Source organism: Poromitra crassiceps (genome assembly GCF_964638095.1).
Source record: "Poromitra crassiceps genome assembly, chromosome: 3".
In the NCBI taxonomy this organism is placed as follows: domain Eukaryota; kingdom Metazoa; phylum Chordata; class Actinopteri; order Beryciformes; family Melamphaidae; genus Poromitra; species Poromitra crassiceps.
Window position 1 is genome coordinate 88,689,084 of NC_139625.1, and position 64,267 is coordinate 88,753,350.

Sequence of the window (64,267 nt, forward strand, 5' to 3'; positions counted from 1 at the left end):
CTATCTTACAAGAGCTTTCACTCGGCTCTGGGCATTCCCCTTGAGCATGTGAAAACAAATGCATGTGTTTAACAGTGCTTAGGCACACCCACCTAGCCAGTAGCCAGTAACATCTACCTACATTCACACACATGACTGGATGGACAGCTGAACTAACCAAGAACACATACATGATGATCTTACCTTAGTTAAACATATTTTTGTAGGCTATTTTCAATCAAATGAATGGGAAGTAAAAACGAATGAATGAATGAATGCTACAAGCTCGTCCAGCTGCATGTGATGGTGGTGATTAGTTTATCTTCTGGTTTTCAAGAGCCAAATAACCCCCATGTTCAATTTTTTATGATCTTTTATTTTTTAGATTTTCCCTCAAATTTTCTCCCCAATTGTACTTGGCCAATTTCCCTCTGCTGTCCCGGTCGTTGCTCCACCCTCTGCCGATCTTGGGAGAGCCATAGACTAGCACCATATTCCTCCGACATATGCGCAGTTGCCAGACGCTTCTTTTCACCCAACAGCGGGGAGCTTTACCGGCAGGACGTACTGTAGCACATGGGAGGATCACGCTATTCCCACCACTACCCTTCCACCCCGACCAGGTGCCCCGACCGACCAGAGGAGGCGCTAGTGCAGTGACCAGGACACATACCCTCAATCCGTCTTCCCACCCGCAGACACAGCCAATCGTGCCTGTATGGACACCCGACCGAGGTAACACGGGGGCACGAACCTGCGTCCCTCATGTTGGTAGGCAGGGAAACTACCGCTACACTACCCGGAGGCCCGTGGAATATTTAAAGTTTAAGGCGATTGTCACTAATAAATCGCAATTTTTTTGACTCTGTATTGGACGGTCTGGTCTGTTGGATTATATCCTGTAGTAGTGAGAATGTTTTCAAGACTCCTGCTGACTCCAGACCAGTTGGACCAGACCAGTTGGGGCTCAGTGGTGGCTCAGTGGTAGAGCTGTCGCCTCGCAGGCAGAAGGTCCTGAGTTCGATTCTCGCCTGGGACACTGCGGGAGCTGTGGTTGTGTTCCCCCCATATCTTCAGTGCCTACTGCTCAGGTGGGGTATCTCGTCGTAAGGGCCTTTCTGTCTGTGTGGAGTTTGCATGTTCTCCCCGTGCTCCCCCAGGGGGGCTCCTCCATATATAACCCCCCCCACTAAAAACATGCAGAAGATCAGATCGTCATCGTCATCCGACCAGTGACGACAACATCCGAAGTCGGTCCCCGGGCGCTGTACGAGAAAGCGACCACTGCTCCTGGCCTGCCCCCCGGAGGAAAGGACAAAGCCAGGATGGGTTAAATGCAGAGGACAAATTTCACCGGCCACCGTCAGCATGTGTGTGTTTGTGGCCCTCCGTGCATGTGTTGATGTGTGATCGTGTGACAATAAAGACGGGCTTGTCCGTCTGAAATCGTGTTTTTTTTTTTTTTTTTTTTACCCAACAAACATCTCCTGATAGGTCTCCTGATCAATATATGGACTCTGTAGTATAGATTCAGTTAAATAATCATCCCTGTCATCACACATTTCCACCGTTTAAAGTACAGGGGACTATATGAGATGGGCCATCAGATTCCCCTCCACCATAACCATTTGCATTTCAGAAGGAAACTTGTCCTCCCTTGAAACACTCTTAATCCAGTGATAACATCTCAGTTGTTTTTCCTTTGCTCATACCACCAAACATATATATAGGCCTATATATATACATATATATAATGTATATATTTATATATATATAAGTCCCCGGGCCATATAAGTCCACTGCGCATGCGCGTTCGTACCGCATCCGGTCTGTCCACGGAGTTACTGTACGTGCTAAATACCTCACTGCGCTTGAGCGCATGAGGCTCGTTTGAGATGAGCAAATTCTGCGCAGATTCGACCAGCGCCTTGCTTGCCCCGTTGCATGATGGTTAGAAAGTTGTCCGACTTGCTCCGTCCTGCCCGACTGCGTGAGTCACGTGACTCTCGCGAGAGCGAGGCGGGCGCAGATTTGGAGCGAGGCGCCGCAGTTGCTCCCCACCAACTGCGCCCGACTGTGGATGACAGAGGATGACGAGAAACGCATCAAGCTGAGCGCCCATTGGTTCAACACAGGTGCATCACAAACCCACAGTGAAGTGTAGAAACTTCAATTTTATATCTATTCCAAGCTGTCACTCCATATTTTACATAAATACCACCTGGAATGCCTACATTAAAATTAAAATAAGGAATCTGAAGATCTGTGTTATTTGAGCAGTGAGTGTGGGTGGCGCTAATGCATGTTTTAATTTGTTTACAAACCGCTGTTAAACAAAACGGTAGAAGAAGAAAAGCAGCAGGAAGTGTGCCGTCGGGGGTGTTCGACTTGTTGACGCCTCGCCTGACTGTGCTCGCCTGCTCTCGTCTGCTTTCCAGGCGAGGCGGCAGTCATCTCAAACGAGCCCTAATCTCCGTGCTGCGCAGTGCAGCGCAGAGTAAAATTCCTTTTGGATATGTCATTACACATCACATTGCCACGCCAGGACATCAAACTCTGCTGCTAAAATTGGGTATTAGCAGATAATTCAGTGAGAAAGTTTTATCACATCGCAAAGCGGGAAATTAATTTAGAAAACTTGTTGGACAATGGACATAGGCTATTTACCTTCACCTATCCCATAACCCGGAGGGTCGTTGGCACGACAGATGATCTGTCAATAAGCTCTCTCCACCCCGTTACGCATGGAGAGAATTACAGCATATTGCATGCCTCGCGCAACAGCGAATGCGAGATGGGAATCTGATTGGTTTTGATTGATGTAACGCCCAGGCATTGCCTGGCCACACCTGTGAATAATTCTAGTGCTTAAGACCGCCCAAATCCCGTTTGCGCTGGCATTTTGGGGGCGCAGATGATTTGGCACAGCTCTAATTTGCGCCTGCGGCAGGTGAAGTGACCGTTTCCGCATCCCCGCCGAGAATTGCATCCCCACCCTATTTCAGGGCTGTTTTAACTTAGAAAATCAGGGGGTCACGTCTACCCAGACAATTATATCACTTTTAAACAGTTACATTTCTATATAAATCATTACAATATGCTCCCGTGAGGTGGGGATGCGTTTAGCTGCTGCCGGGCGGGGGTGCAAAACTCGGCATAACACCTGGACACTGGTGCAAGGCGGACTGCTATCTTCCCTGCCTTAAGGCAAACAGGTGCACAAGCGCAAATAGGGGATATCGCCTGTACCAAGATAGGGCCCCTAGTCTTTATTTGAGGTCAAGTCACATTGTGTGTGTGGAAGAGCAGCACTGAGGCAAGGCGAGGGGAGAGCTCAGGATGGAAGAGCAGCACTGAGGCAAGGCGAGGGGAGAGCTCAGGATGGGGCAAAGCTGGAAATCCCAGATGGAGAGTGTTCAGGCAGAGCGCCGGGCGGAGGCCAGATTACAACTCCAAACATCAAATTGTCTTATGTAACACATGTAACACACAGGCCAGCCGCCAGCAGCTGTTACACAATCCACATTTGACCTGGCAAGGAAGCATGCGCGCACGCACGCACGCATGCACGCACGCACACACACACACACACACACACACACACACACACACACACACACACACACACACACACACACACACACACACACACACACACACACACACACACACACACACACACACACCAATTGGACATCATTGTCTTTTGCATGTTAATCCAGTGCATGGTGTTGTAATAATGATGACACAATCCAGAGCAGCCACAGGTGCATTTGTCAGCAGCGTGGATGTTAAGTGCTTTGGGCAGAAGCACAACTGTTTGGGCTTTGGATCTACCCGCATTTCAAATGTAAATGACGCCACATCTCTCCTAACCCTTTTAATCCAATAGAAGAGCACATCGCGGTCGAATCTGTCAAATATGGCTTAAAGGTTCAAGCCAAGCTTGCGACGCAGCTGTTCAGATCACGATCACATGACAAATCCATTCTTGCCACGCTTCAATCTATTGGTTTGAATCCCAAACACCAGTCGGTTTAGATCAATTAAGCGCCGAAGAAAATTTTACGTTTTTTTGGACTTTTAGCCATATTTAGAGGAATATTTAATTTTAAATTAACATTCAAAGCCATGTGTACGATGTCACAATAAGCACTTTTATTAAAACAAAATAAAGTGCAAAGACTGGGTAAAACAGGCAGCTGCATAATGCATGTAAATTAAAACTTAAATAGCCCATATTAGTGATGTCATTATTCAGTCTTAACCACCAATATTTGATCATTTTCTCACTGGGTGGGTTAATTTAAGCATAAGTATTTAAGCTTATATCAGTAAGTGGCCCGGGATTCTGAAAGCCTGTTTTAAGGGTCACACAAGAACAAAAATGCACTCTTGAAGCTAAATCAATCCAAAACCAAATTAGTTAATTACCGGTTTTTACATTTTTACTTCAAACTTCCTCAATGAAGAACAGTAATTTCTTACACATGAGATTACTTTAGCCTTTTAGTCATAAAGATTATATCTTCCAGACTGAAATGTTATAACAGAAGTGGAGTATTGGCCAGAATGACATCAACATTTGGACACTTATTCAGCGGGTATTTTGCATGTTGCGTTCAGGTGCACTGTAAAAAAAAAAACGAAAATTCCATCTCTTGCCACCAGGGGGTGCTGCAGCACCCACCGAACCCAGCTTCCCGCGCCCTTGGTCCTATGCGTCCAGTCTTTGGAGTGTCTCCAGCGAGTGCGAGCCCATGATAGACGTGATAATTTGGGCTACCGGTACCATCTGGGGGATTAATTCTCATAGTGATTTTTGGCAAGGTATACGTAGGTATACGCAAGGTATAGGTAGAGTTAGAAAATATGTGATAGCATTCATGATAGCATGGACTTCCTAAGTGTGAAGAGGAGGCAACTTTAGAATAGGGAACCTCTATTGGTTAATAAGTGTCAAACTACTAGTGAATTAGTTATAAGCAAGACCACATATTCTGAGTTCGTTTGGAGTTAATTGCACACTAGTAACACTTGTAGTGTTGTGTTTTGTTAGATAAGAATAGACCATATTTATTAAGAGTTATTAACAGAGAATAACTATTATTGTGGTATTACCACCTTATAAGGCCCATACTGAGCAAAGCATATTCAGATAATAATTCATGCACACAACTTGCTTACTTACTATCAATAAGCAGTAATTAGGAGGTTATTGAGGGAAAACTCTGTGATCATGCAGAATAAGGCATTAATAAGTGCTTTATAATTAAGCAATATATCACGAGAGCAAGTGTGTTGTGGTGAATATATCCCGCTGATAAGCTGTTATCCCACTCGGCCTGCGGCCTCGTGGGATAACAGCTTATCAGCGGGATATATTCCACAACACCACGCAGCTCGAGTGCTATATTGCTTTTATAAAACGGTTTCCAAGTATAATAATATAATAATAATAATACTATAAGTCCGACTGGCATTTTATTCTGATAGAGTCAGTTGAAACACTACTGTAAGGCGGGACCTCTAGCAAGAAGATAGACGTGCGGGTGATTTGATTGGATCGTTCTGGAGACTGAAGTCGACATTGGCCAATCCTGGCGCTTGCTGAGAGGTTTTGCATAGCCCGACACCAGAGCCATATGCCGACACCAAGTAACGTTACGTCTTATTTAGAAATGCGGGGTTAAGAGTGAGGGCGCGCGAGAGAGGGGTTAAGACATTAGCCCGCGTCTATTCTTGTACAAAACATCATTTTCTGCAAAGTATTAGTAAAGTTATAAGCGAAGATCGATTCACAAGGATCTGAAAGTTGTCCCCGCCATTTTGTTTTTGAGGTAACCAAAGCCTAGAGAGTTGCGCCATCATGCGTCTGGCTGCAAGCGAGTAGCTTTTTGTTTTGACACTACTGTAAGGCGGGACCTCTAGCAAGAAGATAGACGTGCGGGTGATTTGATTGGATCGTTCTGGAGACTGAAGTTGACATTGGCCAATCCTGGCGCTTGCTGAGAAGCTGAGAGCTTTCTGGAAAGCCCAACACGGAGCTCGAGCCTTTTAGTAAGAGAGTTGCCATGGCAACCAATAACCCATGGCCATGGGTTATTGAACTCGGTTACTGGAATTATACAATGGCTGTGAACCAATCAGATTGCTTGATTTGAGAGAGCCGTTTTATAATGGCTAATAAACCAATAATATGCCACTAATATACACCTTAATATAAAGTGTTACCGTTGCTTGTTTTGATCCCGTTTGAATTGTGTCACGTTTTGTTTTCTAGTGAGGCAGGGGAGGAGCCACCTCCCTTATTTTTTTAGAAGGGGAGAGTTTATATATTTTTAATAAATAAACCAAAATATGTTTTCTCTCCTCTTTGAACAAATTCCATTATTGAAAATGCGTTAATAGTGACTGTTACGGCCTTGGTCAGAGCCTGGCCTTGGTTTAGTCTGTTTTGCATCCTCTCACCTCTGTCTCTATTCCAGACACGCCCCCCTCTGATTGACTGATTACTTTGAGGAGCCCTCACCTGGAGCTGGTTCCAATCAAGCCAGCATAAGAAGCCAGGGAGACTCCTGTGCTGGGCCTCCTGCCACTTCGACAGCCAGCACTTGCTCCGTGTGCACACCTTGAGACTGCAGCTCTTTGTTATTAGCTGTTAGCTCATCTGCTGTCTCTCTTCTTTTTGCTCTCTCTACTTGATGCTTATCATTACCTTCATTGGCCTTTCTTGTTGATGCCTGTGTTCTTAGTGGCCTGTTGATAGATCTGGTATTGACACTAGGGGTGTCACGATATTTCGTCGCACGATATATCGCGATATCGAAACGTCACGATATGCGTATCGTCAGAAAAAAATTATATTGTGTGTAAAAAAAAAAAAAAATTGCTCCTGAATAATAATAGAACAAATTTAGCAGAATCAACACGCATGAGTGAGGGGGTAGACTACTACTGGCATGGCAAAACAGCTCAAGGGGTACATAAGATTACATAAGTTTAGGGACCATTGAGCATGAGTTATTTAAAAAATAGATTGTATACTTTATTTTTCTTTCACCATGCAACAAACATTTAGTTTGTGACAGTGTGACACATTCTATTGCAAGAGAAGCATTATCTTCCATGTTGTTTTCTAGTTATTATAATAACAATTTCCAAAAACAGCATTTGTTTTGTATTTTGTGTATTTCAAATGAAAGACTATTTTTCCAGTATTTTCCCAGGGATCCCTTGAAAAGAGGTTTCGATTTCAACGGGACTCGCATGGTTAAATAAATGATAAATAAATACATAAAAATTATTTACTTTTGTTAAAAAAAATATTGTTAAAATATCGTATCGTTATCGTGAACCCAATATCGTGTATCGTATCGTATCGTGAAATTAGTGTATCGTGACACCCCAATCTATTTTTTTTTATATGTGCATTGCTTTGCTGCTTGTTTTTTCGATTTTTTTTTTGTAAAGCACCTTGAATTGCCTTTGTGTATGAAAGGTGCTATATAAATAAAATTTGACTTGACTTGACTTGACTTGACCCCTAATTGACACTGTAGCTGGTTTTCTGGCCTATTCACACTAGCTACTTTTTCTGTATTTCTTGACCCTGGGTTCGATTCCAGTTTTGTTTTCTTTTTGTTTTGTTAAATGCTAACTCAGGAAGCCCTGTAGGGGTGTGCTGCCCTTTATTTTCATCGCCCCTTTTCTCCTGTTTTTTGTAGGCTAAGGAGGATAGAATTGTGTTTTGTTTCAGTGTAGTTTGCTTTATTTTCTATGTAAATTTGTTGGGCTTTTGGCCACCCTGAAGCTACTGGCTTCCTGTGATTCAAATCTCTTGTTTAAAATAAATCCTTGTTTGATCATTTTCAACTCAGTTCATCTCTTTTTGTTCCTAGACCTTTTTATGTTACACCTGTTGCCCTAGACTTTTTCATGGTCGTAACAGTGACACTTGCAGGCCAGGGAGGGAAAGGGCAGTCTCTCTAAAGTGGTGGAGGAGCACAGAGCAGTCTTGCACCCCAGAGGCAGGAGGGTCTTACCTTGGTACACATGGTGTGGCAGGAAGTGATGTCCCCAATTTCCAGTCACTTCCTGTATCTGTGCCACCTAGGTTTACACCCACTGCCACGCCCACTTAGGAGACTGGTCAGCCAATGAAGTTTCATACCATTGGCAGACAGCCAATCACAAGCTGATAACCACGCCCATTTAGGAGACCAGAGAGTACCATTTCCTATTATTGGCAGTGGTGTAGTGGAGGGTAGATGCAGGTAGATGGTGTCTACTTACTTATTTTTCAGACTGATTTGCGTCTACTCAGTTCTAAATCTCCTTTGATGCGCATCCATTCATGTTTTTTTCTCTTTTCTGCCTAAAGTCTCTGCCGGGCAGATTGAGATTCCAGCAGGAAACGTTGCATTACGACCGCAAGGCGAGGCGGACGCAGCCTGTCTAGTGAACGCCTGTGTCCACCAGAGGCGTCCCCGAAGCGGCTCTCCGCTCTGCTCCACTAAACAAATCAGCCTGTGTATTTTCACTCCTCTCAAGAGTTGCGTCAAGCTTCACAGAGCAGATCGAGCTGGGCAGGATTTCACGAGAATAATAAAACATCCTGTTGATTTTGGAAATAAAACCTGTTACTGTTTCTCTCTTGTACTGTCAAGAGCGAAACAGTCACACATTGGGGGGGATTTAGCCTGCTTTCTATAATAATGCATCCCTCAATTACTTGAATGCTTCCATTATTTTGGCAGCTACTTGGGTTCAAATTAACTTAGTGAGTTGATTTGAAATTTGTATCAATGAACTAAATTCAGAAATGTTCAGGTTATGGTAGCCTAATTGTTCTCATTGTTACATTGTAGCCTATAATTCAATCAAAATGTTGTTTTTGTAGACACCAACAATGACTGGCCAGCAAATGTAGTTTAAACTAAGTATAGTTAAGTATATATATATAGCCAAAATGTTTTTCTTGAAATAAACGAGAATATGAGTGGGTTAATTTAAGCATAAGTATCAGTAAGTGGCCCGGGATTCTCAAAGCCTGTTGAGGGTCACACAAGAACAAAAAGGCACTCTTGAAGCTAAATAAAACAAAACCAACCAAAACTAACGAGTTAATTATTAAAATGTTTACTTCAATGTAGAACAGTAATTTCTTACACATGAGATTACTTTTAGCCTTTTAGTCGTAAAGATATTCCATATTCCAGACTGAAAAGTTATAACAGAAGTGGAGTATTGGCCAGGATGAGATGAACATTTGACACTTATTCAGTGGGTATCTTGCATGTTGCGTTCAGGTGCACTGTAAAAAAAAATTAAAAAATAAAAGAAATTGAAGAGCCCTGGCTTATACTGATCAAAAAGCTTGGTCATTCCTATACACATGCAGTGTTGGGGGTAACTCATTACAAAAGTAACATATTACATGTAATATATTACTTTTAGCAGTAACTCAGTAATATAACTTATTACTTATAGGATTTGAGTAATATTATACCAGTTACTTTGTCAAGTAACTCAAGTTACAAATTGAGTTACATGTTTTTTTAATCAAAGCACATACTGTATTTAAATAAAGATATTTCCTAATCAAACTGTCAGTTTTTTATGCAAATAACCACTACAGATGACAATAACAAAGGAAAAGAATAACATTTAGAATTTTGGATTGTTTACACTGACTTCAAGGCGGTTGACATTATTTTTCGGGATGGTTCCGGGGCGATGTCATTCTGCTGCTGCTGTTGTTTTGGTGAAAGTAATGCAAAAGTAGTGTAATAAGTAACAAGTTACTCTACACAGACAGTAATATTGTAAAGTAACTTATTACTTTCAAATGAAAGTAACTAGTAATATGTAGGATATTACATTTTGAAAGTAACTTGCCCAACACTGTAGCCTACACATGGCATGCTGTTTAAATCATTCGCTTATATTGATCAATACTCTTACAGTGATCATTTTGGGCCTTGTACCACCTGAGAACAATGGAAAAAATGTTTAAAACTACAGTCATTTTATTATTTATTTACTTACAAACTGCCAAAAATGAGCCAACGAGATACAGCAGCGACACTCGGTGCATGTCTGCCTGTATATATGGAGAGATCGCAGCATCTGTCTGTGGAGAGATGGTGGTGTCTCTGTCTATGTGAGACCGCTGCGTTTGAAACAGCTGGAGGCCTAAGTTACTGTATGGATTTATAAAGTCACTAACATTCCTTTACTTTATATGTACTGTATTCATGTAATACAGATACAAATGTCAATTAGATGGTAATCTGCATGAGAAATAAGGAAGAAAAAAATCAGTTATAATGATCATCCACTTATAGTGATCAATTTGATCACTATAAGTAATAAGTAATCTGTTTACAAACATAAATGAGGTCTATAGCCTAATGCAGCACTATCATCTTCTTCTTGCATTTTCACAATTCAAACAAGCAGACCGAGGAAAAGAAACCATTCAACTTTTATTTGTTTACTCACCAATTTGGCTCTCTTCCAAATAATCCAGCCACGTAGTGAAATTAAATAGCACGGGAGAATGACTGGTTTGTAAAAGTGCCATTTAACAACATACCAGATGTAATCCCAATGTCATCAACCCGCCCACTCGCTCGCTCTGGACATTATGCTGTATGTAGTATTCAAACATGCGCTGCTCTGCGAGCCACACAGACATAGTAGTACTATGGGGCTTGGGTGGTTAAGATCAGTACTATGTTGGGTGGTTAAGATCAGTACTATGTTGGGTGGTTAAGATCAGTACTATGTTGGGTGGTTCAGATCAGTACTATGTTGGGTGGTTAAGATCAATACTATGTTGGGTGGTTAAGATCAATACTATGTTGGGTAGTTCAGATCAGTACTATGGGGCTTGGGTGGTTAAGATTAGTAGTATGTTGGGTGGTTAAGATCAGTACTATGTTGGGTGGTTAAGATCAGTACTATGTTGGGTGGTTCAGATCAGTACTATGTTGGGTGGTTCAGATCAGTACTATGTTGGGTGGTTAAGATCAGTACTATGTTGGGTGGTTAAGATCAATACTATGTTGGGTGGTTCAGATCAGTACTATGTTGGGTAGTTCAGATCAGTACTATGGGGCTTGGGTGGTTAAGATTAGTACTATGTTGGGTGGTTAAGATCAGTACTATGTTGGGTGGTTAAGATCAGTACTATGTTGGGTGGTTCAGATCAGTACTATGTTGGGTGGTTAAGATCAATACTATGTTGGGTGGTTAAGATCAATACTATGTTGGGTGGTTAAGATCAGTACTATGTTGGGTGGTTAAGATCAGTACTATGTTGGGTGGTTAAGATCAATACTATGTTGGGTGGTTAAGATCAGTACTATGTTGGGTGTTTAAGATCAATACTATGTTGGGTGGTTCAGAGCAGTACTATGTTGGGTGGTTCAGATCAATACTATGGGGCTTGGGTGGTTAAGATCAGTACTATGTTGGGTGGTTAAGATCAGTACTATATTGGGTGGTTAAGATCAATACTATGTTGGGTGGTTCAGATCAGTACTATGTTGGGTAGTTCAGATCAGTACTATGGGGCTTGGGTGGTTAAGATTAGTACTATGTTGGGTGGTTAAGATCAGTACTATGTTGGGTGGTTAAGATCAATACTATGTTGGGTGGTTAAGATCAGTACTATGTTGGGTGGTTAAGATCAATACTATGTTGGGTGGTTAAGATCAATACTATGTTGGGTGGTTAAGATCAGTACTATGTTGGGTGGTTCAGAGCAGTACTATGTTGGGTGGTTCAGATCAGTACTATGTTGGGTGGTTAAGATCAGTACTATGTTGGGTGGTTAAGATCAATACTATGTTGGGTGGTTCAGATCAGTACTATGTTGGGTGGTTAAGATCAGTACTATGTTGGGTGGTTAAGATCAATACTATGTTGGGTGGTTCAGATCAGTACTATGTTGGGTGGTTCAGATCAATACTATGTTGGGTGGTTCAGATCAGTACTATGTTGGGTGGTTCAGATCAGTACTATGTTGGGTGGTTCAGATCAATACTATGTTGGGTGGTTCAGATCAGTACTATGTTGGGTGGTTCAGATCAATACTATGTTGGGTGGTTCAGATCAATACTATGTTGGGTGGTTCAGATCAGTACTATGTTGGGTGGTTCAGATCAATACTATGTTGGGTGGTTCAGATCAGTACTATGTTGGGTGCTTCAGATCAATACTATGTTGGGTGGTTCAGATCAGTACTATGTTGGGTGGTTCAGATCAATACTATGTTGGGTGGTTCAGATCAGTACTATGTTGGGTGGTTCAGATCAGTACTATGTTGGGTGGTTAAGATCAATACTATGTTGGGTGGTTAAGATCAATACTATGTTGGGTGGTTAAGATCAGTACTATGTTGGGTGGTTCAGATCAGTACTATGTTGGGTGGTTAAGATCAGTACTATGTTGGGTGGTTCAGATCAGTACTATGTTGGGTGGTTCAGATCAGTACTATATTGGGTGGTTAAGATCTGTTTGTGCGGCCGCCCGCTCACTACGGACAGCTGTGTTCATACGTAAAGCAACATAAATCTTCAGGAGTTCACTGCATGTCTAAAAAGGGCTAATGATGTGTACATGGATGATTGAGGTGTTAACAGCTAAGTTGAATGGGACAATCTCTCACAAGTTTGATGTCTTTCTTTGAATTTGGACGGTATCTCTTTGACTTGTCAGGGTAAAGTTCAGTTACAGTTGGGTGACTGACATGTGATGACATGTCACCAGCTCTCAGTGTGGGTTGTTGAGGACTCCGTTAGTCATAGTCTGTTTGCTCCACCTCCTCTGACTGAGGAGTTTGCGATTCTGTTGCACCTTCACTCGAACATCGAAGACTTCCTGGATGGCTTTCTTCAAACAGTGGAAGTTGTAGTCGATGAGACCTGTAAGGCACAGAGACAAGGCAGAGTTAAGGTATTTCTATGAGTATACAGTCAGTCAGTCAGTCAGTCAGTCAGGTAATGCTTAATGAGATGATGCGCTTCATCAGATTACCTCTAGAGCTCATTTCTGTTTCATAATCTAATGCTCACTGTCTCTAATTATTGCGTATTTTATTGTATTATATTGTATTGTATTGTATTGTATTATATTATATTATATTATATTATATTGTATTGTATTGTATTGTATTGTATTATATTATATTGTATTGTATTATATTGTATTATATTATATTACGAATGTACTGTACCAAATGTGTGCACTGTTCCCATGATATGTTTTTCAATGAAATGGGAAGTTACAAAATACACAAATTCTTTGTTAATTTTCTAGAGAATTCAAATATTGTAATAAGAAATCAGGAAATGAAAATTTCAGGGAATTAATGTTGCGTAGGCTCACTAATAATTTGAAACTATAATATGGTGAATTAAAATGCCATATGTTACCTAGAAAGGCAGATATCACTTTATGAAGGTGCCTGATTAAGAGATGCTAATTATCTCAATTTTCAAGCTCAATTTTAATGCTCATGACAGTCAAAACACAATTTACAGCAATACAACAACAGATCCAACTCCACAATTGGAGTTGCTGGCAGCTGCCAGCGCCATCTTTTCTCCTCTCCTGGCCAGCAAACACTGAGGCAACAATGAAGGCTGTGGCACTGGGTAGAGCGGAATGTTTCAAGGTCAAGGTCACGAGCACTCAGAGCTACTGCTTAGCCCACCCCCCAAAATAAATAAAAATAAAATAATAAAAAAAGAGGGGCAAAATAGATGCTGTGACTCTGCACTCACAAGCCAGGATGTGAAACACACAGACACACACTGTTAATTACCACACACATGTAAACACAATGGGCAATTATCGAGGTGAGAGCGAGAACGATAAGAGCGGCGTTCACTCCCACAGGTGTTAACGATGCTCACATTCATGTACCGTAAATTCCGGACTATAAGCCGCACCTTTTTTCCCGTTTTTTGGCCTTTTTTGGCCCCTGCGGCTTATATAACGGTGCGGCTTATCTATGGATTTTTTCAAAAAAAAAAAAAAAAAATCTCTCTTTTTTAGCACTCTTTCTAACTATAAATCCACTTCTGTTTTAATTTCCTCTCTTGCCCTCTTTTCACCACACTGTATGACACTGTATGACACTGTGTGCACTGTAAATAACAACACAGGTGGTGTTGTGTTATGTTGTTTTGTTGAAATGTTAATAAATGGGAGCATTACATATGGTAATTAAACATTAAAACACAAAAAAAAAAAAAAAAAAAAAACATTAAAACACCCGCGGCTTATAGTCCGGTGCGGCTTATATAAGAAAAAAATAGTCAACTTTGCAGGTGCGGCTTATACACCGGTGCGCCTTATAGTCCGGAATTTACGGTAATCTGGAGCACACGGTCAAAGTTTAGGCAATTTAATATGTACAAGTGCAACAAGCAGACTACGTTTCGACACGCAAAGTGTCCTCAGTAAAAAAAGAAAAGGAGAAAAAGCGAGTGTTTGTCATCTGTCAGTTTTGGCAGGCTGTGAAGTGACAGGACTTAAAGTAACCATGAATTTGCGCAATGAAGGCATTGCTCGTCTTTTAAATTAAATTCCTGTTAGAGGTGCAACCAGACAGCAATTTGAGACGGGGCCGATTCTAGCTATGGGCAGGGGTGGGCAATGCCCACCCAGACATGAGTCTTGCCCACCCAATCAAAAGTTGGGAAAATATGTTTATTTTCACCTCCAGCCAATGGAAAAATTGCACAGAAAATACCAGTAGCGATTCTAGCTTCTGATTGGGTGGGCACTGAGCTTCAGCCCGCCCCCAAAGTCCTCTCGACTCATGTACTGTATTGAGAAACACAGAGCAGACAGACTCGTCTGTCGGTCTCCGCTGCCCAGACTCAACTGTGGAGAAATGATGTGTCTGTCAGCAAACCCCTACCCAAAGACACGCCCTCAGCAGTAGAGAACCAATCGGCGATTAGTATTCTTCCACACACACCATGGTGACTTTTCTAGGAAGAATAATCTTTCTCTCAGTTCGTGAACGCTGTGCTGCTAGCGAAAGCTCATAGCTTGATGTACATTGCATGACATTCACTTACTTCATCCAAAGCGATTTACAACACTGCGTTGAATGATGTATCGCTTTCTCATACCAAAACCCCGTGCTGCTGCTTCTCCTGTCTCTAGCGATGCTGCCGCCAGCACATCAGCAGAGACTCTGGAGAACGTTATTAGACCTGTACCGTCCAGAAGCACTGCTGCTGCTCCGACTCTTGTACCAAGCCCTGCCCCAAATATAATAGTTAAGTTGAATTCTGAATATATTGTAGGCTTGATTAGTTGATTTAATTGTTTTCTTTGTCACTTTCCAGGTTGAGTTTGAATAAGACTTCTAGTTTTGTAAATATTGGCTATGGTGAGAAATCTCACTGTATTAGGGTTTAATCTTATTTGAGAACTAAGCTCATCCAATGGAAAATAAAATGTTATGGAATTTATTATTTTAAACTAAGGATGAAGGCTTTTTATTTACCGTAAATTCCGGACTATAAGCCGCGGCTTTTTTCCCGTTTTTTGGCCCCTGCGGCTTATATAACGGTGCGTCTTATCTATGGATTTTTTCAGAAAAAAAAAAAAAAAAAAAAAAAATCTCTCTTTTTTAGCACTCTTTCTAACTATAAATCCACTTCTGTTTTAATTTCCTCTCTTGCCCTCTTTTCACCACACCGCGGACACTGTGTGCACTGTAAAAATAAACAACGGTGGTGTTGTGTTATGTTGTTTTGTTGAAATGTTACGGTAATACGGTAAATGGGAGCTTCCTCAAACAGCCATCTCTTTCCCGACAATGCCCTCTGTGCGTGACCACTTACATATGGTAATTACGGTAAGCAAACGGCCACAAGCCCATCAACTCCCTCCCCCGACTACCAGGAGAAAATCACAAACTTCGGCGAATTCACACAAAGGAAGATCAAGGAATATTCCATCGAACCGGAGCAGATCATAAATATGGATGAAGTGCCTTTGACGTTCGACCTGCCACTCACTCGGACTGTTAACAAGAAGCGCCCTGGAGGATTCTTTCACCAAAAAAAAGCTTTGCTCGTTCTCGACAGCATGAGAACGAGCAGTAGATGATCATGAGGTGGTTTTTCAGACGTGTCGATATAGCAGTTTATCGCAAAAGTGTAATGGAAACACATTTTTCGCATTTGCACGTCATGTGACCCATATTATCCCTTGGAAAAGGAGCGGAAAATAAGTTTGGTAAGTAAGGTTCGATAGCCGTGTCAAAACCTCCGCAGCAAGTGGAAAACTTTGAAGCAACGCTACCTAGCAGAAAGACGAGTGTTGTGCAAAAGCGTAGCCGGGCAAATTAGATAATGTTTAATGGCAGAAATCGGTCCATGGTGACAGCAGGCTGCCTGTGTGCGCGCATTTGGCACAGCGGCGAGATGAGAGGATGAAAAGCACACACTGGTGCGGTGGTGCTGTCTGAAGTGAATACAGTGACTGTGAGTAGGCTAATACATTGCACACGTTTCAGGTGCAATTATAGAACCAAATCAGCCTTTTCCCCCCTCCATCTCTAAATCGGACCAGTTGTAGGCTATTAGGCTACCTTTTTTCCTCTGCCTGTCGCGCTGACTGCATTCACGCAGCCAGCAACATTTTGCGACTCATTTTCTTTTGAATTGATAATCAGGCTCGTTTATATGCATTGTAACTTCATGTTGGGATTTCCATTGACCATTGGTTGGATTTGAGCATGCAGGGGACGGGATATGGGGCAGATCCCCGTGCGTAATCACTGTGGCAGCTGCTGCAACGGGGAATCACTCAAACGCAACTTCAATGGAAACGCCTACAAGTCGCAATTGTACATTGTCGAAGTTGTAGAAATATCGCAATTCTTTTGCGAAAAACTGTAATGGAAACACAGCTATAGATGAAGAGGAGTTCGTTGGTTTTGAGTGACAATGAAGGAGAGAGGAGAGTGGTTGACGAAGCCACCCTGAACCTGTTCGTTTCCGACACTGAAGATGAGGACTTTGGTGGTTTCAGTACGCAGGAAGAAGAGGAAGACGAGCATTAGTGACTTGACTTCTCTGGTTACAGGTTTGCTGCACATATAGCCTATTGTTGTGTGATTTTGTCTGGGGATTAGTGACCTGACTTTTGTTTTGTTTTGTTGAAATGTTAATAAATGGGAGCTTCCCCAAACAGCCATCGCTTTCCCGACATTCCTCTCTGTGCACGAACCCTTTCATATGGTAATTAAACATCAAAACACCCGCGGCTTATAGACCGGTGCGGCTTATAGAAGAAAAAAATAGTCAATTTTGGTCCCGCGGCTTATACACCGGTGCGTCTTATAGTCCGGAATTTACGGTATTTGCAAAAGGCTGCGCTCAGTTCACCCGTTCACCAAAATATAAGCTTGTTCAATGAATGACGCTCTTTAGTGCGTTCATGCACAACATTGACTATCAATATGCTTCACTTCTAGTTATTAGCCATTATTCTATTATTAAGAGTGGAGAGATTGCAATGCCAGCCTCCAAGACATATTCACATACCGGTAGTCATATAATCTGTTAAATGATCTAAATGTTATATTGTGCCAGACTGTCCTTTTAATTAAGCTGACTACCTTTCCTCTCGAAGCCTTCTTCGCGTAGGAAGCAGACCATTGCCAGGAACTTGGTGACCTCCTTCAGGTACATGACTGTAGTGTTGTTCAGATGGATGATGGCCATAGACTCCGTGTCATAGGCCGAGCCAACTTCACCTTCAGTCAGACTTGAGGAAGAGGAAGAAGAATATTAATTATGATAAGCAACGACAATGTAGAGCACGCTAATCATTACTGAAAAATCATCACTGACTAGGTGAATTAAGGTCATGACACAAAGCAGAGGCTAGCAGTAAATTATATTGTGTTTTGCTTACCAAATGAAAATGATTTGATTCCAAGCTATTTACAAGCTCCCGCCAACTGCACTGTAACCATACACATGTGTAGCTAGAAACCATAGCTACATTGTTGCAGACCTGAAACCATAGAAACATGTGTAGCTAGCACACATGGCTACACTATAGCAGACCTGAAACCATAGAAACATGTGTAGCTAGCACACATGGCTACACTGCAGCAGAACTGTAACCACAGAAACATGTGTAGCTAGCACACATGGCTACACTGTAGCAGACCTGAAACCATAGAAACATGTGTAGCTAGCACACATGGCTACACTGTAGCAGAACTGTAACCACAGAAACATGTGTAGCTAGCACACATGGCTACACTGTAGCCGAACTGTAACCACAGAAACCTCTGTAGCTAGCACACATGGCTACACTGTAGCACAGGGGTGGGCAACTGGCGGCCCGCGAGCGCCCCCTGTGTGGCCCGCACTGGAATTTAATTGTTTTTTTTACAGTGCACCTGAACGCAGCATGCAAGATACCCGCTGAATAAGTGTCCTAATGTTCATGTCATTCTGGCCAATACTCCACTTCTGTTATAACATTTCAGTCAAGAATATGGAATATCTTTCAATAATCTTTATGACTAAAGGCCTAAAAGTAATCTCATGTGTAAGAAATGACTGTTCTACATTGAAGTAGAAATTTAAATAATGAACTCGTTGGTTTTGGATTTATTTAGCTTCAAGAGTGCATTTTTGTTCTTGTGTGACCCTCAACACAGGCTTTGAGAATCCCGGGCCACTTACTGATACTTATGCTTAAATTAACCCACTCATATTCTGGTTTATTTCAAGAAAAACATTTTGGCTAGTGGAAATTCTAATTGGCTGGTAACTTTAAAATCTAGCAGCCATATTGGCAGGTGGTCAAAAAAGTTAATTTCAATCCCTGCAGGGAGAGCAGGTGGTGACATAGGAGTGAGTGAGTAAAGGATCAAATATTGGTGGTTAAGACTGAATAATGACATCACAACTGTTAATTTAAAATGAGTTATTCCTCTAAACCTGGCTTCAAATGCCCCAAATTTTTCACGCTGGTGCCGTTCGTCACCCAGCCCTCAGCAAAATCTGGCCCTCTGGTAGCGAGGAATTTTTTTTGTGCCCCTCTCTATCATCAAAGTTGCCCATCCCTGTTGTAGCAGAACTGTAACCCCAGAAACCTCTGTAGCTAGCACACATGGCTACACTGTAGCAGAACTATAACCACAGAAACCTCTGCAACTAGTTCAATGCACTATGCTGTAGCAGGACTAACAAAGGAATAATGTAATTTTGCCACAAGATGGAACTAGTTATGGAAATCAACAAAAACCGCCAGAATATGACTCAATGTGAAGCAGTGGTCTATTCAGAAATAAGTAACAGACCTCCAAATGCCTTCATGGGTCAGTAAGACTTGAGGATTCACTAAAACTGTACTAACAGGAATTATAGGAAGTAAAAGTAGACAACGATGAAGGACCAAAAGAGAGTAATGTGGAAGGGGGGGGGGAGAGAGTATAGAAAGGGCATAGGAGGCAGAGACAGGAGAGGGCATAAGGCAGAAATATGAGTCTGAATATGAGAGTAAATTACACGTGTGAGTGTGAATTTAAAAGAAGAGAGAAAAGGAGGACAGACAAAGCTGAATGTCCAAGTCTACATTCAGCAGGAAAATCACAATCAGAATCAGCTTTATTGGCCAAGTCATAATTTGACTCCGGTTTGCGTTGCTCTCAATGTACTCACACACAAAAAAGCTATGCACAGGCTAAAACAACAACGGACAGGGGTGCATTTAAACATTAACATTAACTATTGTATGCAATAATAAGTGTGTGAAAAGTGTCTATTTTAAACAAGTATATAGAAATAAATATATATATTTACAGTACAGTGTACAGTATGTATGAATAAGCCACACAGGATTGTAAACAACAAATACAGATATATTATCAGATATTGCAGTTATTTACTAGCCTGGTAAACCAGCCGGTCACGTTAACTCACATTTCTCTCTCTCTGGCTCTTAAAATTTTGGACGACCCCACCCACATTCTACATCTTGATTATGAGCTACTACCTTCCGGAAGGCGCTTCAGAGCCTGTAGCTTTAAGAGTAACCGCTACAAGCGCTCCTTCCTCCCAACATCTATAGCCTTATTAAATAAACTGCCTGTCCTCCCACTAGGGGCAGAGCTCTGTCCTCTGTGAGGTCAGAGCTCGGCTACTCAGGAACCCTCCATTAAGAGCCTGACGACCCAGGAAACCTCTGGATTAATGTTTCCTGGTTGCGAGAGGACAGAGCTCTGTGATTCTGGAACCCTCCTTTAAAGAGCCGGATGATCCGAGAAATCTCTGTTGGTGTTTGGTGTGGCATACATGGTAGCTCACTTTGAGCTCGGCTGTCCCTGCAGCCTGTCTGGTCATGTGATATTTATCTTGCCTTAGTTACCGTAGTTTTATATTCATTTTATTTCATTTTATCATTTTATCTTTTTACTTTTTACCCTTAACAGTCAGTGGTTTTAATGTTTTTTGTTTAAGGAACCATGGTTTTATGATGGTATTGGTTTGAAATGCGGTTTTGGGATTGTGTAATACTTGAAGTGCAATACTGAAGTGCAATACGTGGTTAGGTAGAGTTGTTAACTCGTAGCCCAGGCTGCATCATGTTGACTATGTTGTCCTCTTGTCTACGCGCTGATTGTCTTCAGCTGTACTGTACTGTCTGTTACGTTTGTCACGCTCTATTGCTGCTGTACAAATTTCCCTATGGGACAATAAAGTTAAACTCAAACGCAAACTCATTTCATTTCGTTCGGTCCCGCAGAACCAAATGAAATGTGAGGTCATGTGACCGGCTGCTTTACCAGACTAATGTGAGGTCATGTGACCAGCTGCTTTACCAGACTAATGTGAGGTCATGTGACCAGCTGGTTTACCAGACTAATGTGAGGTCATGTGACCAGCTGGTTTACCAGACTAATGTGAGGTCATGTGACCGGCTGCTTTACCAGACTAATGTGAGGTCATGTGACCGGCTGCTTTACCAGACTAATGTGAGGTCATGTGACCGGCTGCTTTACCAGACTAATGTGAGGTCATGTGACTGGCTGGTTTACCAGGCTAATGTGAGGTCATGTGACCGGCTGGTTTACCAGACTAATGTGAGGTCATGTGACCAGCTGGTTTACCAGACTAATGTGAGGTCATGTGACCGGCTGGTTTACCAGGCTAATGTGAGGTCATGTGACCAGCTGCTTTACCAGACTAATGTGAGGTCATGTGACCAGCTGGTTTACCAGGCTAATGTGAGGTCATGTGACCGGCTGCTTTACCAGGCTAATGTGAGGTCATGTGACCAGCTGGTTTACCAGGCTAATGTGAGGTCATGTGACCAGCTGGTTTACCAGGCTAATGTGAGGCATGTGACCAGCTGGTTTACCAGACTAATGTGAGGTCATGTGACCAGCTGGTTTACCAGGCTAATGTGAGGTCATGTGACCGGCTGGTTTACCAGGCTAATGTGAGGTCATGTGACCAGCTGGTTTACCAGACTAATGTGAGGTCATGTGACCGGATGGTTTACCAGACTAATGTGAGGTCATGTGACCGGCTGCTTTACCAGACTAATGTGAGGTCATGTGACCGGCTGGTTTACCAGGCTAATGTGAGGTCATGTGACCGGCTGCTTTACCAGACTAATGTGAGGTCATGTGACCAGCTGGTTTACCAGGCTAATGTGAGGTCATGTGACCGGCTGGTTTACCAGGCTAATGTGGTCATGTGACCAGCTGGTTTACCAGGCTAATGTGAGGTCATGTGACCGGCTGGTTTACCAGGCTAATGTGAGGTCATGTGACCAGCTGGTTTACCAGACTAATGTGAGGTCATGTGACCGGCTGCTTTACCAGACTAATGTGAGGTCATGTGACCGGCTGGTTTACCAGGCTAATGTGGTCATGTGACCAGCTGGTTTACCAGGCTAATGTGAGGTCATGTGACCGGCTGGTTTACCAGGCTAATGTGGTCATGTGACCAGCTGGTTTACCAGACTAATGTGAGGTCATGTGACCGGCTGGTTTACCAGGCTAATGTGAGGTCATGTGACCAGCTGGTTTACCAGACTAATGTGAGGTCATGTGACCGGCTGCTTTACCAGACTAATGTGAGGTCATGTGACTGGCTGGTTTACCAGACTAATGTGAGGTCATGTGACCAGCTGCTTTACCAGACTAATGTGAGGTCATGTGACCAGCTGGTTTACCAGACTAATGTGAGGTCATGTGACCGGCTGCTTTACCAGACTAATGTGAGGTCATGTGACCGGCTGCTTTACCAGACTAATGTGAGGTCATGTGACCGGCTGGTTTACCAGACAAATGTGAGGTCATGTGACCGGCTGCTTTACCAGACTAATGTGAGGTCATGTGACCAGCTGGTTTACCAGACTAATGTGAGGTCATGTGACCGGCTGGTTTACCAGACTAATGTGAGGTCATGTGACCGGCTGGTTTACCAGACTAATGTGAGGTCATGTGACCAGCTGCTTTACCAGACTAATGTGAGGTCACGTGACCGGCTGGTTTACCAGACTAATGTGAGGTCATGTGACCAGCTGGTTTACCAGACTAATGTGAGGTCATGTGACCGGCTGGTTTACCAGGCTAATGTGAGGTCATGTGACCGGCTGCTTTACCAGACTAATGTGAGGTCATGTGACCGGCTGCTTTACCAGACTAATGTGAGGTCATGTGACCGGCTGCTTTACCAGACTAATGTGAGGTCATGTGACCGGCTGCTTTACCAGACTAATGTGAGGTCATGTGACCAGCTGGTTTACCAGACTAATGTGAGGTCATGTGACCAGCTGCTTTACCAGACTAATGTGAGGTCATGTGACCGACTGCTTTACCAGACTAATGTGAGGTCATGTGACCAGCTGGTTTACCAGACTAATGTGAGGTCATGTGACTGGCTGGTTTACCAGACTAATGTGAGGTCATGTGACTGGCTGGTTTACCAGACTAATGTGAGGTCATGTGACCGGCTGGTTTACCAGACTAATGTGAGGTCATGTGACCAGCTGGTTTACCAGGCTAATGTGAGGTCATGTGACTGGCTGGTTTACCAGACTAATGTGAGGTCATGTGACCGGCTGGTTTACCAGACTAATGTGAGGTCATGTGACCGGCTGGTTTACCAGACTAATGTGAGGTCATGTGACCGGCTGCTTTACCAGACTAATGTGAGGTCATGTGACCGGCTGGTTTACCAGACTAATGTGAGGTCATGTGACCAGCTGGTTTACCAGACTAATGTGAGGTCATGTGACCAGCTGGTTTACCAGACTAATGTGAGGTCATGTGACCAGCTGCTTTACCAGACTAATGTGAGGTCATGTGACCAGCTGCTTTACCAGACTAATGTGAGGTCATGTGACCGGCTGGTTTACCAGACTAATGTGAGGTCATGTGACCGGCTGGTTTACCAGACTAATGTGAGGTCATGTGACCGGCTGCTTTACCAGACTAATGTGAGGTCATGTGACCAGCTGCTTTACCAGGCTAATGTGAGGTCATGTGACCAGCTGGTTTACCAGGCTAATGTGAGGTCATGTGACCAGCTGCTTTACCAGACTAATGTGAGGTCATGTGACCAGCTGGTTTACCAGACTAATGTGAGGTCATGTGACCAGCTGGTTTACCAGACTAATGTGAGGTCATGTGACCAGCTGGTTTACCAGGCTAATGTGAGGTCATGTGACCAGCTGGTTTACCAGGCTAATGTGAGGTCATGTGACCGGCTGCTTTACCAGACTAATGTGAGATCATGTGACCAGCTGGTTTACCAGGCTAATGTGAGGTCATGTGACCGGCTGGTTTACCAGGCTAATGTGAGGTCATGTGACCAGCTGGTTTACCAGGCTAATGTGAGGTCATGTGACCGGCTGGTTTACCAGACTAATGTGAGGTCATGTGACCGGCTGCTTTACCAGACTAATGTGAGGTCATGTGACCAGCTGCTTTACCAGACTAATGTGAGGTCATGTGACCAGCTGGTTTACCAGACTAATGTGAGGTCATGTGACCTACCAGACTAATGTGAGGTCATGTGACCAGCTGCTTTACCAGACTAATGTGAGGTCATGTGACCGGCTGGTTTACCAGACTAATGTGAGGTCATGTGACCGGCTGGTTTACCAGACTAATGTGAGGTCATGTGACCGGCTGCTTTACCAGACTAATGTGAGGTCATGTGACCAGCTGCTTTACCAGGCTAATGTGAGGTCATGTGACCAGCTGGTTTACCAGGCTAATGTGAGGTCATGTGACCAGCTGCTTTACCAGACTAATGTGAGGTCATGTGACCAGCTGGTTTACCAGACTAATGTGAGGTCATGTGACCAGCTGGTTTACCAGACTAATGTGAGGTCATGTGACCAGCTGCTTTACCAGACTAATGTGAGGTCATGTGACCGGCTGCTTTACCAGACTAATGTGAGGTCATGTGACCAGCTGGTTTACCAGACTAATGTGAGGTCATGTGACTGGCTGGTTTACCAGACTAATGTGAGGTCATGTGACTGGCTGGTTTACCAGACTAATGTGAGGTCATGTGACCGGCTGGTTTACCAGACTAATGTGAGGTCATGTGACCAGCTGGTTTACCAGGCTAATGTGAGGTCATGTGACTGGCTGGTTTACCAGACTAATGTGAGGTCATGTGACCGGCTGGTTTACCAGACTAATGTGAGGTTATGTGACCGGCTGGTTTACCAGACTAATGTGAGGTCATGTGACCGGCTGCTTTACCAGACTAATGTGAGGTCATGTGACCAGCTGGTTTACCAGACTAATGTGAGGTCATGTGACTGGCTGGTTTACCAGGCTAATGTGAGGTCATGTGACCAGCTGCTTTACCAGGCTAATGTGAGGTCATGTGACCAGCTGGTTTACCAGGCTAATGTGAGGTCATGTGACCAGCTGCTTTACCAGACTAATGTGAGGTCATGTGACCAGCTGGTTTACCAGACTAATGTGAGGTCATGTGACCAGCTGGTTTACCAGACTAATGTGAGGTCATGTGACCAGCTGGTTTACCAGGCTAATGTGAGGTCATGTGACCAGCTGGTTTACCAGGCTAATGTGAGGTCATGTGACCGGCTGCTTTACCAGACTAATGTGAGATCATGTGACCAGCTGGTTTACCAGGCTAATGTGAGGTCATGTGACCGGCTGGTTTACCAGGCTAATGTGAGGTCATGTGACCAGCTGGTTTACCAGGCTAATGTGAGGTCATGTGACCGGCTGGTTTACCAGACTAATGTGAGGTCATGTGACCGGCTGCTTTACCAGACTAATGTGAGGTCATGTGACCAGCTGCTTTACCAGACTAATGTGAGGTCATGTGACCAGCTGGTTTACCAGACTAATGTGAGGTCATGTGACCAGCTGGTTTACCAGACTAATGTGAGGTCATGTGACCAGCTGCTTTACCAGACTAATGTGAGGTCATGTGACCGGCTGGTTTACCAGACTAATGTGAGGTCATGTGACCAGCTGGTTTACCAGGCTAATGTGAGGTCATGTGACTGGCTGGTTTACCAGACTAATGTGAGGTCATGTGACCAGCTGCTTTACCAGACTAATGTGAGGTCATGTGACCAGCTGCTTTACCAGGCTAATGTGAGGTCATGTGACCGGCTGGTTTACCAGGCTAATGTGAGGTCATGTGACCGGCTGGTTTACCAGGCTAATGTGAGGTCATGTGACTGGCTGGTTTACCAGGCTAATGTGAGGTCATGTGACTGGCTGGTTTACCAGGCTAATGTGAGGTCATGTGACCGGCTGGTTTACCAGGCTCGTTATTTACCATGTATGTTGTGTTTTTGCTTGGCTTTCATTTCTAATGTATGCTGTTTTCACATAACCAACTGTTGAATATTCGACAGGTTTTCTCTCCCTGGTTGAAATGGGATGTTGGTGTTAGTGGAGTTAATGAGGTGAAAGATCCCTGAAAAGGGCTTTATTATAACTTTATTATAACTGATTTATTTACAATATTTGTCAGTTTTTGGAATACTAAAGTTTTTTCCTTCTTTCTGTTATCTACTTAACAAGCTGCTCTCATTCATTTGGGGTCTGATGGTCTTTATGGAGCCTTGATGAATCACATGTGGTCTAAAAAGTAAGCAGCGGATAGCGCTCACAGTGCTTTCACTTCTCAGATGGAGCCTTTTCTTCCATCAGTTCAAACTAATGAATATATTCACGCACAACATGCAGTGAGCGGTTGCCACGGTAACCAGGGACTCAACTGCAGTGTTATGTGTGAAACTACTGTAAAACGCTGAATGCAAACTCTAAGCTGAGCGTGAAAGTGTGAACTACTATTAATATAAAATTAAAGGTTTTCCTCCCTGACAAGTAGAGTTGGGCATTATTAACAAAATATATATCATGATAATCATAAGGAATTGTTTCAATATCAATATATAACGGTATCTGTTTATTCTGTTAACATGCCAAATCATATTAAATAATCAAATTTCATCACATTGAACCATTTTCTTACCATGCAGTACACCGCGGTATGATAACAATATGATCAACTACACACCCGTAAAGATTCGTGACTGTATCTTGCATTTACCAGAATACCTTTTATCAACTCCCAGCGACTGGCTGTGAACTTGTTGCATTCAGCTGTGAGTAAAGATAGCTTGATATTGAATATTGTATATTCAGTGGATAGTTATAGTTATACAGTATAATATTATTTAGGCACCTGAGACATTGCTTGCTACAAACGCATCATATGATTAAAAAAGCACATTTGTATGCAAAGGTGCTCTATTAAATGGTAATTATCAAAATGTATAAAAGCTCTCTCTCTCATATTTAATCCATGCTCTCATGGCCACTGGCCCTGATGCAATGACATGCTGTATGCAACAAGGGCTGCAAATAATGATTATTTTCATTGTCGATTAATCTATCAATTATCTTCTTGATTAATCGATTAGTTGCTTGTCCTATAAAATGTCAGAAAATGGTGAAAAATGTTGATCAGTGTTTCCCAAAGACCAAAATTACATCCTCAAATGTCTTGTTTTTTCAACAACCCAAAGATTTTCAGTTTACTGCCATAGAGGAGTAAAGAAACCAGAAAATATTCACATTAAGAAGCTGGAATCAGAGAATGTTGATTATTAAAAAAAAAAAAAAAAAAAAAAAAAAAACGATTACCGTAATCAGGTATCAAAATAGTTGTTGATTAATGTAATAGTTGATTGCAGCTCTATATGCAAGCATCAAAGGTGCTTCACAGATTGGAATCAGGGAAAATTGAAGAAACATGCAGGGCTCGTGCATTGTCAGTGTTGGCTGTGAATGATGTATTTATTTGTCCAAAAGAACACAAGAAATAAGGACATTTCACTGAGGAAAGATATTTTTGTGCTGAGCATGCCGGGTGATTTGCATGCCAAGTTGCTCATTAGCTAAATGAGGTGAAAAACAAACTCCATTTACTAAAGCCTCTAATTAAGCATAATATTCCAGCTGTTTTGTGGTGATAGTGACGCCAGCCTTCTGTCAAATAATTTGCTGGGTGAGCAGGGCTCTGCAGGCTACTGCATTCACTTCCACTCTGCACCATGTATACAAGTGCATTCACAGGTGCAGGCACACCTGTCTGTGCACACATTCTATTTTCTCTAAAGCAATCCATTACGCTAGACTGAATGACAATGACGAGCAGCGATCTAGCTGAAGAGCCATACTCATGTGCTCCTCAAGTCATCGCATTTGAAGGCGTTTATGGAATAAAAGTTGTTGTATAATATACAACAACTTTATATCACTTGATATACTTTATATACAACCTTACATGACACCTACAAGTTAAACAAAGTCTGATAATGTCATGTCTTGGCTGCTTGTGTATCATGTACAAAATAATCCCATATATTGAGCATGTTACTGGGCTGTTTACGCTCCAACTACAATCAATGAGGGAAATCTGGGCGATAATGAGGTAAATATTGGACTTTCGGACCCATTGTGGATAATGCTGCACTAGTTGTTTGGAATAATTTATGATAATGTATTGCCATTTTTGGAACTCTAAAGAACATGGTCCTGGCTACTTCTGTTGTTTTGGAGAAGGCTGACAATAGAGTCAACGATTCCTTTAATGGTATTTCCATGCAACATATTGCTGGTGTGACCAAAAAGTAGAGAGAGAGGGGGGGAGACAGAGAGAGAGGGCGGGAGAGAGTGAGAGGGGGGGCGAGAGAGAGAGTGAGAGAGATGGGGAGAGAGAGAGGAGGGGGGGGGGACATATGAGGGGTGGATGTCATGTGTTTATCATTTTAAATGTCATGTGAAATTAGCACGAGAAAATCCCAGTGAAATGTCAGCTTGTCTGGGAAACAACACTCTAATCACCCACACAATTATACCCACACTGTATATTAGCATGTTAGCATTAGCACAGCCCTGCAAGATATTTTTTCTAATTAAAGTATTAGTATTATTACCGTAAATTCCGGACTATAAGACGCACCGGTCTATAAGCCGCGGGACCAAAATTGACTATTTTTTTCTTCTATAAGCCGCACCGGACTATAAGCCGCGGGTGTTTTGATGTTTAATTACCATGTGAAAGGGTTCGTGCACAGAGAGGAATGTCGGGAAAGAGATCGCTGTTTGGGGAAGCTCCCATTTATTAACATTTCAACAAAACAAAACAAAAGTCAGGTCACTAATCCCCAGACAAAATCACACAACAATAGGCTACCGTATATGTGCAGCAAACCTGTAACCAGAGAAGTCAAGTCACTAATCCTCGTCTTCCTCTTCTTCCTGCGTACTGAAACCACCAAAGTCCTCATCTTCAGTGTCGGAAACGAACAGGTTCAGGGTGGCTTCGTCAACCACTCTCCTCTCTCCTTCATTGTCACTCAAAACCAACGAACTCCTCTTCATCACTGTCGGCATCGAACAGCCTCTGAAGCCTCTGACGGCCCTCAGCGCCAGCTGTGGCGGCGTCATCCTTTTCATCCCGCAGCAGTCCAGCGTTTTGGAACCCGTTGGTGATTGTGGATGTTTTCACACTCCTATAATATTCCGTGATCTTCCTTTGTGTGAATTCGCCGAAGTTTGTGATTTTCTCCTGGTAGTCGGGAGGGAGTTGTTCAGTAGTTTTCCCCCGGACGGACAGTCCCTTTCGTCTCATGAATCGGTAGCACCAAGATGGCCCACCTCTGAAATGTTCAATTTTCATCTCGGTGGCGATTGTTTTGGCCTTCAGTCGGATCTGCACCGTGGAAACGTCTCGGCCGTCTCCTCTCTGGGTCAACACCCAGTCCTCAAGGGAATCTTCAAGTTCCGGCCATCTGCTTTTGTGGCCTCTGAAGGACTTTTTTGTCTTATTACACTGAGACAGTTCCTGCTGCTGCTGCTTCCAACGTCTCACCATTGACTCATCGATGCCCAGGATACGCGCTGCTGCTCTGTTTGTTTCTTTTAGTGCGAGTTCGACTGCTTTCAGCTTGAAAGCTGCGTCGTGTGACTTTCTGCGTACCTTCCCCATGGTAAGTGAGAGAGAGACTGCTTGTCTTGTTGTGATTCCGGGCTGATGAACTTTGCTTACCGTAATTACCATATGTAAGGGTTCACGCACAGAGGGGATTGTTGGCTGTTTGAGGAAGCTCCCATTTACCGTATTACCGTAACATTTCAACAAAACAACATAACACAACACCTTTGTTTATTTCGACAGTGCACACAGTGTCCGCGGTGTGGTGAAAAGAGGGCAAGAGAGGAAATTAAAACAGAAGTGGATTTATAGTTAGAAAGAGTGCTAAAAAAGAGAGATTTTTTTTTTTTTTTTTTTTTTTTTCTGAAAAAATCCATAGATAAGACGCACCGTTATATAAGCCGCAGGGGCCAAAAAACGGGAAAAAAGCCGCGGCTTATAGTCCGGAATTTACGGTATATACATATTAAATATGTTATCACCTCTTTATTGAAATGCTGCTGTTCACTGATGATAACACAAAATGGCATTGAAATCAGGTTGAGAGACATATTTCCAATGAAAAATATAAATGATTTTGTCTGGTAAAAAGTATTATTGACAGATAATGTACAACAGACAACTGCTAGCAAGTAAATCATGGTTTTACAAGGCAAAATAGTAGAAACTATTTATTTTGGCCAATTAAAACAGATCTTGCTGCATGCCTGCTTTGATTCCCCTGCTGCTACTGTACCTGATCCTCATTCTGAATGAGACTGGAGGAGATCATTAAACATCTCTTTTGAGATGGAGTGTTTTCAGAAGAGCTTATAATTATGAATGAGGTGATTGTGATCATGTCCCAGTAGGCCTCCATGACTACATCTGCTTCTCACCAGATCCTTTTGCGAGCTGTTTGGAGCTCATACCTCAATGGTTTGGAGGTATGTGTGTGTGTTTAGTTGTGCTTTTATAACACCAGGAATCGATTCCTAGGGTGGAGACTCTGGAGATGATGCACCATGGCTGCAGTTATGGAAATTGCCCGCTCCCAAAATCATGACAGACAGACGGACACCGCCCACCCGCCTAGGTGCCATCGTGCAGCTGTGCGCCATTGGCTCATACTACATCACAGTTGCTCGACTGACATCACTGATGACATCACAATTGCTCAAGTGACATCACTGATTACATCACTTCCATCACAAATCATGACACCGCCACACAGACACCACATAGCCAATTTTAACTAAGAAGATAACCGCTGTGAATGTATCAGAAAAAAAACCTTTAATCCCTGCGTTTTAACGGTTTTCTGGTGCTCTTTCTCCCTATGTATTGTCAAGCTCACTCGACCATATAAACATAGAACACAGCAAAACAATGTCCAACCACGAAAATACACACAGGGGGCACCGTCTGACCACATAAACACACTGCCACAGTATTGTGTGGTTCAGAATTGATTTTTTGAGGGGAAACTTTTCTATAAGGATTAAAAAAAAAAAAAAAATGAAATAATATACTTTTAATTATTTAGTAAATGTAAGGGGTGGGAAAAAGATTGATGTCAGTTGTCATGTTTGCAAATCTGAAACCTCTCTATAGACAGTTTCTTTTATTGCATCAGCTAGAAAACAGATCTCTCTCTCGCAGTACTTGGTGATGTAATAAATTTGTAACTTTTGGTGACAAATCTGCCATGTGGAACTGGCATGTCTTGACAATTGCATAGCATTGTGTCAAATCCGTTTGGCACTTGGATAGCTAGTGTTACTGCGATTTGCCGTGAGTGTCCATCATCTTACCCATAGATGCAGGAGATGTCAATGACCACGTCAATCATGTCGCAGCACAGCTCGTACGTCTGCATGTCCACTGGACTGCTGTCTGTGGCGATGTAGATCTTACTGACCACATCGAATAGGAAGGCCTTCTCGATACCCGAGTTCTGACAACAGGGACAGAGCAAGAAAGAGTGGAGACTAAGTGGAGGTCCACCTGAGTCCTGGTGGGTTTGAAGAGCTTTCAATGGCTACTGTATGTTGACATGCAGGGAGCAACCCGACAATTGTCCATAGAATCCACCCTAAAACACTTGAACATCATTTAAAAAACAACTTTATAACTTGCATTACTGGGCCCATTTAAGAAAACAACTAAAACATCCACGGTTTTTTAGGTCAATAGCTCAGAATCAAAGAGGAAGGATCTCTTTCTAGAGCCGCCAATTTGCACTGAAGTTCAACAATCCCACAGGGAGAAATCTGTTAGAGGAACAGATGTAAGAGTAGCCTCATTCAATCAGAATACAAAGACGCCACAAGACATGTTGCATTTGAGTAAGGGCTTTTCTCAACTGGAAAATCTTGTTTGCTTTCTATGTAATTGAAGGTGGAAAAATAACTATCCACTGAATATACAATATTCAATATCAAGCTATCTTTACTCACAGCTGAATGCAACAAGTTCACAGCCAGTCGCTGGGAGTTGACAAAAGGTATTCTGGTAAATGCAAGATACAGTCACGAATCTTTACGGGTGTGTAGTTGATCATATTGTTATCATACCGCGGTGTACTGCATGGTAAGAAAATGGCTCAATGTGATGAAATTTGATTATTTATATAATATGATTTGGCATGTTAACAGAATAAACAGATACCGTTATATATTGATATTGAAACCATTCCTTATGATTATCATGATATATATTTTGTTCATAATGCCCAACTCTACTTGTCAGGGAGGAAAACCTGAACTAGAAGGCACCAGTGACAATATCAACAGCATGTGGATTCATCTCAAGAGGATGCAATGTCGTTGGGAGGATAAGGGCAGCTAAAAGCATCATTATCAAATTGTTAGTAACACATTCTATTTGGTCATGTTTACTTTACATAATAGATTCTATTAGGTAATGTTTACTTTACATAATAGATTCTATTAGGTAATGTTTACTTTACATAATAGATTATATTAGGTAATGTTTACTTTACATAATAGATTCTATTAGGCAATGTTTACTTTACATAATAAATTCTATTAGGCAATGTTTACTTTACGCTAGGGCTGCACGATATGAGGAAAAGCTGCGATGTGCGATAACACTGTTCAATATTGCGATGACGATATGACCTGCGATAAATAAAAAAATGCTATAAACAAAAATATTAATGGGTAGGGGTGCTCCGATCCGGCTAAGCCACGATCCGATCCGATTCCGTTTCCTGGGGTCACGATCCGATTCTCGATTCCAACGATTCTCGATTCCAGAATCTAGAATCCATTCTCAATTATGTAGTTTTATATTGCAATAACACACAAAGGTAAATCTAAGACAAAAAATGACAAATGTATTAATGCTGAACTTCAAATTCAACTTCTGAAGTATTACAGTGAGGGCCTAAATTCATTTTGCAATATAAGTGTGTTAATTTAAGCATACGTATCAGTAAGTGGCACGGGATTCTCAAAGCCTGTGTTGAGGGTCATACGAACAAAAATGCACTCTTGAAGCTAAAAAAAAATCCAAAACCAACAAGTTAATTATTTACATTTTTACTTCAATGTAGAACAGTCATTTCTTACACATGAGATTACTTTTAGCCTTTTAGTCATTACGATTATTGAAAGATATTCCATATTCCAGACTGAATTGTTATAACAGAAGTGGAGTATTGGCCAGAATGACATGACCATTTGGACACTTATTCAGCCGGTATCTTGCATGTTGCGTTCAGGTGCACTGTAAAAAAATAAATATATATATTGCGATAACACGTGACTTTTGCGATGTGTTCATCGAAAATACGATTAATCGTGCAGCCCTACTTTACACAATAGATTTTATTAGGCAATGTTTACTTTACATAATAGATTCTATTAGGCAATGTTTACGTTACATAATATATTCTATTAGGCAATGTTTACTTTACATAATAGATTCTATTAGGCAATGTTTACTTTACATAATAGATTCTATTAGGTAATGTTTACTTTACATGATAGATTCTATTAGGCAATGTTTACTTTACATAATAGATTATATTAGGCAATGTTTACTTTACATAATAAATTATATTAGGCAATGTTTACTTTACATAATAGATTATATTAGGTAATGTTTACTTTACACAATAGATTATATTAGGTAATGTTTACTTTACATAATATATTCTATTAGGCAATGTTTACTTTACATAATAGATTCTATTAGGCAATGTTTACTTTACATAATAGATTCTATTAGGCCATGTTTACTTTACATAATAGATTCTATTAGGCAATGTTTACTTTACATAATATATTCTATTAGGCAATGTTTACTTTACATAATAGATTCTATTAGGCAATGTTTACTTTACATAATATATTCTATTAGGCAATGTTTACTTTACATAATAGATTCTATTAGGCAATGTTTACTTTACATAATAGATTCTATTAGGCAATGTTTACTTTAACAGTAGTTGATGAGTGCCCTATCAGCAAAGACACCAAGCAGTGTGATGCCATCCAGACCCTGCAATAGCATCATATCATGTCAGGTAGGTTGCATGGTAAGTAACACACACTGAGCCCTGTTCAACATGCAAAAGGCCATCGAGGGACTTAGGTTAATTTGCATGAGTCAGTGACAACATAGCAGCAACAGTAACACAATCTGAATTACAACTATTTGGTAGACACTGATATAAGATCTATTTGGTAGACACTGATATAAGATCTATTTGGTAGACACTGATATAAGATCTATTTGGTAGACACTGATATAAGATCTACTTGGTAGACACTGATATAAGATCTACTTGGTAGACACTGATATAAGATCTACTTGGTAGACACTGATATAAGATGCCACCTCTAAATCTAGGAGCTATTACTGAACAGATGGTGCCAGCCTAAGTTTGCAACGATTGCTATTCAGTACGATCACATAAATGTGGGTCCTTGGACATGAGGATATTCTTATTAAAATTGAGATATTGCGATTTTGGTAGCACTTTACATTACAGCTCGGTATGGTAATAGGGGGTACTAGTGTAGTAATGATGAAGTAATAATTAGGCAATACCATGTAATTAAAGTAATAACCAGGAAATAGCTTGGTACCAACAATGGGTATATCTGGGTAATTAGACTGAAATGTATGTAATAAGGTAACAAGGCCAGAAACAAATGGTAATAACTAGAAAGGTGCACTCAGTAGAGTGCAGATCCCCGACAGGCACCGCCTAAGCTACGCCTAAACATGGCCAAACCAAAATCAAACTGCGAAGGGAACCGCTATGGGAAACACCAGTGATTAACAAGCTATTACCTGGTTGTTACTTTGGTAATTACATAGTAGTAGTGATACCACAATTTTATCTATAAGGATAGCCAGGGCTGGGCGTCCGGGTAGTGCAGTGGTAGATTCCCTGCCTACCAACACGAGGGTTGCAGGTTCGCACCCTCGTGTTACCTCCGGATTGGTCGGGCGTCCATACAGGCATGATTGGCTGGTGTCTGCGGGTGGGAAGCCGGATTGGGGGTATGTGTCCTGGTCGCTGCACTAGCGCCTCCGCTGGTCGGGGTGGAAGGAAACTGGTGGGAATAGTGTGATCCTCCCACGTGCTACGTCCTGCCAGTGAAGCTCCCCCCGTCAGGTGAAAAGAAGCGGCTGGCAACTGCGCATGTATCGGAGGATGCATGATAGTTTCGGCTTTCTCCAGATCGGCAGAGGGTGGAGCAGCGACCGTGGCAGCAGGGAGGAAAATTGGCCAAGTACAATTGGCGAGAAAATGGGGGAAATCAGAATAATAATAATAATAATAATAATAATTTAAAAAAGGATACCCAGGGCTTCCGGGGACCTTGGTGGTCCAGTGGCCCAAGGCATGTGTGGCCTGCAAACCCAGTCAGTAACCCAGGCATGTCAGTGGGGGTAATCCAGGCATGTCAGTGGGAGATTTTAGGTTTAAAAAGGAGTAGGATATCCGCACACCAGAGTAGGTCTGGTGTAGTTGACTACAGACAAAGCAACGTCTCAACCCTCCTGGGTCTTCATCAGACAAATGACTGAATGACAGATGGCAAGGTATATATAAGATGAGGACTAATGACAACACATTGAACTCAGCTGCTGTCAGTCAATCGAATAGGCTGGCACATAGACATTGACAAGTGGCTATTGCCCTAAAAGGAGAACATTTAAGTTGACCAAGTTTGTTTTTGTCCTTGAAGGACAGTTCATGTACAGGGTAGACCAGTAACATGTTTTTGTCCTTGAAGGACAGTTCATGTGCAGGGTAGACCAGTAACATGTTTTTGTCCTTGAAGGACAGTTCATGTACAGGGTAGACCAGTAACATGTTTTTGTCCTTGAAGGACAGTTCATGTACAGGGTAGACCAGTAACATGGTTTTGTCCTTGAAGGACAGTTCATGTACAGGGTAGACCAGTAACATGTTTTTGTCCTTGAAGGACAGTTCATGTGCAGGGTAGACCAGTAACATGTTTTTGTCCTTGAAGGACAGTTCATGTACATGGTAGACCAGTAACATGTTTTTGTCCTTGAAGGACAGTTCATGTACAGGGTAGACCAGTAACATGGTTTTGTCCTTGAAGGACAGTTCATGTACAGGGTAGACCAGTAACATGTTTTTGTCCTTGAAGGACAGTTCATGTGCAGGGTAGACCAGTAACATGTTTTTGTCCTTGAAGGACAGTTCATGTGCAGGGTAGACCAGTAACATGTTTTTGTCCTTGAAGGACAGTTCATGTACAGGGTAGACCAGTAACATGGTTTTGTCCTTGAAGGACAGTTCATGTACAGGGTAGACCAGTAACATGTTTTTGTCCTTGAAGGACAGTTCATGTGCAGGGTAGACCAGTAACATGTTTTTGTCCTTGAAGGACAGTTCATGTGCAGGGTAGACCAGTAACATGTTTTTGTCCTTGAAGGACAGTTCATGTGCAGGGTAGACCAGTAACATGGCAAAGGCAATCCAGAGGCTGAGAGGATACCTCAAGGACGCCTCAAGAGGGCCTGTGCGCTGCACGTCATTTACCTGCGTCGAGCACCTCGCTCTAGCCTGAAGGACCCCAGGCCGCGCCGATCTTGCGCAGATTTTCAGGAGGCTAATCCGTAGCGTTTGTGGATTTCTCCCTCACGAGAGAGCCAAGATGGGGTGCTAATCCCATCCCGTACCGGTTGCCGTCTCTCCGGCCGTCAACTGTCTCTCCAGCTTGTCACCAAACTATACTTGGTTGTCACCTAGTCTTTCCTAAGTGTCACTGGCCAGAGGCAAGCCAGGGTTCTACATTCTCAAATACACTGCTACCGCCTGCGCTAGGACGCGTCATCAGTGATGTTATCTGGGGTCGTAAGGTGTTTCGGGTCTGTCAACATCATACACCCTCGCCCAGTAGACCCAGCCGAGGCCAATTAAGACCCCGACTCGCGTCCCAGAAGCCGCTCACGGATCAGCCTTACTACTCTGTCTGCAACGTTGCCCGCGGGAGGGGTAAAAGAGAACCCAATCCGCTGCAATAGAGCTAGTGCTACGCCGCAGTATTGGCCCTTCGGTGCATGGAGGATCTAGGCTCTGTGGGTTACTCCCGGCCGTGCTCCTCCTTCGTCTCACCAGACCCTCCCGGGGCAAAGGCAATCCAGAGGCTGAGAGGATACCTCAAGGACGCCTCAAGAGGGCCTGTGCGCTGCACGTCATTTACCTGCGTCGAGCACCTCGCTCTAGCCTGAAGGACCCCAGGCCGCGCCGATCTTGCGCAGATTTTCAGGAGGCTAATCCGTAGCGTTTGTGGATTTCTCCCTCACGAGAGAGCCAAGATGGGGTGCTAATCCCATCCCGTACCGGTTGCCGTCTCTCCGGCCGTCAACTGTCTCTCCAGCTTGTCACCAAACTATACTTGGTTGTCACCTAGTCTTTCCTAAGTGTCACTGGCCAGAGGCAAGCAGGGCCGATTTTACCAACGGGCTCACCCGGGCTGAAGCCCGGGCCCCGGGACATCAAGGGGCCCCAAAAAAAAAAAAAAAAAAAAAAAAAAAATTTTTTTTTTTTTGGGGACCCTTGATGTTTTTTTTTTGGGCCCCCTGTCCAGGGTCTTCGCAAAAAATGTTTTTTTTACTGACGGCATTCAAATTTTTTTGCAGAGTAATAACATCCACTGTGAGAGGGTGTCCACCCGCTATGCCGACCACTCGCAATGCCGACCTTAGGTTTAGGCGTGGGGGAGAGGTTAGGTTTTGGGTTAGGGTCTGGGGGAGGTTAGGTTTAGGCATGGGGCTGGGAGAGGGGAGGTCGGAACAGCGAGAGGTCGGAAACAACGACATGGAACCCTGTGAGAGGGCTCCCGAATTTGTAGATGAAATATAGTGCAATTCAAAGAATTCATCAAAAACAAAGACAATGAAAGTGCTTCAAATAATAAGGAAGAGGAACCTGTCATCAGTTTTTCCAAATGTGGATATTGCCTTCAGGATTTACTTAACTCTCCCTGTAACAAATGCCTCTGGAGAGCGCTCCTTTTCAAAACTTGGGCTTGTCAAGAACAGGATACGGTCTACAATGGGACAAGAAAGGCTCACCCACTTGACATTGATGTCATTGGAAAGTGACATTGTTAGAACATTGGACTTCACCACTCTAGTCAAACGCTTTGCCACGGCAAAAGTCAGGAAGAAGACATTTCAGGTACGAACAGACTTGAATACTGCTTGATTGATTTGTGCAATAATTGTGAGAATGTGTGTGTGCACTGTAATAATAACAGCAATAATAAATACTAAATAATAATAATAAAAGTGCTTGTTGTGACATCTCAGTGGCAATGTTTTCTTTCCAATCAGGCTGTTTATGAAAGAACATGATGGCTAAACCTACAGTTTGTGTTTGTAAGTTAGAATGCTGACAGGAGAGCAGGTGGTGACATGAAAGTTAGTGAGAAAAGGAGAAGATACTGAATAATGACATCACAACAGTATAATCCTAATGTTGATTTAAAATGAGATATTCCTTTAAATACGGCTAAAAAAGGTTAAAAAAAAACACTCAAATTTTTTTTCGGCGGCGCCCGTTGGGCGCCACCGAAGCCCCCCCTTCCGCTTGAGGGGGGGCCCTGCAGAGATGAATAGCCCAGGGGCCCATGAAGTGTAAAATCGGCCCTGGAGGCAAGCCAGGATTCTATATTCTCAAATATGATGTACAGGGTAGACCAGTAACATGTTTTTGTCCTTGAAGGACAGTTCATGTAAGGGTAGACCAGTAACATGGTTTTGTCCTTGAAGGAAAGTTCATGTGCAGGGTAGACCAGTAACATGGTTTTGTCCTTGAAGGACAGTTCATGTGCAGGGTAGACCAGTAACATGTTTTTGTCCTTGAAGGACAGTTCATGTGCAGGGTAGACCAGTAACATGGTTTTGTCCTTGAAGGACAGTTCATGTGCAGGGTAGACCAGTAACATGCATACATATTAATATTCCATGCAATGTGTGATTAATGCAACACTTCCATTTGTTAGATATCACTGCCACCTACTGGCTGCTATGCAAAGTGCAGAAGGACATACATACAGTATGCAATATACAGAGTTCAATTTAATATTAGGATTTGAGGAACATGAAGCATGCATACATACAGATTCTGTAGAGATTTGGAAGGCTGGAGTCACTTTGTTTAAGATCGTTTCTGTCATTTCTGCTTTATTGGATAGTTTACAGGAGAGACAGACTGAAAAGATAAGCTTATGTGACAAAGCTCCCAGGCGGCGATTTGATAGCAGGACAAGAAAAAACGGAAACAATCTGATGTTCACTCGCTCGTTTGCATCCAGTTAGGAATCAGTGTAATAGAGGTCTGCAACCCAAACAACAAGTGGCCTAAGATGGTATTGTAGGCTATCCGGTATTGGCAGGGTCGGGCTTGGGTTTTAAATAGATAACTTGTTACTGTGCTTTCTTCTGAAGCTGTCTGTGGCATGCAGACACACACCAAGTCCCCTGACCCCTCCCCTCTGCTGCTCTCTCTATCTCTCCTCTCCTTTTCAACTTCAACACCAGTTCCTCCTATTCACGCATGATTTGAATTGCGCTTTACAGGTTAACACTTTCCCCGCCAGGGTTTCTGACCATTTACATGAACCCACAGAATATTTTCTTTTTATAAAACTTTTTACTGGTGTCTTCTTCTTTTTTTTCACTCAAATTTTTATTCGTTTTTCACAGAGGTATGAACAAAACAATATAGCAGCCGCACATCGGCCTCAATACAAAAAAACAAACAAACAAACTCAACTCAACTCAACAACTCAACATCACAGTACATGTATTTGGGATGGCATAGCCCAAAATATGTTTAATCTCAACATTGACACTTCCCCAATACCGCTTTATCTTTGTACAGTTCCAGAAAATGTGTGAGTGATCGGCCTCCTCATTCCCACACAGCCTCCAACATTGTTGAGGTGCGGCGAGTTGCCTACTTTTTATTTTGGGTGTTATAAAAAAGCGAGTTAAGTTTTTCCAACAAAATTCTCTCCATATACAGTAAGTGAGTTTGTGGATGTGCATTGTAGGCTACCTCACACATTATATACCATTCCTCTTCTGTTATTTGAATCTCTAGCTCTTTTTCCCATTTCTCTTTTATGTAGAGGGTTGTGTCACCCCTGCTCCCCCCCAAAGCTTGGTAAAAAGCAGAGATGACGCGAGTCCCCTTTCTTTCATACGCATCCACCATTACTCCAATCACCCTTGAGACTTCATCTGGTTCCGACCTTATTTCTTTTATAAAGTAATCCCTCAGCTGTAAATACTTGAAGAAGTCTTTGTTCTCAAGTTCACATTTTCCCTTCAAATCATCAAAACTCATGAATTCACCATTTTCTGAAACTGTACAAATTGCAGTCATGCCCCTTTGCACCCATGTTTTGAATGTTGAGTCATGCAACCCTGGCTTAAACCTTGAATCGTATGCAAACCACCTCAGTAAGCGGACCCCCTTCTGTAGTTTGTATTTTCTTACTACCTCCTTCCATACCTGTAATGTATAAGCTACTATTGGATCCATAGCCAGTCCCTGAACCCCTGTCAAAAGTGTATCTCCCACCAGAATCTGAGTCTTCTGAATCTGTGTCTCCTCTTCCATTTCTTTCCATCTGGATTCATAGTCAGGTCTACACCAACATGCCAGGGCTCTGAGCTGTGCTGCATAGAAATATTCTCTGAAGTTTGGCAAAGCCATTCCCCCCTTTTTTTTAGGCAATTGGAGTGTTGTAAATTTTGTTCTTGGCTTTTTATTGTTCCAAATGAATCTAGATACCAGCTTGTCCCAAGCTGTGAATTTGTTTCGAGGAACCTCAATTGGAAGGGACTGAAATAAATATAGCAGCCTAGGGAGTATATTTACTTTAACAGTTTGTATTCTAGCACTGAAGTCTAGAGGGAGGGTAGACCATCTTTCTATATCCTTTTTGATATTCTCATCTATTTTGTTATAATTAGCTTCAAACATGTCAGAAAGAGATTTGGTTATAGTTACACCAAGATATTTCATTGTTTTAGAGTTCCATTTCAGATTGTACGCATCTCTGATTTGTTGGGATGGGAAATAATTAAATGAAAGTATTTGTGTCTTAGTTACATTCAGCTTGTACCCTGAGTAATATCCATATGCCTCCAGTAGATCCATTAGGTTTGGAAACCCAGTTTCTGGCTGTTCCAGAAAAATAATAACATCATCAGCGAACAGTCCAATGATATGTTCTTTCCCTTTTATTTTAACGCCTTGCAGGCCTTCACACTGCCTTATTGCTTGCGCTAACGGTTCGGCGAATAAAGCGAAGAGCGTCGGCGAAAGACAACAGCCCTGTCTCGAACCCCTCTCCAACCAAATACCGAATATTGTCCTGTGTTTGGCGCCCCCTAATAAAGCCCGTTTGATCATTGTCAATCAGGTCTGGTATAAAAGTCTCAAATCTTTTGCAAATAATTGAGGTGAATAGCTTGTAATCTACATTTAAAAGTGAGATTGGCCTAAAGTTTTTACACTGTTCCTTATCTTTGCCTTCCTTAGGTAAAATAGTAATAATCGCCTCCTTCCATGATGGGGGAGCTCTGCCCTCTTTAAGGGTCCAGTTGAAGCAGGTTAATAGCAGAGGTACTAGCTCCTTCTTAAAGGCCCTGTACCATTCTGATGGAAACCCATCTTACTGGTGTCTTCTTACTTTGATTTATCGTTGGACAGGTTGTGGAGGTGTGACTTCCCAGGACTAGACCCCGACTTTGAGTGGGATCAGGTGTGGGCAAATATCAGGGAGGCTTCCCGTAACCCAGACCACCAACAGATTCATTTTAAGTACGCGCATATAACTTATTTGACCCCACGTAGACTATATACGCTATGAAACTGATAAATGATCCGTGTTGCAGTCTGTGTAGTTTGAATGCTCCTGGCACTTTGATTCACATGGTGTGGGAATGTCCACCGGTTATACAGTTCTGGACGAAGGTGGCTGCTAAATTATCTGTGACTGTTCCAGTAACTGTACCCGCTTTACTGTTGAATGACTTGTCCGGGCTCAATCTGTCGAAGGCTGCAAGGCGTAGTGTCCTAGCTGGTATTACAGCTGCTAAAAAGATGGTTGCGTTACGTTGGAAGCCTCCTCACTCTCTCACCATCAGACATTGGGTCTTCTCCTTTCTGGATGTCGTGTACTTGGAGTTGTCAACTGGCAGAATCAACAGTGCATCAAGTGAATCCATCTTGATCAACTGGCAGAATGTTGCTAATTCACTCAAAGAGCTCTTAGAATGATCCTCTCTCTCCCAGATTCTTTTGATCTGTAACATTCCCTGGTGATATGATGTGCCCCTTATGTGTGTGTGTGTGTGTGTGTGTGTGTGTGTGTGTGTGTGTGTGTGTGTGTGTTTGTAAAGGTTAATTTTTGACGATATGCTAGTGTGTGTGTGAGTTTGCGTGTTGTGTTTGGGATGTGGGTGGGGGGTGGTGCGTTTCATGTTTTGTTCATTTTTCTTTTCTTTTCTCTTTCTCGTTTTGTTTACGTATTCAACGTTTTGAACTCAGCAGACTTTGTGATTTGTTCATTCCGATGTCCAAATACTTTATATAACGTGGTATCATGATGAAACTTGTGTTTTACACCTCTATGTGACAAAGTGGCTTAAGGCCTTGAGGGTTTGGAGGAGGTCTTAAGAGGTGCTGAATCTAGTTCTGGCATTCCTGCATATACCCTGCTATGATGTGTCTGGCTGCTGAATTATACTTGTCTGTTTTATCTATGTTTTCTATTGTTTGTTATGGAAATTGATGCTTACTGAATCTAATTAATAAATAAATAAAAATATCACACACAAAAAGAAAAAGAAAGAAGAGAGCCTCTACTTTCATAGAAAAAAAAACTTTGTTTCTGTCTTCATCCGTTCTTTAGTTAGGGTTGATTATTGAATGTAGGCTCACCAACTAGCTAAGAGCCAAACTGCCTTCTAGATGTTCTGTGGGTGGTGTGCTGACCCAACGCAGCAGGGTTACTCACAGATATGAAGATGTTGAGCAGGTTCTCCAGCGTGGGCAGCTGTGGGATCAGCTTCTGGACCACTTTACTGAAAGCCTCAAATATTGAGTGGTCATAAATACTAGTTAGGTAGAAGCTGTGGAGGCCAAGAAGAGAATTTACAATCATCAGTTAAAACATTCATAAATCATAAAATAAAATATTCACGTTTCAAGCTTAACTTTTCTGAATTGTTCCATTATTGTCCCAATATTGCCTCTTCTGTAAAACTTTTAAGGAAACCAAAGAACCAGGGGGTCCCATTCAAAACAAGGACTATTTTGCTATAATTTAACTAGAAACTGTTCCGTATAGGTTGCTGGGACAGAATTTTACCTAACGCCGGTCTGTGGCATGCAAATGTTTGATGAACAGACTTTAAACATAGTGGAGCCATTATATCATTTCGAAATTTGGTTTGAACCATGGGCCATATCTCACACCCAGTGCCAGGGCAAGAGATATCTGTGTTAGTTTCTAGCACTCCAAATCTCCCTTTTTTCCATTTGATTACCACTGAGTCAGTACATCAAAGGACGTGTTTCAGCGGCCCAGTGGCATTTAAAATTGAACTCTGAGTGCTAGAAACTAGCTAAGATAACGCTTTGCCTAGCCGTTGCACCTGCACTGGGCATAAGCTATGGCCCCATCTCTTTAATCCATAAAGATTCCCCTTGAAACCAACCCAGACAACAAACCTCTCACATAACACCCACCTCAGATGGATTCGCTCCAAGCTTGCATCTGCTAGGTCATCGTTGGCACGTTTGTGAATGTCCCTCTGCTTCTCGATCTTGTGGTCGTCCGACAGGCCGTCCACTTTATGGATGAACACCTCGAAGTTAATGTCCGGATTGACCTTGTAGGCCCTGGTCACCGTGAGGTGCAGTCTACTCAAAGCCTCCACATAGTCATCCTAGCATCAGAGGGGGGTGAGAAGAGCATCCCAATACTTAGGGTGCAATCACCACCGGAAACACCACTGGGAGGTGGGTCTTAGGCAGGATGATCATGCCCTGTCAGGTTAACCAAACCACTTCCACACTACTGAAGCCACTCCCCTTTTTGGAATTAACTCCTCCACCGTGGAGCCGCTTTCAGCCATGCTTGTTGTTGCTGTGAGTACGTTACACCGTTACGCAGCATAACAGTATGACGTCATTACATCCACAAGTTGAAATATTATTGATTATGATATTATATGATGTTGTGACTATATGAATTTTAACAATATATCGATAACGATACAATATGGCACACCCCACTGCACAGCATTACCCGCTGGCCACAGTTACACCAAGCCACCAACATTGAGCTTCCTGGAGGTTTTGGCATTTGCTCTGCAGTCACGCTTTATAATGAAAATGGTTAAGCGATGATTCCGTATCATATGGCAACCCTAGTGCTCTCACCTGTGAGTTAGTGCTCTCACCTGTGAGTTAGTGCTCTCACCTGTGAGGCAACCCTAGTGCTCTCACCTGTGAGTTAGTGCTCTCACCTGTGAGTTAGTGCTCTCACCTGTGAGGCAACCCTAGTGCTCTCACCTGTGAGTTAGTGCTCTCACCTGTGAGGCAACCCTAGTGCTCTCACCTGTGAGTTAGTGCTCTCACCTGTGAGTTAGTGCTCTCACCTGTGAGGCAACCCTAGTGCTCTCACCTGTGAGTTAGTGCTCTCACCTGTGAGGCAACCCTAGTGCTCTCACCTGTGAGTTAGTGCTCTCACCTGTGAGTTAGTGCTCTCACCTGTGAGTTAGTGCTCTCACCTGTGAGTTAGTGCTCTCACCTGTGAGTTAGTGCTCTCACCTGTGAGTCAACCCTAGTGCCCTCACCTGTGAGTTAGTGCTCTCACCTGTGAGTTAGTGCTCTCACCTGTGAGTTAGTGCTCTCACCTGTGAGTTAGTGCTCTCACCTGTGAGTCAACCCTAGTGCCCTCACCTGTGAGTTAGTGCTCTCACCTGTGAGGCAACCCTAGTGCTCTCACCTGTGAGTTAGTGCTCTCACCTGTGAGGCAACCCTAGTGCTCTCACCTGTGAGTTAGTGCTCTCACCTGTGAGGCAACCCTAGTGCTCTCACCTGTGAGGCAACCCTAGTGCTCTCACCTGTGAGGCAACCCTAGTGCCCTCACCTGTGAGTTAGTGCTCTCACCTGTGAGTCAGTGCTCTCACCTGTGAGTCAACCCTAGTGCTCTCACCTGTGAGTCAACCCTAGTGCCCTCACCTGTGAGTTAGTGCTCTCACCTGTGAGTCAGTGCTCTCACCTGTGAGTCAACCCTAGTGCTCTCACCTGTGAGTTAGTGCTCTCACCTGTGAGTCAACCCTAGTGCTCTCACCTGTGAGTTAGTGCCCTCACCTGTGAGTCTCTCACCTGTGAGTTAGTGCTCTCACATGTGAGTTAGTGCCCTCACCTGTGAGTTAGTGCCCTCACCTGTGAGTTAGTGCTCTCACCTGTGAGTCTCTCACCTGTGAGTCTCTCACCTGTGAGTCGATGACAAAGATGAGTGCTCCGGTGCCTCTGAAGATCATCTCGTAATCGAAGGTGGGGTCGAAGAAGTCGATCTGGCCGGGGAAGTCCCAGATCTGGAAGTTGACGAAGGAGCTGTTGGAGACGTCCTCACGGCAGATCTTGTTTGTGCTCTCCAGGAACAGGGTCTCGTTGGGGGACATCTTGTGGAAAACGACCTTCTGGATGGAGGACTTGCCGCTTCGCCGCAGGCCCATTAGCAGGATGCGCGGTTTCACTTCACCACTGAGAGAGTCACTGAAGCCCAGCACTTCACAACAACAAAGAGAGAGAAGTGTTGCCGTTTGTCTCAATTTCTCGCATGCTTTTCATGACACTCTAACCCCAATATCTGTCTCAACAGTGGCTCAAAACGCTCTCTTTGTGTTCACACAAAATGCAAAACACTCAACATAATTGTCATCGTGTAGATCAGGGGTTTTCAAAGTCTGAGACTGTGGGCCGCCCCTCAGACAAAGCTGGGAAAAGGTGCACCTACTGTATCTATGGGATGATTATGATCATGATTATGTTACTGTATATTTGACCCCATATCACTCAACATTTGGGCCAACATAGTCTGATATTGCATACTTCAGACTACACCAAAATACACACAAAAACATGTGTCTGAACTTAAGGCATTTATTTGTTCTGACTCTGGGAAATTGGGAAAAACTGTAAAATTCCACAAAACTGACGCCTTCAGGCGCAATGGGTGGTTTTATAGGGGTCAATTTTGAGAAAATGGACACGTTCCAGTTGGTGCGCTGCAGGGAGCAGCTTGGCATAGTGTGAGATTCCGAAGTTCCAAACGAAGTAAAACTTAGTGCTGAGAAATGCAATGGAACAAGTAGCTAAATAGCATAATACAGTACAGGGGTTTCCTATCCTCCCAGGCAAAAGTAGTCAATGGAAGCTCTTCACAAGCATGGCATGTGTGTGTGTGTGTGTGTGTGTGTGTGTGTGTGTGTGTGTGTGTGTGTGTGTGTGTGTGTGTGTGTGTGTGTGTGTGTGTGTGTGTGTGCCCCCAACTTGGCACACTGCTTGGCCAATCACATGCTTCCTTTGACACTGGCACTGTGACCTTGAGCGCTCCCTACTGAGGAATGTGAAGTTAGTGCTGGAAATGACCGAGAGAGGCCACACACACACACACACACACACACACACACACACACACACACACACACACACACACACACACACACACACACACAGCTGTCAAATGATGAATAAGTATCAACACAAAGTCAATAAGTGGTCAACACTCTGATAACAACAATACCTACCTTTTATTTCCAAGTCTGGCTGACTCCCACTGTTTACCAATGCAGTATGCTCTTTTTATATTCCGGTTTGGACACAAAGAATTCCAGAGGCAAATACCAATTGAGTTCCTCAATAATGACTCAAAGAATGAATAATAACTGCTCAGTTTAACTTCTGCTACTGAATCATAAGTGAGTTGAATTGCAAGTTGTGAAAGCCCCCCGTGGATAAAAACCATCGCCACTATTTCAATTTAAAAAAGGAAGCAAAAATAGTCTCTCCAATTATCTGAAATATATTTGATTGTCTTGTCTTCCATTTGAACATAATTTATCTCATCTGATTCACATTTTGGCAAGGACAACACTGGACACCTCACATGACAAGGACAACACTGGACACCTCACATGACAAGGACAACACTGGACACCTCACATGACAAGGACAACACTGGACACCTCACATGACAAGGACAACACTGGACACCTCACATGACAAGGACAACACTGGACACCCTCACATGACAAGGACAACACTGGACACCTCACATGACAAGGACAACACTGGACACCCTCACATGACCAGGACAACACTGGACACCTCACATGGCAAGGACAACACTGGACACCCTCACATGACAAGGACAACACTGGACACCTCACATGACCAGGACAACACTGGACACCTCACATGACCAGGACAACACTGGACACCCTCACATGACAAGGACAACACTGGACACCTCACATGACAAGGACAACACTGGACACCTCACATGACAAGGACAACACTGGACACCTCACATGACAAGGACAACACTGGACACCCTCACATGACCAGGACAACACTGGACACCTCACATGGCAAGGACAACACTGGACACCCTCACATGACAAGGACAACACTGGACACCTCACATGACAAGGACAACACTGGACACCTCACATGACCAGGACAACACTGGACACCTCACATGACCAGGACAACACTGGACACCCTCACATGACAAGGACAACACTGGACACCTCACATGACAAGGACAACACTGGACACCCTCACATGACCAGGACAACACTGGACACCTCACATGGCAAGGACAACACTGGACACCCTCACATGACAAGGACAACACTGGACACCTCACATGACAAGGACAACACTGGACACCTCACATGACCAGGACAACACTGGACACCTCACATGACCAGGACAACACTGGACACCCTCACATGACAAGGACAACACTGGACACCTCACATGACAAGGACAACACTGGACACCTCACATGACAAGGACAACACTGGACACCTCACATGTCAAGGACAACACTGGACACCCTCACATGACAAGGACAACACTGCCCTGCAAAGCTAAAAGGGGGTAACTCGCCAGAGTGTAGAACTGAGAAAAATGACTTTAAAGTTTTGTTGTTGTCCAGCCAAATGTATTGTAGGAAGAAAACTGGAAATGTGTTAATTATTTGTTTATTTAATGTAGTTATTTATCTACATTTTTTTTTAGCTCAAACTTGACCTTTGACCCTTATTTGGAAGTTACCTTACTCTGGCTTTGCATTGTCTGCAAAATAATAAGGGGTGATGCCAAGCAAAAAGACAGTAACTTCAATTTGATCCTTCACTTGGTTGCTTATCACTATATAAAACCAGTATATATGATAATAATGATAACATAGACATGAAGTCTCATGTTCATGGCACAATTACGCTTAATATAATATATGTATAAATATAATATAACTAGATTATCAGGCCGCTACACATCCTTCAAGCCTAGTTTGGTGGGACTCTTGTTGGCCCGTTGTGTGTCTGTGTTGGCGCCTCGGGGGTTAATGTTGTATGAGCTGGCTCCTCGGGGGTTGATGTCGTATGACCTGGCACATCTGGGGTTAATTTCATATGAGCGGCACCTCGGGGGTTAATGTTGTATGAGCTGGTACCTCAGGGGTTAATGTCATATGAGCTGGCGCCTCGGGGGTTAATGTTGTATGAGATGGTACCTCAGTGGTTAATGTCATATGAGCTGGTGTCTCGGGGGTTAATGTCATATGAGCTGGCACCTCTGGGGTTAATTTCATATGCGCGGTGCCTCAGGGGTTAATGTTGTATGAGCTGGTACCTGGATGGTTAATGTTGTATGAGCTGGCACCTCGGGGGATAATGCCCTATGAGCTGGCACCTCTGGGGTTAATTTTATATGAGCGGCACCTCGGGGGTTAATGTTGTATGAGCTGGTACCTCAGGGGTTAATGTCATATGAGCTGGCGCCTCAGGGGTTAATGTTGTATGAGCTGGTACCTCAGTGGTTAATGTCATATGAGCTGGCAGCTCTGGGGTTAATTTCATATGCGCGGTGCCTCTGAGTTAATGTGGTATGAGCTGGTGCCTCGGGGGTTAATGTCATATGAGCTGGCGCCTCAGGAGTTAATGTTGTACGAGCTGGCACCACGGGGGTTAATTTCATATGCGCGGTGCCTCGGGTTAATGTGGTATGAGCTGGTGCCTCGGGGGTTATGAGCTGGCGCCTCAGGAGTTAATGTTGTACGAGCTGGCACCACGGGGGTTAAATTTGTATGAGCTGGCGCATCAGGGTTAATGTGGTATGAGCTGGTGCCTCGGGGGTTAATGTCGTATGAGCTGGCGCCTCGGGGGTTAATGTCATATGAGTTGGCGTCTCTGGGGATAATGTTGTACGAGCTGGAGCCTCGGGGGTAAATGTGGTATGAGCTGGTGCCTCGGGGGTTAATGTCATATGAGGTGCCTCGCGGGTTAATGTATAAGGGTTAGGGGGTTAATGCCGTATGAGCTGGCACCTTGGGAGTTAATGTGGGTGGTGTGGGTGTCTGTGTGTGTGGGGGTGGTATTGGTCCGATGTCACAATCATGACATTAGGCCTGCCCAGTAATGTAACTCATACCTCAACTCAACCTGAGCATTCTGGTGAGTTACCCCCTTTTTGCGTTGCAGGGCAGAGCATTCAGAGTGCAGTCAAACCAAACCAAACAACCGTAACTGATGTTACCTTAGTCTTGCTTGGCTTTTCTAGGGCTTTTGGAAGTTACTGTAAATATGACCCCCTATTTTCTCCAAAAAACAACACAATTGACTCAAGATATTTTTCCACATGATAAAGCAGATCTTCAATGTTCCAAAAATGACAAAAACTCATTTTTGACAAAAATTGAGTTACCCCCTTTTAGCTTTGCAGGGCAGAACACTGGACACCTCACATGACAAGGACAACACTGGACACCCTCACATGACCAGGACAACACTGGACACCTCACATGACAAGGACAACACTGGACACCTCACATGACAAGGACAACACTGGACACCTCACATGACAAGGACAACACTGGACACCTCACATGACAAGGACAACACTGGACACCTCACATGACAAGGACAACACTGGACACCTCACATGACAAGGACAACACTGGACACCTCACATGACAAGGACAACACTGGACACCTCACATGACAAGGACAACACTGGACACCTCACATGACCAGGACAACACTGGACACCTCACATGACAAGGACAACACTGGACACCTCACATGACAAGGACAACACTGGACACCTCACATGACCAGGACAACACTGGACACCTCACATGACAAGGACAACACTGGACACCTCACATGACCAGGACAACACTGGACACCTCACATGACAAGGACAACACTGGACACCCTCACATGTACATGTACAAAATGTGAGTTGACATAGTTATGATGATGAGATGAGATGAGATGAGATGAGATCAGATGAGATGAGATGAGATGAGATCAGATGAGATGAGATCAGATCAGATCAGATCAGATCAGATGAGATGAGATCAGATCAGATATACTTTATTGTCCCCAGAGGGAAATTTATCTTGGGCATTAAAGTGCTGGGATCAAACATGAGTCTATGTGCCTCTTTAAGCATTTGGGAATAGGGCTGGGCGATATGGGGCCCAATGATATGTGTCTTACTCGGATTGGTTTAATCTAAACGTTACCGCCCACGAACAGTGACGCTAGATTCGACACGGGAAAAAGGTTGCTTGATGACGTGGTGGTATGAATGAGTGGGCTTGACAACTAAAGTGTTTCTCCTTAGGAGAGTGAATAAATGGAGAGTGAATGAAAAAAAGGATGCGTGACAGACATCTGAATTGACCAACCGGGGACCTCGTGGGCGGTGCATTCGGAATGTGTGCATCAGCTAAATCGACCCCGGGTAAACTGCAACTACTGCAACAAACACATCCTTGAGAGCATCTACGCCGTGGACCTGGCACACTTTCTGTAGCCATTAAATGATCTTGCCCACTCATTCTTCCTGCAAGACAGCCTATGGGGACATTCACACCAAAAGCGTTTTTTTCAGTCAGAACGCTATGAAAATCATGTCGTGGGCGCTTCCATTGTGCACAAAACACAGCGCATGGAGCGTTTTTTTTGGCTTCGTTTTATTTTCCCCTGCAGTCACGCACACTAGAGTTGAGCACACAACGACCACACAGACGGTAGCCAGCTAGTTTTGTTTGTTTGATGGAGAAAAGGTAGGAGGAGTGAAAAAAACGATCAGGGCGCTTTTCCTCTAATGTTCAACTTTTTTCAGCTTTAAAACGCCCACAGCGCTCCTCCAAAAACAACAGACGCCACCAGCGCTAAACGCCAGGTGAATGGCAGAAAGCTCCAAAAGCACTTAGGGTGTGAATGTCCCCTATCACTACTTTTTGGTTGCTCCTGGCACTGCGAGACTAGTCTCTTCACGGTGCTTCACGGCGTTCCACTCAATGTACGTGTTTCCTTGCTGGACTGTAATATGAGAGGCACGCTGTATGACGTGCTGTATGACGTGCTGTACGACGTAACTTCCGTAACAGCCCAGCCAACCAGATGACAGACCAATGTAGACTACATCAGAGATATATTTCAGAAAGCAATTCTCCACTCCATGAAAAATCAACACATTCAACACAATTACCATCTTCACTATTCCAAGCATAAATTACAGAAGATCTTCTTCCCTTCTGTCTCACCACTGTGTGACAGGTGTCAGAGGGCACACTATCTCATGCCTTCTGGTTCTGCCCTTCACTAACGGGATTCTGGGCCAAAATATTTAATTGGTACTCTAAGGCAGGGATACTCAACTGGCGGCCCGGGGGCCGGCCACATGCGGCCCGCGGGCGCCCCCTGTGTGGCCCCCGATGGAATTGCACAAAAAAAAAAAATATATATATATATATTTTTACAGTGCACCTAAACGCAACATGCAAGATACCCGCTGAATAAGTGTCCAAATGTTCATGTAATTCTGGCCAATACTCACACTTCTGTTATAGCATTTCAGTCTGGAATATGGAATATCTTAATCTTTCAATAATCTATGATTTAGCTGCTAAATTGTCAAATACCGCCGTCTGCTCGCTACCCAAGCACTTATGTATGTACTTAACCTAAGTAACTATCCGGTGTGCACAACATTGTCAGACTAAACTCTGTCTGACACGTACAATCCGCTACAGAAACATTTATATTGATTGGCCCCTGGCCTTCTATCATTTCACAAAAGTGGCCCCCGGGCAAAGCAAGTTGAGTATCCCTGCTCTAAGGCTGGCCTACAAAATAACCCTTCAGCTGGAGGCAGAACTCATCATCTTCAGCTGCTCGGAGATCGCAGTCCTTTCTGAACCTCCCTACAGCTGTGCAACAGTCCCTGACACAGGGGACAACTGTTGCCAAAAAACTCATTTTGAAGCAATAAAGTCCCCTTCTTCACCTTCTTTTCAACTGTGGTTGACGGACATGTGTTATACGGATGGAGAAACTTAGGTTCCTGAGGACCAACTCACTTAGAAAATGTTCAGGTATATGAGACCCGTTTCTAGCTTACCTCGGTGAGGTTAGGGGGGCGACGGGTGGTTTCTCATGGACCCCTTGCATGGGATCCCATGCACAATATCTCTTACAAGCACATAAGCACCTTATGCGGCCGGTAGCACCACGTTGTAATATTGAATGGCGATAATATATGTATGCTTTTTTCTTTTCTTTTCCTGTGTCTGAGCCTGTTCGTTTGTCTTGTTCGTGTTTTGTTCTGGGGGAAAAAATATTGAAAAAAAATATATATATTCAGGCGATAACGTGGGGTGGCGATGTGCCAAAAAGTGAGCGCCTGTTTGCACATTGCACAAAAGTCGTCTGTCAAATAGTGATCACGGTAACGTTAAACGCTGACAAGTTGACAATCTCTCAAATATATAATGCAACATCTTGTTGCATTTTCCCAATCCAAGACAGACAGGTAGACAGACAGGTAGACCTACAGGTAGACAGACAGGTAGACAGACAGGTAGACCTACAGGTAGACAGACAGGTAGACAGACAGGTAGACCTACAGGTAGACAGACAGGTAGACAGACAGGTAGACAGACAGGTAGACAGACAGGTAGACAGACAGGTAGACCTACAGGTAGACAGACAGGTAGACAGACAGGTAGACCTACAGGTAGACAGACAGGTAGACCTACAGGTAGACAGACAGGTAGACAGACAGGTAGAACTACAGGTAGACAGACAGGTAGACAGACAGGTAGACAGACAGGTAGACAGACAGGTAGACCTACAGGTAGACTGACAGGTAGACAGACAGGTAGACAGACAGGTAGACCTACAGGTAGACAGACAGGTAGACAGACAGGTATACCTACAGGTAGACCTACAGGTAGACAGACAGGTAGACAGACAGGTAGACCTACAGGTAGACAGACAGGTAGACAGACAGGTAGACCTACAGGTAGACTGACAGGTAGACAGACAGGTAGACACACAGGTAGACAGACAGGTAGACAGACAGGTAGACCTACAGGTAGACAGACAGGTAGACAGACAGGTAGACAGACAGGTAGACCTACAGGTAGACAGACAGGTAGACCTACAGGTAGACAGACAGGTAGACAGACAGGTAGACAGACAGGTAGACCTACAGGTAGACAGACAGGTAGACAGACAGGTAGACAGACAGGTAGACAGACAGGTAGACCTACAGGTAGACAGACAGGTAGACAGACAGGTAGACAGACAGGTAGACCTACAGGTAGACAGACAGGTAGACAGACAGGTAGACAGACAGGTAGACCTACAGGTAGACAGACAGGTAGACAGACAGGTAGACAGACAGGTAGACAGACAGGTAGACCTACAGGTAGACAGACAGGTAGACAGACAGGTAGACCTACAGGTAGACAGACAGGTAGACCTACAGGTAGACAGACAGGTAGACAGACAGGTAGACCTACAGGCAGCACTTCATTTGCCAGTTTAAAAGTGAAAATGCAAGAAGATGATAGTGCTACATTAGGCTATTAGTGATAAGTGCCTGCTATTAACGTTCACTCATATTAAAATAATCATTTGCGCATCAATTACTTTTAATATGCGTGAAAGAAATATAAGCACAATCTTACTTGCTGTTGGCCAGGTGCACCCAATCAGCCTAATGACCCCAACACCAGGCGCAAGACTACAGGGCCAGGAGAGTGGGAGGGTCGTCACACTTTTAGATGTTTTTACTACAGAAAGTGTATGAAAGCCATGACCAAAATAGTCATACACAATGATCTCATTATCATTGTGTTACTTATGGTTGGAATTCTAGTGAAAATAAATTATTATCCTTTTAGCTGGGAACCCCCTGGAAGCCCTTCAAGGACCCTGCGGTCCCCGGACCCCACTTTGAGAACCACGCCCAGGATGAGAATATCAGGGCAGGTGACAGAATCTGATGGGTCACCAAATAGCCTACATGTACGGTGTAACTGAAATCTGTGACCCCCGAAAATGTGACCGCAGGGGGTGCTTGTTTTTTTCTGTCTACAGTAGCCAGTGGTCACCATAGAGAGCCAAAGTGCACGTCACTTCCTGCTTCAGCATGCATACGTAGGGACATTCACGCGTCACGAGCAGCACGGGGACCCGGAAGCGGGGCAAACTCCCCATTCAAAACAATGAGCGCTACCCCCACGTTGTGCAGCAACGGACCGGAAGTAACTCCAGAGTGTCCCTACGTATAGACCAAATCAGCGGGGATGTTTACATTTACTTCTGGTTACCCCTGGTTCCGGTTACCTCCACACATCATAATGGCGGTGAACGGCACAAACTGATGTGTTGAAGACAAAAACAGACAAAGAAGACAAAAATGGTTTGTTCGTGTTGTGTTGTGTTGTTGGGTGTCCAGTGACCATAAAGAGCGGGTCAAGATTTGGATTATTCAGAATTCCCTCTGCAAAGGGCAAACATGAGCAAAGAGAAGTCTGGATTCGGCGGCACAGGCTTACTACAGCTACAACATCCAGGTTCCGAGCTGTATCCGAGCGGCGTCAGTAGCCTCTGTCTGTAACGTAACATTAACGAGTCTGCAAAAAAACAGCGAGTTTGACAGTTGTAAACAAACGTTATTAGCTAGCTAACACTACATAAAACAAACACAGAAGAAAGGCTAGATACGTCGGACAAGCATGTTTACCAACCGTTTGAACATAATGTAACGTGTTCAGGTAATCCAAGTATTACCTGTAATGTGATGTGCAACCTAAGTGTCTGGATCGCAGCTAGGAACTGATGTGTGTGGGTGTGTTCCTAGGGGGAAGGGGATATATGTGACCAGCGGCCGGGGCGGAAGCCAGTCAGTGCCATGCGGGCGAGCAGACCGGTTGTTGTGTCTAGAGCTAGCGGTGTGAAGCTAGCTGCTAGGAGCTAAAGAAGCCTGTGAATAAAGAACCTGTACCAACTATAACTCTCCGTTCCTTGGCGTATCACTGATACGCTACATTGGTGCCAGACAGTAAAGCGGTAACGCCTCTGATTCGGCCGAGAGGGGAGAGGGTGAGGAGGAACGACGGAGAAAGTGCGGAATGGAGCGGCTAAAGATGAAAAGGGAGGTGGAAGAGTCTGAAGCCTCGGTGTATCCGGAGAATAGGGGGGAATACAGACGGATGAAGGAGGAATACAGACTGATGAGGGAGAACCTCGGGCGGGAGGAGAGCGGAGCCGAGCCGGGCCCCGCTGGCAGACAGGCGGGGAGTGACGAGGCTGAAGCACGGCACGCGACGGCGGGGGATGGCGCCCGCAGAACCAGGAAGGACGTGCTCGTCCCGAAATACAACGGTAAAGGCGAGTGGGAGGCATACTGCAAGCAGTTTGAGGAGGCTGCAGAATGGAATGGCTGGACGAGAAGGGAGAGAGCCAGCCATCTCGTGATGTCCCTCGAGGGCGAGGCTACGGCGTGCGTGTCGGCAATAGCGGATACAAAGGACTTGGATGTGGTGATGGGGGCCCTGCGGAGACGCTTCGGACGATGTGAAGAGCAGGCCATCGTAGCCGCGGAACTGTGTAACAGACGCAGACGGCAGGGTGAGTCGCTGCGTGCACTGGCAACAGACATTGAGACTCTCAGCCGGCGCGCATACAGCCAGCTACCGACGGAGGCGCTGGATGGGTTAGCCCTAAGCTACTTTGTCCAGGCCATTGAGCCACGGGGTCTAAGCCAGAAGGTAACGCTGGGACATCCAAAAACACTGGGAGCAGCGCTGGAGTTGGCGCTGGAGATAGAGACAGTAGAAGGCTGGGATAAGAGCAGCGGCATAATGGAGGCCGCCCCAGTGGTGAGAATGGCAGCGGAGAGCCAGCTACAAGAAGAGCCAGCGTGGAAGACGGCCTTGGCAGAGCAAGGCAACATGGTGAAAGAGCAAGGCAACATGGTGAAAGAGCTATCTGAGTCGGTGCGCCAGTTAACAGAACAACTGCTCCGAAGCGCGACCCTGCAGCCCACCCCACGAGACAATACCGGGGCCAGGGGGCCCGGGGCCATGCGCTGCTGGACCTGTGGACGCCCCGGGCATCGGGCCAGAGAGTGCCGCGGAGGAGCGTGGAACCAGGGAAACGGCGCGGGGCCCGTCTAAGAGGGGCGAGACGGGCCCCCTACGTCATATTCCCTATGGCCACGTCACCGTTGGAGGGGGCCCAGCGGTACAGACGGGGAGGTGGGGCGTCGCCTTCCCCCGAAGCAGACGACATCGCCGGCGCTGTCAACATGCAGAACGGGCCGCACACGATGAACGGCTGCCATGTTCAGGTCCGCCTGCAAGGGAAGCCCTGTGTCGCCCTGGTGGACACGGGGTGTACGGCAACGCTGGTGAACTACAACATGATGCCAGAGGGAGCGCTTCTGGAGCAGCCAGCGGACCAGCTGCTGAGGACAGTATCCGGTGAGTTGATGCCGATGAGGGGAAGGGGGTCCGTGATGATAACTGTGGGGGGACAGACAGTGAATTTTCCGGTATGGGTAGTAGAGATGGCGGGGCCCTGTATCTTGGGGGAGGACTACTTGACGCTAAACCAATGCACAGTAGACCTAGGGAAGAGCACACTGACGTTTGCAGGGGGGCCGGTAGTCCAGATGGGTCACCCTCCCACCGCTCCAGGGGAGCAACCAAACGTCAATAACATCACTGTATACCGCGTCACAGTTGAGCACGGGCCCCACGCGGAGCCGCAAAAGAGACTGTGTTGGACATGTGGAGAGCCGGGCCACGTGGCGAGGTGGTGCAGAAGCGGTCCCGGGAGACGGACCGGGTATGCGGGACAACGACATGGTCAGCAGGGAGCCTGCTGGGCATGCGGCGAGATTGGACACCTGGCTAGAGAGTGTCAAAAGGCTGTCGGGGACCGGAGGGCAGCGGGAGAAGAGAGACGTGCAGGCGGCGGACAGGTGAGACTCTGCTGGACTTGCCGTTCGCCTGGGCACTTAGCCAGAAACTGCACTGCGCCCCCCACGGTTGCTGTGCGGAAAGCCGAGGTGGAGAGCGAGGCCGGTTGTGTTCCCCCTGCTGTCCTGAACACGCCGTCCCCTGGGGAAGGGGGGCGGGAGGACGACCGAGTGCAGGAGGTGGAGGAAGACGAGGAGGACTGTCCAGATGTGGATCTGGAGGACGACAGAGCGACCATCAAGGATGTCGACGTGAGTGAGTGGAAACGCAGGCAGGCGGAGGACGCGGAGATCGGTCCGGTGCTTGCGTGGGTGGCGGCCGGACGCCGGCCCCCTGTGAAGGAGACTCACATGTTTTCCGGTGCCACGAAAGGACTGTGGAACATGTTTTCCGACCTGCGGCTAGATGAAGACGGGCTGTTGGAGAGAACAGAGCACGGGGTAAAAGGGAGGCAGGCGGTTGTACCCGGTTACCTGCGAGAGTTGGCGCTTAAGGGGGCACACAAGGGCCCTGGTTCCAGTCATTTTGGGCCCGAAGAGACACTCACCCGCATCCGTGGACATTTCTACTGGGGCAAACAAAAGGAGGATGTGCGAAGATACTGCGATGCGTGTGAGGACTGTGGGGCACAGAGGGGGGACCGTGCTGACTTACACTGCAGAGGATTAACCCCACTGGGGGTTGAGCGGGACTAGCGTGTTTCAGGGGGGACAGAAGCTGTAAAAGGGGGGATGGAAATGGGGTTTAAATGAAAAATTAAGAAGTTGCTGGGAAAAGAAAAGTTAAGGAAAATGTGGGGGCTTGTGTTTTATTGAGATGTGGGGGTTATTGTTGAATGGGATTGTGTTGAATTTAAATGAATGTGTGAAAAAGAAGGAAATAATGAAAACTAGACATTATGGAGTGCCTAATGGGAAACTAGACATTATGGGGGTACCTAATGGAAAACTAGACATTACGGAGTACCTAATGAAAAACTGGACATTATGACGGGGGTGCTGAAAAGAAAAGACTGGTTGTTGGGGAATTATAATTTGATGTGGTGATGGGAAAAATGTTGTGTTGGTGTGTTTTGGTACAGGGGGATGTGTGTGGGTTGTGGGTGTCAATGTGGGCATTGAGCTAATGTTGGGTGAGGAGTATGTAACGTGTTCAGGTAATCCAAGTATTACCTGTAATGTGATGTGCAACCTAAGTGTCTGGATCGCAGCTAGGAACTGATGTGTGTGGGTGTGTTCCTAGGGGGAAGGGGATATATGTGACCAGCGGCCGGGGCGGAAGCCAGTCAGTGCCATGCGGGCGAGCAGACCGGTTGTTGTGTCTAGAGCTAGCGGTGTGAAGCTAGCTGCTAGGAGCTAAAGAAGCCTGTGAATAAAGAACCTGTACCAACTATAACTCTCCGTTCCTTGGCGTATCACTGATACGCTACAATAAAGTAGTCGGCCGAAAACAACGAGAGAGTTTGACAGCATTTATTTGACAACACGCACATTTAAACCTGCCGCCTTCCCGAAGTGGTGCCCGGAAGTCAATGTTGTTTACATGGTGACGTCACAGTGATTTGGTCTATACCAAGAGATTGTCATCTGCCATCTATTTTCCCATAGGCATTTGGTAAAATGCTTATGAAAATACTTTTACTTGGTGAAACCAAGCGATTCAGCTAGATTTAGAAACAGATTCAGATCGAAACAGGAGAGGCATAGAACATTTCACTCAGACCAAAACTTTTTATGCCTTTTTTTACATTTAGGTCTGAGTGAAATGTTCTATGCCTCTCCTGTTTCTATCTGAATCGCTTGGTTTCACCAAGTAAAACAATTTTATAAGCATTTTACCAAAGGGAAAAATGGGAGATGACATTTCTTGGTGCATATGCAGGAAGTGGGCGTGACTTTGGCTCTGTATTCTGGCGGCTGCTGTCAGAAATGTCACACATTTGGGTGGTCACAGATTGGGAGGTTGGTATGCGCCAGGCAGGCAGGCAGGCAGGCAGGCAGCAGACAGAATACAAGCTAGCTGTAAAACACAAGACAAGCTAACGTTAGCTGTAGCAGCAGGAGACAGAAGAGCCAGACTGAATCAGGTCAGGTCTGTCTCTGCCGCGCCGCCTCTGAGCTCTCCTCCGCGGGCACAGCTCGCAGCCTACCTCCGTCCTCATCGCCCAGACTCTCCCCGTCTGAAAACGCCTCCAGCTCGTCCGAGTCGTCGTCATAATAGCCCATGGCTGTACTGTCCGAGTCCGCGTCCTTTCCGCTGAGCGTTGACAGCCGTTCGCTTGTCATGGTGGTTGTTTGTGGACAGTGGGCTCTATGCACTCCAACTTTTCCACATCGTCACCTGATACCAGAGAGCCATGATGCTGAACTTTCACCCCCCTGCTCTCTGCTGCGTGTGTGTGTGTGCGCGTGCGTGCCTGTGTGTGTGTGTGTGTGTGTGTGTGTGTGTGTGTGTGTGTGTGTGTGTGTGTGTGTGTGCTATATATATATATATGAAAAATGGTACCATGAATTGCCAACTCAACCATTTGCCAGAGCAGATAAATAAATAAAAAAGACCCATATAAGACATTTTTGTTGTTGCATCAAGTTACATAATTTTTAGTAACCTGTTAGATGATATAATGTGTCGAAAAAAACTAAACTTACATTTCAAAATTCAACCAAAATTAGTCCAAGGCTTAGCCTACTGTTAAAAAGCAGAGTAAAATTGGGTAACCAGCAGATTATTCGGTGAGGCAATCAACTATAATTCACTGAGAAACTTGTATCACATCACAAGGAGGGGTTATGGTAAATGAATTGAGAAAACGTGTACATTGTAGCCTACTTGCAATAGGCTATTCACCTTCACCTGCTATAACCCGGAGGGTCGTTGGCATCACAGCCGATCTGTCACAAGCTCTCTCCATCTCTCTCTGTCCTCGGCGGCAGCTCAGTGTTTCACCGAGTTACCCGCTGCAAACACGTTTCTATTGTCCCACCCCACAAAATAACCCGAATTGCATCAAAACTCAGATGTTTTTAGCAGGTATTTAACAGGGGGCACGGTGGCTCAGTGGTAGAGCTGTCGCCTCACAGTCAGAAGGTCCTGAGTTCGATTCTCGCCTGGGACACTGTGGGTGCTGTGGTTGTGTTCCCTCCCATATCTTCAGTGCCTACTGCCCAGGTGGGGTATCTCGTCGTAAGGGCCTTTCTCTCTGTGTGGAGTTTGCATGTTCTCTCCGTGCTCCCCCAGGGGGTTCCTCCGTATATAACCCCCCCCCCCCCCCCCCCACTAAAAACATGCAGAAGATCAGATCGTCATCGTCATCCGACCAGTGACGACAACATCCGAAGTTGGTCCCCGGGCGCTGTACGAGAAAGCGACCACTGCTCCTGGCCTGTCCCCTGGAGGAAAGGACATGCCTGGATGGGTTAAATGCAGAGGACACTTTTCACCGGCCACCGTCAGCATGAGTGTGTTGTGGCCTCATGCATGTGTTGTGGTGTTCGTGTGACAATAAAAGACGGGGCTTGTCCCGTTACGAGAGGTAGGCTTTGATTGATTGATTGATTGATTGATTGCCTTTATTAATCCCACAGTGGGGAAATTTACTCGTTACAGCAGCTCTCACAGGGAAGACATAAAAACAGCTCTAAAAATAAACACAAGATACAGTAAAATCCAATACACACACTAAAAGATAAGAACAGCAACACTACTTACCAACAACAACCAACAATAGCAACAGCAGCAAAGGCATTAGAATGTAAAGTGCAACACTATAAAGTGCAAAACTATAGCCAGCAGCACACAATAACAATAGTTACCAATAAAAACGACAACAACAACAGTGCTATATTGTGCTGAACTATTATTGGATGTTAAAAAGTCTGACAGCCGTAGGGACAAAGGACGTGCGGTAGCGCTCCTTCTTACACCGTGGGTGTATCAGTCTGGCACTGAAGGAGCTGCTTAAGGCACCCACAGTCTCATGCAGGGGGTGAGAGGAGTTGCCCCTGATTGTCGTCAGCTTGGCAAGCATCCTCCTCTCACTCACCACTTCAATGGGGTCCAGAGGGCAGCCCATGACCGAGCCAGCCTTTTTCACCAGTCTATTGAGCCTTTTCCTGTCCCTCTCAGTGATCCCTCCTCCCCAGCAGACCACTGCATAGAAGATTGCAGAAGCCACAATAGTGTCATAAAACGTGCTTAATAGAGATCTGCATACACCAAAGGACCTCAGTCTCCTCAGAAGGTGGAGACGACTTTGGCCCTTCTTGTAGAGGATGTCAGTGTTATTTGACCAGTCCAGTTTATTGTTGAGGTGAACATCCAGGTATTTATAGGTTCCTACCACGTCGATGTCCACTCCCTGGATGTTCACCAGTGATGGGGTTTGGGGCTTCTTCCTTCGGAAATCAATCACCATCTCCTTTGTCTTACTGGCGTTCAACTGGAGATGGTTATGCTCACACCAGTCAACAAAGTCCTTGATGACCCCCCTATATTCCTGTTCATCCTCCCCTGATACACACCCAACGATGGCTGTATCATCGGAGAACTTCTGGAGGTGGCAGCTGTTCGTGTTGTGTCTGAAGTCTGCTGTGTACAGGGTGAAAAGGAAAGGGGCAAACACCGTCCCCTGGGGTGCCCCTGTGCTGCACAGCACCACATCAGACACACAGTTAGGCAGCCTCACGTACTGTGGCCTGTTGGTGAGGTAGTTGATGATCCATGCAGCTAGGGGGCAGTCTACTCCTGCTTCCTCAAGCTTCACCCTGAGCAAAGATGGTTGTATCGTGTTGAATGCACTTGAAAAGTCAAAAAACATGACTCTCACAGTGCACCCAGCATTCTCCAGATGTGAAAGGGATCTGTGCATAAGGAAGGTGATGGCGTCATCAACCCCAATGCCCGGTTGGTAAGCGAACTGCAGTGGGTCCATCACAGAGCTCACCAGAGGACGGAGGTGTTTGAGTACAATCCTCTCCATAGTCTTCATGAGGTGAGAAGTTAATGCCACCGGCTATATGATGTGATGGTGTTGTTATGAGATAGGGATAATATATTGTAACGGCACAGGCGAGGCTGGTTTCGAACCCGAGGTCTCCAACTTACAAGCCCAAGACGTTTGGCCAAGGACCAACGTACTCGCTTTATCCACCCAGACCCCAGTTCGCTACACTACCTCCACCCGTGGGAAGCGCAGCCCCTGCCGCTCCGCGCTCCTTCACGCTCCAGGGACTACGCCTCCGATGACCACGGCCATTCCAACATCTGACTTCTGACACCAATGTAACGACACAGGCGAGGCTGGTTTCTCCAACTTACAAGACCAAGACGTTAACCATCCGACCAAAGGGACAATCCCCTTGGCCAAGGACCCACCCAGACCCCGGTTCGCTACACTATACAGTCAATAGGCCTACAACTATCCACATTACGCATGGGGAGAATTACAGCATGCCTCACGCAAACTGTACAGGGAGTGCAAGACGGGAATCTGGTTTGATCTAACGCCCAGGCATTGCCAGGCCACAATAATTCTGGTGGTGAACACCGCCCAAATCCCGTTTGCGCCGTGCATAAATGATTTGGCACGCCTCTAATCTACGTTTGTGCCCCGTTGTGATGAGTTATGCTTCCCCCGTGAGTAATTGCATCGCCACCATATTTTGGGGCTATTTTTAACTTAAAAACAGGGAGGTCACGTCTACCCAAACAATTATATCATTTTTAAACAGTTATGTTTCTGTATAAATCATTACAATATCCTCCCGTGAGGTGGGGATGCGTTTAGCTGCTGCCGGGCGGGGGTGCAAAACTCGGCATAACACCTGGACAGTGGACTGCAATCTTGCCTGCCACTCGCAAACAGGTGCGCAAGCGCAAATAGGGGATATCACCTGTACCAATATAGGGCCCAATGTTGTTTACTTTAGAACTTTATTTAGCGTAGGGCTGTCCCAAATACAGCTTTTATTTATTTTTAAGATTCATACCTGGAGAGGTTGTTTCCAGGATTGCCCCAGACTTTACAGGTGTTTCCAGGACTGTTACAACCTCCGGGGAACATTGGGCCCTGGGGAACATTGGGTACAACGTACATATCTATCTGCTTACCTTTCACACCTGTCTAACAAGAACCACCCCCCAAATGTCTGCATGTCTGCCCAGCCACCCTCTCTCTGCTTTTGTACGTATGTCTCGTATTTGATTGTTGTTAGTTTGTTTTGTATAAGTCTGAAAATGTATATCACCTGCAGTATGTTGTGTGTAGATAATACAGTATGTATATTGTGATGATGCTGTAAAGCTGTACACTTTAGCACGTGCAATTTTTAACAAAAACTAAATATGCAATGATAATATGCGCCTTCATTGACAGAATGTACCTACAAGTGCAAATGTGGGATGTAAAATAGAATAATAATAATATTCAGATTATTCAAATGACACATGAACAGGTAATGTGTTGAATTTCAATTACTGTTGAGAATTTTATATCGTTTCATCTCGTGCAACAAAAGCTTAGATTAAAATTACATATTTCCCAAAGCAGGGCAAGTCAGAGATTTCATTTTGGTGTCCTGATCCTAATCTGCACGTAATGTAATGCATTCAGAAAGATTCACCAAAGACATGCTAGTG

General features: G+C 44.5%; 1 protein-coding gene across 1 annotated transcript; it reads right to left on the minus strand.

Annotated features, from left to right (window-relative positions):
* Window positions 1–12,762: 12,762 nt before the first annotated feature.
* On the minus strand, window positions 12,763–59,916 carry rragd (ras-related GTP binding D; the record flags this gene model as incomplete). Its single annotated transcript, XM_083633215.1, has 7 exons — window positions 12,763–12,914; window positions 17,642–17,790; window positions 31,301–31,443; window positions 43,049–43,163; window positions 43,783–43,982; window positions 45,540–45,835; window positions 59,781–59,916. 7 exons carry the CDS (start codon window positions 59,914–59,916, stop codon window positions 12,763–12,765), a joined length of 1,191 nt encoding a protein of 396 aa, XP_083489341.1.
* Between the last annotated feature and the right edge of the window lie 4,351 nt (window positions 59,917–64,267).